The sequence below is a fragment of the Marmota flaviventris genome, chromosome 6 (assembly GCF_047511675.1).
Source record: "Marmota flaviventris isolate mMarFla1 chromosome 6, mMarFla1.hap1, whole genome shotgun sequence".
Lineage (NCBI taxonomy): Eukaryota > Metazoa > Chordata > Mammalia > Rodentia > Sciuridae > Marmota > Marmota flaviventris.
In genome coordinates this window covers 119883060-119951682 of record NC_092503.1, presented here as the reverse complement: position 1 = coordinate 119951682, position 68623 = coordinate 119883060, and the positions used below count along the sequence as shown (strand labels likewise).

The following is a 68623-nucleotide window of genomic DNA, read 5'->3' as shown; positions in this document are numbered from 1 at the left end:
GGCATGAGACGCTGAAGGGGGTCTACAAGGCACATGGTGGGCTGAAACAGAAACGAGCTACCATATCATCACTGTAATTGCATGTTAAAAGAAGTCATTTGTCTTTTCCTGAAAGTATGGCCATAACAACATGAAGCTCTTCTGGGCACTTCCTAAAACCACTCAGTGTACATTCTCAGGTTCCTCTTCTGGACAGATGGTTTTAACTTAAGCTTCCATTTTATAAACAGAAAAAAAAAAAAATCATTCAACCAGTCAATCATTTGCAATCTAAAACCAATAGCATGAGACCACTGGGTTTTGACTGACAAAATTAGATAATTCTATTCAGGTAAAGAATTTTATGCAAAGTTAGTTGAAGAGCAGCAAACTGGAAGAAGGCATTAGAAATATCCATACCACCCAAGGTTATTACATAGAATACACATATCCCCAAATGCATGACAAAAAGACAGAAAATGTCATTTTCAAATAGACAAAAGATATCAATCAACGATTCACAGAGAAAGAACTCTATAGAAAGAAGACCAGCCTTGCTAGGAGTGAGAGAAAGGCAAATTAAAACAATGAGATACCACTCTATGACCACCATGTGGCCAACATTTGAAAGTCAAATATGTCAAGTGTTAATGAAGACAAAGGGAAATGAGAACTATCTTGCTGTGATAGTAAATCGTTTCTGAGTTTTGAATTAGAGAAACTTCAAACTGGCTGAGTAAAAAAAAAGTAACATTAGGAAACAAGACCATATATATTTGAGAGTAAAGTCTGGGTTGAGAGCTCGAAGATTGGGACGAGTTTCATAAAGATCAGTTAGGGCTGGAGGATTCAGATAAGTTCACGAAGAGGTTGAAGGTGAGCTGGGCCTCCAGTTGGTTAAGAGGGGAATGAGCTGAACAGAGTGAAGAAGGCATTGAGTGAGAGGAAAGAGCCTGGAGAAATGCTCTAAAGGAGGAACAGAGAGAAGGTTCATCCAAGAATGGGATTCCTGGGCTGGGGGTGTAGCTCAGTGGTAGAATGCTTGCCCAGCCCATGTAAAGCACCAGGATGGGATTCCTGTTGGGCATATGGGTAATATTTCTTTGATAGAAGAAGTGCACAAGATCAGAGAGGGTCTTAAATGCTTTTAGAGTATTTAAGTGACAATGTCATCAAATGTTTGATGAGAAAGCATCTAATCTAAGTCCATTATTTGACAGAGGAGGAATTTGAGACCCAGAGAGGGGCAGTGACTTGTCTAAGATCAGACAGCACGGAAAAAACAATTTTAAGCTTAGATTAGCAGGAAATTGCTGCATACATTGGAAAATAGAACAGAAATTAGGAGGAACTAGACAAGGGTCTGATTCAGAGGGATAAAATGAGAATAAAAACATATAAAGAAAGAATACAATACTGAAGATAGATTCAAAGTGTTTTTCAGAAAAGAAAAAAAAAAGTCGACGATGCTACTAAGCTTTGTGAAATTCAAGACAGTGAAAATGCTAAGTCGCTGTGCTCCTTTTCTATATGCCAAACTCTATTCTCAGCACTCTACATATATTAACTTGTTTAAGATTCATAACAACCTATAAGCTGGACACAATTTTTACGATCATCCTTTTAGAGAAAATGACACCCAGGCACAGAGAGGTTAAGTGACTTGTCCAAGGTCACACCTCTAAAAATTGAGTCTTGATTGAATTCCCGGCAGTATGGATCTGGAGTTCATACTTTTTAACCAGTTTACATGCAGCTCTTAGAAACAAAATAGTTCAGGGGACATTCTAACTCCTGGAATGAATTGGATATTTTCCCCTCGATTAGACTCTGATACAATTCAAAGAACACAGACTCCCTTACCAAGACCAAAATAATTTCACTCTTCACCTTAATGCCATCCCATCCTCCAAAGCAACTTCCAGAATGGAGTGAGAAATAAGGGAAGTAAGAGATAAAGCACAGGCAAAGCAATTTCCCACCAGTGATCACGCGCCGTCCACTCTTGCTATCTGCCCAGGACAGCACTGTCACGGTTCTCCTTGGACAGTTCACCTAGGCTAAAGAACAGATGGTTGGGAAGGACACATGAATTCTTTACCCTAGGCCACTCTAAACAGAATCAATCTGATTGAGTCAGAAGAACACTTGAGGTCTTCTCCTTCTCACTCCTGAGCTCCTATTTGTCCAATTATGGTCGGGTTAGAGGGGGTTATGTATTCCTCAAGGAAGCCTGCACTAGACAATCATTTTCACAAGTAGAGTACAAAAAAAAAAAAAAAATGCAGCTTTCTCAACCATTTTGTGAGCAGATTATCAGAAAGCAGTTCTTATCCTTCAGGTATTTTGCACAAGCTGAGAGGAGTAAAAGCTGTCGTCCCGTTGGGACCAGGGAAAAGGAGTTCTCAGCTAAGGAGCCGAGGAGGGAGGGGGTTTTTCCCTGTTTCCCTCCCTAATGAGGGCAAGCTGTGTTCAGGCCAAGGCATGCCTAATTTGAAATGACAACCCACTCAAGTTGAGGTCTCCAGGAACAAACATCATGGGTTAAGAAAGACGCTACACTAAAGGGGGGGATGGGGTGGGGGGGGCGCTCAGTGGCAGAGCAACTGCCCAGCATGCATGAGGCCAGGGTTTCATTCATCCCCAGTACTACAAAAAAAAAAAAAGAAAAGAAAAGAAAAAGAAAGACGCTACACTGATAAAAATAATCTGAGATTTATTGCCTGAAGTAAGAAGTTGTCATTGTGACAGGCCACTCTGGGCTCCTCTGGATGCAAACTCAGGAACAGCAGAAAAACCTACATGCACACTCCCCGGGGGAGTCCCAGGGACTTCTGTTCTGAGGAAAGATCTTCGGCAGGATGTGAGAAACCTGAGGATTCCCCTGCTTGAATGGCTAAAGGTGTTGGCATCAAACTCCGATCAAAAAGAATCAGTCTGAGGAGAGAGGGATGGAGGAAAGCCATTAGAAGGATCCCCCTCCTCCCCAAAGGCCTCCCTCTGCCCCCAGCACACCCTACTCAGACTGGTCTCTCCTTCCCAAATCATCTCCAAGCACCTTTCCTACAAGTCCCCATATCACTCCTCCCCCACTCAAAGCCATTCCCATGATGCATAACTGTATGACTGGGTCCCAAGCCAGGAGGATGTGCCCCTGTGGTGCTGGACACAGGCCCCCACACCCAGGGGTCTGTCAATCACTGGACACCCTCCCCCATGCCACAGGATGATCCTGACATGCCCATGCATGCACCACTCTATCTGGCTCACTCATCCCTCCAGATGACATACCACCTGAGCAAGGCTTCCGGAAATAGATGATGAGGACAGTGCCCACAATGATGCCCAGCACGCCCAGGCCAAAGGCTATGCCACACAGCACATTCTCCAGGAAATCTGAAGGCAAGGCATTCTGGGGCACTGGAAAAGGAGAGGGACAGGTCAGCCTGGACACCTGGCTAGAGAGTCCTCTCCCCAGAGGAAGGACTTAGGTGGCAGGGATGATGAAAGAGAAACTCGGGCATGGAAGATCAGGGTTGGCTAGAGCAAGAGTGTTCTAAACGAGGCCCAAGTAGAGAAAGAAGGCCCCTCCAATGGGTCTACCCCTTTTTGCCCTCCAAGGACCAGTCTTGTGGCGGAAAGGGGTCTTACCCCAATAGGCAATTGCTGTGTGGCGGTCAATTTCGTGAGTCACGATGCAGGAGAAAAGGTCATAGGGTTCCGGTGTGAAGTTTAAATAAGAAAAGGCCTGGAAGGTGAGTCCATCCATAGCTGAGACAAAAGTGGGCCCAACTCCTTCCACAGGGACGGAATTATGCTGCCAGTTCACGGTCAACGTGGGCGGGAAGAGATTACTGATAAAGCAGACCAGCGTGTTGGGTTTGCCAAACTCCAGGGGCTTCATTGTGAACACCTCAGCTACAGGGAAACCTGGTGGGAGATCGGGGTGTTAGGGGGGAAAAGGACAAGATCAGATGGTACCCCGGTGTTTAGACAAGGCGAGGCACCTGGAGGGGAGGGGCAGGAGGAGTCAGTGGGTGGGGATTTGGGGCTAGAAAAAAGGGAGGGCAGGGGCAGGGACTCTGAGGGAGACTTCCAGGCAAGAATAGCAACTGGACCTAACAGCAGAGCCAGATCCAAGCCACCCTGCAAGCCTCTGCCCTGACTGTTGATGAGTGGTTTTTTTGTTTTGTTTTGTTTTGTTTTTTTAACTTCTTTTCTAAATCTCACATTGATATCAATCAAGCACTGTCTTCTCATTAAAATACAAGCACATCATCAGATCCTTTCAATCTCTCTTCCATCTTGCTGAGCCCAGTATCACAAGTGCTAATATTCAGTAGGCATCAACTGGTCCCTGTTGAAATCATCAAGTTTAATAAATGGCTTTGAATGCCTACTACATGCCAGGTACAATCTACCCACCACAGAGGGCAGGGTGCAGACTTTAACTTGCAGAAAAAGAAAGATCCTAGGGGAGAACTAGAAAACCTAAGAGATGGGAAGGGTGGGAGGGGAATAGCTCAGTGCATAGATTAATGAGGGTAAGAGTGCAGACCTCCAACCTCTGCCCCCCAAAAACCCTGACCTCTGGATACTGGGATTTTCCCTTCAAGTGCGGGGCCTATTTGCTCAATCATCGCTTCACAGAATCCTTTGTCAAATACAATGGCAGAGGCATCTCTCTGATCCTGAGCCCAGTCAGCAAATTCAGGGAGGCGGGGCACCCGAGTATTCCGGGAAAAGTCAAAGGAGAAAAGCAGGTCTTCGTCGTAGGTCTCAGTGAGCCCTATACTGGGACTCCCATCCTGGCAGAACACAGTGTGTCGGAATGTGTGGTTTTGCAGGTCATCTCGCCACAGTGGAGCAAGAGCTGCAAAGAGAGGGACAGGGCAAGTTTCAGGGAGGTGAGAGCATCCTCCTTTACTTTTTTTGTTTGTTTGTTTTGGCGGGGTGGGGGAGCTGGTGTGGAGTACTGAGGATTGAACCCAGAGGTGCTCTTCCACTGAGCTACATCCCCAGACCTTTTTACTTTTTATTTTGAGACAGGGTCTCACTAAGTTACCCAGGATGATCTCAAACTTGCCCTTCTCCTGCCTCAACCTCCCGAGTAGCTGGAATTATAAGCGTGCACCACCACACCTGGCGTTTCCTCCCTTCTCAGGCCATGAGGCAGAGGTGTGGTGGAAGGCCTCCTGTGCCTGTCACATAGTCTCCCTCACCCAACTGGGGTAAAGAAAAAAGTTAAGGAATAGCTCCAAACCTTCCTCACCCATAAAAAGTTTAAAGTCCCATAAAGTGTTTAAAGTTGTAAAGTGCAGAAAGGTCTACCATCTTAAGCGACCAATTCGGAGTCGGCCTACTGGTTGTGTGTTTATGTCACAGAAGTACCAGCAGAGAGGACAGGTGAAAACTGAAACGCAGCCCACACAGTGCTCACCAAGCCATGCAGCTAGCACAGGGGTCATCCTCCCAAAGGGGATACCTTTGTCTAATTCACAGAAGGCCACCCTCTGGACTCTAGAAAGCCATGGATAGCTTCTCTGTCTTAGAAGAGAAGGAGAAAGAATGGTCATGGCCTCCCTAAGTCATAATGACACTGTCCTAGCCTACCCCAGACACACATGCAAACTGAAATCCCAGCCTCCAGATTCTCTTCAGTCATGTCATCAGCACCAAGTCTCTATGAAAATGTCTTTCTCACCTAAACCCTCCAGATCACACAATGACAGGATTTGGGGAAGTGACTCCCTGGCTGCAGGAAATAATCCCTTTTCTTTGAAACTCTAGGCTGAAACCCCCCAAGCCAGCAGGAAACCTTCTACCCCATGCCTAATACACAGACATTTATAGTGAGAGGGATCTTCCAGGTTACACTTCCATTCTGCCAGGTCCTTTACAGAGAAGAAACTAAGGAGCAATAAAGTTGAGAGATTTTTCCAGAATCACAAGGTGAGTTGACAAGAGTCAAGTCGTATCCTGAGTGGAGGAATGGAAATAACTTTTGCTTTGCTCAAATCTCAGTTCTGCTAACTTTCCAACTGTGTGAACTTGCACAAGTTACTTAAATTCCTCGAGTCTCATTTTCTCATCTGTAAAGTGGATAAAATCATCTCTGCTTCAAGAGAGTATCTTCAATGGAACACGTAAAACACCTGACACTGTTTACCACCCAAGTCCACAGTTGTTGCCATAAACTCATAAATCTTCCCACCACTTAAAAGCATGAGTCTCTTCTTCCCATGCTCTTGGGGATGGGATCCCCCAACTCTAACATCCTCAGGATGGAATAAAGGGGAGGCATTATCTTACCTGCAGGGGTGGCCCAGGAGTGGGGCAGCAGCCACAGAAGCCTTAGCAGCTGAAGCAGCGTAGCTCCCTGGCTCTGCTCATGATCCATATCTTCACACCACACAGTAGGTAGTGCTACCAACAGGCAGACCCAGGTCTCCAACTCCCTCCCCCAGAGAGTAGTCTTAGATTATGTTTTGCCAGTTCATCTCCAATAGTTGCCCTTGTCATTTTGGCTAAACCAATCACAGAAGTGTAGGATTCAGCGTCATGAGTCACTAGGGAGAGATCTAGGGCCAGCAACCTTCTGAAGACTTGGCTCTTTGACCAGGTCCAGTGTGGTGTGTCACTGGGCTGAGCCGCCAGCTGAGGAATGTCTGCCTCCTGGTGGAGCTCTCCTCATAGCCTCAGGCTGCTGGCTCTTCAGAGCAGTGCCATCTTGTGGCAGAATGCTGCGGTGGGTGGCGCATCTTTGTTCAGCAAATTCCTAGTGTTCTTCAGACCCCGCCTCTTCCTCCCTTCCAACCCCTCTTCTTCTCAGAAAGATTATTCTCCTGCAGGCATTAGTTCTAATTCATTCTGTAGAAATACATTGAAAAAGTAATAAGTGCTAGGGATGAGGCCCAGTACTAGAAATTCAAAGATGATTATAGTAGTCCCCCCATATCAAAGGTAGCAGCACTTCCTGAGGTTTCAGTTTCCTGCAATCAACTTGGGTCCAAAAATATTAAATAGAAAATTCCAGAAATAAACAATAAGTTGTAAATTGTGCACTGTTCTGAGTAGCATGATGAAATCTTGTGCCCTCTGGCTCAGTTCTGCCTAGGACATGAATCATCTCTTTCTCCAGTGTTTTCACACTGTATAGTCACATAGTAGCCATCTCAGTCATCAGATTGACTATCATTGCAATGGACCCAAAGCACAGAGTAGTTATGGCAGCAATTCAGATATACCAAAGGGCAAGAAGTACAAAAGACAGAAAGTGTTCCCTTTAAGTGAAAAGGTGAAAGTTCTCAGCTTTATAAGGAAAGAAAAAAAATGCTTGAGTATGGTACAGTAAGATATAAAAGAGACTACCTTGGACTGGGTTTGTGGCTCAATGGTAGAGCACTCACCTAGCATGCGTGAAGCATGGGGTTCAATCCTCAACACCACATAAACATGAAATAAAGGTACTGTGTCCAACTAAAAAAACTATTTTTTTAAAAGAGAGATTACCTTCACATAACATTTAATATAGTATTTAAAATAACTTTTAATATAATAATTTTACTATTGCCAATGTTAATCTCTTACTGTACCTAATTTATAAATAAAATTTTATCATAGGTTGGTATTATGCAAAAAACATATAGGTAAAGTAAAGGGGAGGCATTGTCTTAGAAGAGAAGGAGAAAGAATGGTCATGGCCTCTCTAAGTCATAATGACACTGTCCTAGCCTACCCCAGACACACATGCAAACTGAAATCCCAGCCTCCAGATTCTCTTCAATCATGTCATCAGCACCAGGTCTCTATGAAAATGTCTTCCCCACCTAGACCCTCCAGATCACACAATGACAGGATTTGGGGAAGTGACTCCCTGGCTGCAGGAAATAATCCCTCTTCTTTGAAACTCTAGGCTCTCCCCCCAGCCAGCAGGAATTAGAGCTAATTAGAGCTAAGTATATATACTTATGTGTATGTGTATGTAAACATATATTTAAACATATAGAATATATAACATGTAATATATAGTGTAATATATTGTATGTAGTATATATTATATGTTTTAAAATATACATTTACACATACTCTGTGGCTTCAGGCATCTACTGGGGGTCTTGGAATGTATACCCCCGTAGCATTACAGTCTAGTGGGGTTTCTATGAATAATTACATAACAATGTAATTTAGTCAAAAAAGAATGTGCTGTGTATTCAGGAAGCAGTAATTTTCTGAGAATGGGAGAAAAGGAGGGACCTAATCAGTCAAGCTTCTAAGAGTCTCTAAGGAAAAACAATTTAAACAGCAGAACATGAGGGAAGAGAAAAACATTCCAGAGCATGGGGTAGGCAGATGTGTGAAGATCAGAGGCATCAGAGCGCCTTCCTTTGGAGACCCTTGTAATAGCTGATTTGGAAGTTGTAAAGATTACCTGTTTCTGGGGAGTCATCACAATGAACTAGAAATTCAGCAAGAGCCGGATCACATAGACCTTGGCACACCACAAAGAAAGTCTGACTTACTTAACAGATGACAGAGATATTAAAACTGGGGAGTGACACAATTATTTTAGCAACTTAGAGAAACTGTTCTGATATTTCAAACAATGGACTGGAGGCTGGGAAGAAAAGAGGCAAAATTGCTAGTCAAGAGTCTAGAGTGTGCTGGGTGTGATGGCTATTCCCAGTGACTCGGGAGGCTGAGGGAGGAGGTTCGCAAGTTCAAAGCCAGCCTTAGCAACTTAGCGAGGCCCTAAGCAACTTAGCAAGATCCTGTCTCAAAATAAAATATAAGAAGGGCTAGGGTTGTGGCTCAGTGTTTAAGCACCCCTAGTCCCCCTGGATTCAATCCCTGGTACCAAAAACAAAACAAAACAAAAAAAGTCAAGATAAAAAGTTGCATGCACATATTACAAGAAGGTAGTATGGCAATAATTTAAGTGAGAGATAAAGAAGGTCGTGAATTAAGTCATAACTAGAGGAGGTGGAGGGAATGGAACACTGAGATACTTAGGAGGTAGAACCTGAAGAGTTTGGTTACTGATTACAAGTGGAAGATGAAGCAATGGAGAAGACAAGAATAATACCCAGGTTTCTCACCCGGTGACTGGGTGGGTGCTCAGTGATGGACTGAATTGAAGCAGAAGAGATGCCATGAGAGCAGGTTTAAAGACAAAGAGCTTGAACTTGATTTTGTGCATGCTGAATTTGGGATGCCACTGGAACAGCCAGCTGGGGCCCCCCCAGGAGACAGTGAGGTGTATGGAGCAGGATCCCAGGTGTGGGTGAAGAACCTGATTGTGGGAGTGGTGAGCACAAAAACTGAAGCAGAAGTCACTGATAAAATTAGCCAAGAAGAAGGAGAAAGAAAAAGAAGGATTAGTAGTCCCTCCTAATCCATAGGGGGTAACATTCCAAGACCCCCAGTGGATGCCTGAAACCACAGATAGTTCTGATCGATTTCTCTAAATAAATAAATATTTTTTTCCATACATACAAACCTATGATAAAAAGATTAACAGCTGAAGGTCAGTCTCAGCAACTTAGCAAGGCCCTAAGCAACTTGGCAAGACCCTGTCTTAAAATAAAAAAATAAAAATGGACTGGGGATGTGGCTCAGTGGTTAAACACTCTGGGGTTTAATCCCTGGTACCGAAAAAAAAAAAAAAAAAAGATTAACAGCAGGAATAATAAAATAGAACTATTGTAACAACATATTAAAAGTTATATGAATGTAGTCTCTCTCAGTATCTTACTAAAAGAGAGGAAGTAAAACAAAGATGTAAATCTGCATAGGTCAAACCCCAAATCTCATGCCATTTATTTTCCAGGATCCAGACAGGAGAACACATCCAGTCCATGTACTTCAGACAGAGAGAATTTAATATAGAGAATTGGCTTTAAAGGTACTAAAGGGGAAAGAGTTACAAAAAGGAGAAAGAGGCTTGGCTGGAAGTTCAAAAAGGAGAGATGGATACCTGGGAATCAGAAGCTGCCAAAGTCCCTGAGCTGGAATCCACACCTACACCTGCTGCTGCCCAGTGAAGACACTGTCATAGTCAGATTCAATCTATTCAAGGCTAGAATCACTGAGGAGGTATTTCTCCTCAGGAGGCTGGAGTCCAGAATCACTCATTTTTCCTGTTGCTACGTCTACCAGCAGTTGCCACAATTGACAACCCAGTTAGAGGCTGAAGCAGGAAGCTTCTGAGTTTCTCCTGTCTTTTGAATCTAACAGGAAGCCAGCTGACCAGGGAGGCTGGGAGACACACACCTGGCTGACTCCTGGTTCAGAACACAGTACAGGAGGGTGGGTGCGGCACTGAGACACTGGAGCCTAACCAGTAACCAACACTGTGAGATCCGCTAATGAGTAAGAATCTAGCAACACCAGGCGCACACAGAAAGTTAACGGAACAAGAAGGAAGCATGTCACAGAAATGAAGAGTGTTTTTCCATGAACAAGGGCAATGTCAGCAGAATGCTTCTCAGAAGTCAAGGTAGGGCTGAAAAGTGTCCTTAGATTTGGTGATTATGAGATGGTTGACATTTTTATGAGTGCAGTTTCAGTGCTGTAGTGGGAGTCAGCTCCAGATTGTGGTGGGCTGAGAAGTAAGTGGGAAGTGAGGAAGAAACTGTCAGTGTGTATGCCTCAAGTCTGATAGAGAAAGAGAGACAGAAGGGGTGGGGGAAGAGGCAATGGGAAGGATCTAATGTGGTAATTAAGTAATCTGAGAAATTAATCTATGTGACTATGGTTCATCAGTATTTCTGAAAGTTTCCAAATTCATATCCCATTTTAATGAATAAAAGTAGCGATAATAACCAAAAATACAAAGAAAAAACAATCTCATGACCCCCTAGAGAATCTGGAACAGCAATGTGTGTGTATGTATATATGTGTGTGTGTGTGTGTGTGTGTGTGTGTGTGTGTGTTATTTGTCAGGGTGGTGGGGACAGGGTGTCAGGGTTTGGAGATCATTGTAACATTCCAAAGAACAAAAGATGGTTTTTCTCAATCTCTCAGCCTTTGAAGACTAACTCACCAGTGGTTCTGGCAGTGGGGAGACTCAGGCTTCTAGGTCAGTAGAAGTTCATGACACCACCAGGACTGTAGGGGAGGAGCGTGGCACAAAGCCACCTGGTGCTAAATGAGGGTAGGCAAGCTTTACCTATAAAGGACCAGATAGTGAATATCTCAGGCTTTGTGGGTTGCCAATGTCTCTCATGAGGACTCAATTTTAGCAGGAAAACAGCCATAAGCAATGTGAAAATGAAAGGGTCTTGATTCTCTTCCAAGTCTCATCCTAGCTTCCCTTCCCACTTTGGGAGCATTTCCTGCTCCATCTCCTTTGTGGACCTCTTTCTTTCAGCTGATCTTTAAATACTGGTGTTCCCTGGGGTTTTGTCCTCAACCCTCTTTTTATTTGTGGACACTAAAATTCAAATTTCACATAATTCCCATGTGTCATCAAACATTCTTTTGCTTCCCCCTGCCCCACCCTCAATCATTTAAAAATATAAAATCTATTCTTAGCATTTGGGTCATAAGAATACAGGCAGTGGGCTGGATTTTGCTCATAGGCCCATAGTTTGGTGAATGTAATTCTGTGGGTATGGTTAGAATTAGGATGGAAACCCCAAGAAACCCACTTTGTAAGAGCTCCATTGCCCCTTTTTTTTGTGGGAATGGCAATCACTTAATAAACAGTGTGCCCAGTGACAGCAGAAAATTTGGAAGATCTGGGGAAGAACAGAAGACAGTAGGCTGGCAGGGAGGGATTAGAAATAGGTAGAGTAGACTTGCAAGTACTCTGGATAGAAGAGGAAGGCAAAGGGGTCCAAGTTCTCTGGAGAGTGCAGAATGTGAACAAGACCACAATGGGAAGAAATACAAGCACCTATCACCACGGCTATGCTGAGAAGTGATTAACTTCTTTCTCTCCCTCAGGAGGCTGGAGTCCAGAATCACTCATTTTTCCTCTTGCTACATCTACCACCAATTGCCACAATTGACAACCCTGTAAGAGGCTGAATTAGGAAGCTTCTGAGTTTTTTTCTGTCTTTTGGTCTCCCACCAGTGCCTCCCACTGGCAGAATCTATCTTCTATAACCCCAGTATAAATGGTAACAAATCACAACATTTATAACTACTCTTCCCTCTGTGTAACTCTCCTTCCTGCAGGGACCTCCCAACAATCTCCACCAAAGATATCTGGGACATAGTCTCTGCTCAACTTGGGGAAGTGGAAATCATGGGCAAGGTTTGGGGAGGCAGGAAGTTCTGCATCACAGTAACTCACCATCTACTTTGTCATTAGATATGAAGACCTCAGACAATCATGGCACAGCACCTGTAAATCTAGAAAGCCATAGCTAATGTTCAGCTCTCCCAACCTTTTCTGAAATTGCCCATCTTTCCCCACCCAGCAGAGCCAAATATCTTTAAAAAGCCACAGGTATCTGTGTCCTCACCTTCATATTTGCCATTTATTCTTAACCCTCAAAACAGAAATTGTTCACCAATATATTTGCGTTGATAAATGGATTCTTTGGAGTCTGCCACATCTGACACAGTTGGCCTTGCCCTCTCTTCTAAATCCGTCTATTTGCCTGGCATCCCTCATGGTACTCTCTCCTAGTTTTTCCTCCTACTTCTCTGGCATCCCCTTTTCAGTCTCCTTGGTGGATTCTTTTCTTTCAGCTACCTTTAAGTATTGGTGTCCCTTGGAGTTTTTTGTTGTTGTTGTTGTTTTTAGTTGTAGATGGACACAATACCTTTATTAATTTCACTGAGGATTGAACCCAGTACCTCACATATCTAGGCAAGCACTCTACCACTGAGCTACAGCCTCAGCCCTGTCCTTAACCTTTACCCTTCTCAAACTACATACTTGCCCTGGATGGTCTCAGCTATTCCCACATGCCTTCAGTTACCACCCATTTGCTGGTGGCTTTTCAATTCACCTCTTCAGCTCAAGTCTTGCTCTTGAGATCCACACTGCCTATATACCCAACTGTCTCACCCCACTTGGATGTTGTATAACAGCAATTCTCAAACCGTATTATCTGAAATAGTGTTCCTTAAGAAATAGAAATATGTAAGTTTGACGGTAGCAATTTTATTTTAAAGTTTATTTCAACATAGATATCACAAAACACCAAAACATATTCATATAATATTTTTATTATGTAATAATTTATTACATTTAATAAATCTTTTTATTTGCAAACAACAGAAACCAGTTCTGACTGACCTACTTTTTTTAATGGAGAATTACTGGAATGATACTGATCTGGCTCATGGAATCAGAAGAATTGAATAAGCTAGCCTCAGAAAGGGTGGTCACAGGACCTTTACAGTGTGGACATTAGCAGTGGGGGTTGAGTTGACATTAATATACTCACTTGCAAAGACCTCCAGCTTATCTTTTAAGTTTCACATTGTTTGTAGAGACAATTTGATGGGCTCAGCTTATATTAGGTGTGTACCACTGGACTTATTAGCTGTGGCCAAGCACAATGTCACCTTTATGTATTACAGCTGTTTTTGGAGAAGGGAGAATCATAATGAACCGAGCAACCACCTTAGTACAACTATCTTCAACAGATGGCATCTTAGACAACTGTATGAGATCATTTGAGATATACAGGTGAGATTAAATCTGTGTATTAATGCTCTGCATTTCCCAACTAATTGCTCAGGTGATGTGTGTCATCTACTTGGCGATCTCTGCTCTGCCACACTTCTCACCACATAGTTAAATTATATTTGAATCCAAATTGTATTTGAGTTACAAATTTGGATTGATGACTAAAGCATAGATATAATAGTTAACTTTCTTTAGTATAACACCATCACCCCAACCAACAAAATCAAAAGCAATTGCTTAACTTCATTTAACACAGTCTGATCATCTTCCCAATTATCTTGAAAATGTCTTGAGAAAGAAGTTTCAAATGAAAAGCAGTGTCTTATGGTTTTCAAGCTGTGCCTTTGGTTTTAACACAAGTGGGTTTTCTGTTTTATATTATATCTCATAAATCCCTGTTGATAGTTCAACAACAAATTCTAATTCAGTTTAGGAATAATTACCCTGAATGTATCTCCAGTTCAAGATTTACAAAGATTCAAGATTTACCCTCAAGTTCAAGATTTACTTTCCATTCCCAACATTTTCCAAATCCTGTGGTTAAGACTTCAGCAAATAACATGATTGTCTATTCAATCCCCCAAGCTACAAATGTGGGAAGCATCCTCAACAGGTCCATCTTCTTCAAACCTTCTCATCCAATCGGTCACCAAGTCCTATCAACTCTACCTTTTTTATGTCTTTTGAATTAGTCCCTCTTCTTTCCATTCCCACCAGCTCAGTCTTTCATTGGTATGTTTGTTTTCCTGGATTATTGCAACTTTCTTATAATTGGTCTGTCTCCAATTTTTCACAGTGCTGCAAAGAGCAATTTTTGAGACAGGATCTCACTATTTTGCCCAGGCTGACTTTGAAACTAAAGATTTTCCCTGTCTCAGCCACTTAAGTAGCTGATAGTACAGGCATGTACCACTATACCCAGTCAAAGGGATCTATTTATAATGCATATTTTATCTCGCTATAGTTAATAAGCATGAAAACTTTTAATGATTTTCCATAATATGCTTTCCTTAGCATGACCTAATAATCAGGACACTATATGTCCTTTGAGATGAAATCTCACCTTCCTCAGGCAGCCTTCTTGAAATCCAGAGTTGAGATAATTATGTTTCCATTCTTCAGTATGTTTCCACAACACCCTATGGTTAGTATTATCATTTATATTGTATTATTCTCTTCTATTTTTACATCTGCTTTATGGTCATCTCACCTCCACTGCAAGATCATTAAAAGTTGGTGTCCTATTCTTTCTTTATATTGCTAGTTGACCAAATAGGTCCACTGTTAGTCAATTTTTTACTAATATAGCAAACAAACAAAAAACAGAAGTAGGCTAGCTTTATTTTGGGAGGCTGAAAGTCTAAACAGTTTGATGTAGGCTCTGGTGAAGATCTACATTGGTTGCATCACTTTGTGGCAGATACCTTCTCACAAGCAGAGTCCTAAGGTGGCACGTGGCATTACATGGCAAGAGAGAGGGAGCACATGTGTCTGTCTGTACCTCTTTTGGTTCTCTCTCCCTCTTCTTATAAAGCCACCAAGGTTTAATTGTGGGGGCTCCATCTTAATGAACTCATTCAATCACAATCACTTCCCAAAGACTGTACTTCTAAACAACATAATTAGATTGTTTTCATCCTCTTAATACCATTACCATATGATTTGGGGGGTTAAGCTCCCACATGAGTTCAAGGAAACAAAACACATTCAAACCACAGCATCCACCAACAAGTGACTCCTCATTTGATGAATAGACTACCAATCACTGGAGATGTTGAAACTGAGACTAGAAAAATCTTCAACTATTAGATAGCAATAGATCATCCCTTCTAACACAGGTGTTTCAATTGTCAATCTTCTCAGGCATGTCTACTGGCCACTCTACAAACACCTTCACTTGCATTGCATTTGCTATGCACCCACCTCCCTTTCTATTTCACTCCAGGGCCTTCCCAAACTCCTTATCAAATACTATATTCTTCCCACCTCTGGCACCTCCTACTTCAGAGGACAAACCTAACGGCCCAGCTCCCACATTTACTCTTATTCCAAATTCAGTGTTATCTCTCCATATTCCATATTCATTCATTATTTTTAGCTACATCATTTTTTTAAAGAGAGAGAGAGAGAGAGAATTTTTAATATTTATTTTTTTAGTTTTCGGCGGACACAACATCTTTGTATGTGGTGCTGAGGATCGAACCCAGGCTGCACGGATGCCAGCGGAGTGTGCTACCACTTGAGCCACATTCCCAGCCCTTTAGCTACATTATTATGATGTAGCAACCCTCACCACCACTCTGGAATTTATTGTCCTCAATATATAAACAAGAAAACTGTGACTCCAAAAGTTTAATTTATTTATTTAGCAAGCATTTATTATTGGCCCAGATAGTAAACAAGTAAACGTACACATTTGCAAAAGTAAATTGTGAAAGGTGTAAAGAAAGAGAACTGAGATCTATAAGAGCAAATAAGTGGAATGAGGAAACCACTGATATTGAAATGAGATCTGAAGGGTAAGTAGGCATTAGCCAGGTAAAGAATGGAAAGCAGAATCTTCAGCAGAGGGAGCAGCATGTGTGTGGTCCTGAAGCAGGAAATGGACCAATTCCTTCAAGAAAATGAGGGAAGATCAATGTGGCTGCAACACAATTGCAGTAAGAAGAGATAGCAGACAAAGCCAAAAGTTGTCAGAAACAAGAGCACATTGAGATCTTGGGCACCACAGTGAGAAATGTGGGTTCTCTTCTAAATGCAATTAGTTTTTTTTTTTTAAATATTTATCTTTTTTTAGTAATCGGCGGACACAACATCTTTGTTGGTATGTGGTGCTGAGGATCGAACCCGGGCCGCACGCATGCCAGGCGAGCGTGCTACCGCTTGAGCCACATCCCCAGCCCTGCAATTAGTTTTGATTCTGTGCCTACTTTATTCTTTCTCATCCCATGTGTGAATTGTGCTAGGTTCCTAACTGACCCACCTCTAGTCTCTTCAAAATCATTCCATAGTTACCAAATAAATAGATAAATCCTACAAATAAATCTTCCTATAAATAAGTCTTTCTACAAAGGTAGCCCTCAGTTCCCTTCTTTAAAACCTTAATTCACTCCTTTCAGGCTAAATCACTTTTTAAAAAATTAGGTATATATGACAGCAGAATACATTTTGATTCACTGTACAAAATTGTAGCACAAATTTTTTATTTCTCTGTACACAGTGTAGCATTGCACCATACATGTACCTAGGTTAATAATGTCCATCTTATTCCACCATCTTTCCTATTCTCATACCCCTTTCCTTCCCCTCTCTCTCCTTTGCCCAAAGTTCCTCAATTTTTCCATGCCCCCCTATTATGGGTCAGCATCCACTTATCAAAGAGAACATTCGGTCTTTGGTTTTTTGGAATTGGCTTATTTCTCTTACATAATATTCTCCAACTCATCCATTTACCTGCAAATGCCATAATTTTATTCTCTTTTAATGTTGAGTGATAGTCCATTGTGTATATATACCACAGTTTCTTTATCCAATCATCTATTGATGGGCATCTAGGTTGGTTCCACAGTTTAGGTATTGTGAATGTGCTCCTATAAATATTGATGTGTCTGCATTGCTATAGTATGCTGATTTTAAGTCCTTTTGGGTACAGACCAAGGAGTGGGATAGCTGGGTCAAGTGGTGGTTCCATTCCAAATTTTCTAAGGAATCTCCATACTACTTTCCAGAGTGGTTGCACTAATTTGTAGTCCCACCAGTAATGTTTACTCATTGTTGTTTGTAAACAGAACACTAAAGAAAGAAATTAAAGAAGACCTTAGAAGATGGAAAGATATCCCGTGCTCTTGGATAGGCAAATTAATACTGTCAAAATGACCATACTACCCAAAGCACTATACAGATTCAATGTGATTCCAATTAAAATCCCAAAGTAGTTCCTTATAGAAATAGAAAAAGCAATCATGAAATTCATTTGGAAAAATAAGAGACCCAGAATTGCCAAAGTAATCTTTAGCAAGAAGAGTGAGGAAAGAGGCATCATAATATCAGAACTTAAACTATACTACAAAGCTATAGTAACAAATGGCATGGTATTGGCACCAAAATAGACATGTTGACTAATGGTACAGAATAGAAGACACAGAGACAAACCACATACAGTTATCTCATACTAGACAAAGAAGCCAAAAAAATACATTGGAGAAAAGACAGTGTCTTTAATAAAAGGCTGGGAGAACTAGAAATCCATACGCAGCAAAATGAAGTTAAACCCCTATCTCTCACCATGCACAAAACTTAACTCAAAGTGGATGAAGGACCTAGGAATTCAACCAGAGACCCTGCATCTAATAGAGGAAAAATTAGACCCAAATCTTCATCATGTTGAATTAGGCCCTGACTTCCTTAACATGACTCCTAAAGCGCAAGAAATAAAATCAAGAATTAACAAATGTGATGGATTCAAACAAGAAAGCTTCTTCTCAGTAAAAAAAAAAAATATAATAATAATCAATAAGGTGAAGAGAGAGCCTTTACATTTTGGGAGCAATTTTTGCACATGCATGTCAGACAGAGCACTAATCTCCAGGATACCTAAAAAACTCAAAAAAACTTAACACCAATAAAACAAACAACCCAATCAATAAATGGGTTAAGGAGAACAGACACTTCTCAGAAGATATACGATTTATCAATCATACTGTCTTAATATGCTTTCTGTTGCTATAATGGAACACCCAAACTGATTAATTTGTGGAGATTTACTTAGCTCAGAGTTTCAGAGATTGGGAAGTCCAAGAACATGATACCAGCATCTGGCAAGGCCTTCCTGCTGGGTTGTGACCCAGTGGTGGGTACCACATAATGAGACATAGCAAGGTAGCCAGAAAATGATTTCTTCTATAACAATGCTCCCATGATTATTTATTAATCCATGAATCAATCCATTCTTGAGAATATCCAGAGTGGTTGCAGAGCCTTCACAACCCACCTCTGATACCTCACAGTGGGGATTAAACTTCAACAGCAATTTTGGGGACCTTCAAACCATAGCACCAACCCAGTGAGTTTTTCCTTCTTCTTCACTCCCTTATACCTAGTGAGGAAGGGTCTCACTTCCTCAATCAGAACAGGGTCTTTTAACTTGTAGTCTACTGCCACAGAATTTAGAGGTCTATATATTGGAAGGAACTTTTAAAAGTCATCTTTATTTTCAATAAAATCTAATTGAAATTTTATTTTATGAATGTATATACAAAATAAAACTTTTTAATACAAATAGTATCTGTAACACTGTCATCAGTAGAAATCAACATCAAATAACATTTTCATATTACATTACAGTGATTATAAACCTCTCAAAATATCTCCACTTCATGATCTTGGGAGTTACTTCTTACACCTGCCAATAAATCATATTATTAAAGGAACACTATATTGTATCAGTGCAGAAACACACTACTAGATTATCACGTTTATCTAAATAATTTGGTAATTGTATTTTATACACTTACAAATATTGCCAGATAAGGCCCAAAGTCTTCCCCAAAATGCCAAAAACAAGTACATGGCACAGAAAAGTCAAAGAACTTTGGATTTAATCATTCATTCAATAAATAACTGAACTTCACTGGAACTCTCTCTTGTTCTGGTTTCCTTATGCTATGTTGATGTTTTTCCTCCTGGTTGGATGATGTTATGGTTTAGAAACGATGGTCCCCAAAAGCTCATGTATGAGACAATGCAAGAAAGTTTAGAGGTGAAATAATTGAGTTGTGAGAGCCTTAACCTAATCAGTGCATTAATCCACTTCAGTGGATTAATGGGGTGGTAACTATAGGCAAGTAGTGTGTGGCTGGAGGACCCCGGCAGTCTGCCTCTGAATAGTGTGTTATTCAAATTACAAGGAACAGCAGGGAGATTCAGAGCCAGGATTGAAGTTGGAGGAAAAAAAGATTGGAGAGATATTTGAAAGTCATCTTTGAGGTGGTGTTTGAACCAGCTATAAAGGTTGGTAAGATTTATAAGGAAGGAAGTATAAAACAATTTAGGTTAGAGGCAAGGATTAGCACTGTGTTAGATCCTTATATAGGGAACAAGAACAAGAGTAGAACCAACTAACAGGAGTATGTTAGTGAGCTTTTTTACCTCTGTGAGTAAAAGACCTGACAACAATTTTAGAGGAGGAAAAGTTTATTTGGCAATCACAAATTGTGAAAAGCTGGAGGACATGAAAAAGTTCACTGCCTGGGTTCAAATCCCAGCTTTGCTAGTTACCAGAAGTGTGACCTTGGGTAAATGATTTAAAATTTCTTGCCTTAATTGCTTCATTTGAAAAATGGGGGTGATAATAATAGTATCTACTTTATAGGATAATAAGGATTTAAAAAGATGTATGTGAAAAGCAATTATAACACTGCCTGAAATATTTTAAGTAGTCAACAAATATTAGCTATCACCAAATGCATCTCCTTCCAATTCCTGACAGTTTTATTTAATGTTTATTAACATGTATAATGCTAGCCATTGGAAGACAATGTCCCTATTTAATGACATAATTCTGATGAAGTTATTGCTCAAAGACTTTCATGGCTCCCTAGCAGGTCCATACTTAACAGCATTGGAAACTCTGGATAATATGGACTCTATAAACAAATTTAACTTCTAGTTTTCTTCTACTCTACTTCTTGTAGTTTATATTATGGCCATATTGGACTGCATTGCTCTCTGTGAAAATAAATTGTGCTGTTCTGCTTCTCTTCCCTCACACCATTCCAATGTTGCAAATGTATACCTGAAAGCAATATTGTCTGATTATTCCCCATTATTATACAGGGTGCCACAAGTACATATGCATTGTAATTTTACCTAAGTCACACACTCACTTAAGCAATTCCCTTCAACATTTGCTCAATTTGTGAGCACTTTATTGTTGGTCAGGTACTGTGGATATAAGAAAGAAAGAAAGAGAGAGAGAGGGAGGGAGGGAGGGAGGAAGAGAGGGAAGGAAGGAAGGAAGGAAGGAAGGAAGGAAGGAAGGAAGGAAGGAAGGAAAGAAGGAAGGAAGGAAGGAAAGAAGAAAGAAAGACAACATAGCCTTGCTCTCCAGATCAAAGTCTAGTAGTGAAGAAAAACATGTAATCACATAAGTGTCATTCACTGTAAAAGGTACTACCATAAAAGAAAAGGACACTAAGGAATGAGCAATTGGGCAAGCATTGACTTTGTGTGTGTGTGTGGGGGGGGGGAGGGTGCTGGAGATTGACTCCAGGGCCTTATGTGGCCAAGTGCTCTACCACTGGGCCACGCCTCCAGCCCAAATTTGGGTTTAGACTGACAAGGGAAACACCTATCCATGCAGAGTGGGCTGAAGCAAAAAACACGGAGGCATGAAATAAAATAGTGTGTTTGGGAAACAGTTCAATGTGGCTAGAGCATAGGGCCCAAGAGGAAGTGGCTAGATATGAGGGTGGAGAGGTAGGCAGACCTTTCTGCCAAGCACAAGAATTTGGACTTTATCTTGCAGGCAACAAGAAATAGTGTTTAAAAAATAATATATGGTCAGAACTGTATTGTGGAAAGCTCACTCCTGGCAGTATGGTGGTCAGAGGCCAAGAACAAAACCTAGAGTAGCACTGTCCAAAAGACCTTTCTTCAATGACAGAAATGTTGTATTCTGTGCTATCCTATATGGAATGGAGAAACCACTGATATTGAAATAAAATCTGAAGAGTAAGTAGGCATTAGCCAGGTTGAGTGGGAAGCAGAATCTTCACCAGAGGGAACAGCATGGGTGAAGTCCTGAAGCAGGAAATGGACCAATTCCTTCAAGAAAATGAGGGAAGATCAATATGGCTGCAACATAATTAGTAAGAAGAGATAGCAGATAAGGCCGAAAGCTGTCCGAAACAAAAACATATTGAGACCTTGTGCGTGTGTGTTCTCAATAGGTACCTCTGAGAAACTGAAATGTGGCCAGGGCACTGAGGAACTAAATTCAACACTATAATTAATATTAAGTTCAAATAGCCACATGTGGCTTGTGACTACTGTATTAGTGCAACTCTGAAGATAAGGACCTCAGTCAGGAAACTGTGGACCTAGCCGAGGTGATAAAATTGAGGCAGAAGTTTGACTCAATGGATATTTAAGAGGCAAAATTATAAGAGTCTAATGGATATAAATTTGTGAGAAAAGAAACAAGGAGCGACTGTCAGATTCTAAGCTTTGTAACTGAATACCTACCATCACTCAGGGTTACGCAGGAAGAGCGGATCCAGAGAACAGACAGATTGAACCAATTTTGAACATGCTTAAGTGTCTAAGAGCAATCCAAGTAGGAATATTTGGTGGAAGTTTAGCTCAGAAGAGCTGTCTGAATTGAAGATACAGATTTGAAAGGCTTTGAACCCTTGAGCAATACAACCTAGATAATATGAACAAAAGTAGAAGCAACAAGTATAATCCTGGAAAACATCAACACATAGGATGGGGCTAAGTTAGTCCAGAAAGGAGAGCAGGGAGACAGGTAGGAAAAGAAACTGGTGAGACTGGTCACAGAAATCAATAGTATAGAGAATGTCAGGAAGGAAGCATGATCAAATAATTGCCAAATGCTCTAGAGAGGTCAAATAAGGTGAAAACTGAAAAGTGCTTTCTGACTTTGCCAATTAGGAGATCCTTGGTGACATTTGCCAGACTTTCTGGTGGAAGTCTGACAAATATGATTTGAAGGGCAGAGATGAGAAGTAGGAAGGGAGGGAGGAAAAGGAGGAGATAGAAAATTCAGACAGTAAGTATGATTTTAATTTCAGGTTCTGGTTGCTCAAAGGAGCTGAGATAAAAATGAGTCTACTGAGGAGGTACAATACTGAGAGAGTTGTTTCCTTTTTTTTTTTTTTTAATAGGAACCCAAGAAAGATAAATTAAAAATTACAAAGGGTGGAGAATGGAGGATGGCCTCAGGGTAACATAAAGTTGACCAGGTCAAATATAAAGCACTTCCTCAAACAGGGAAGACCTTCTAAAGAAATGGGAAAGCAATACACACTGGCAGTCTACTGGGGACGGTAGTTGGTCTTTCTGTTATTAAAGGGGCTATCTGTCTGCGGGGACAGGAGATTAAGAGTTTGTAGAGTGAACACCTAGACTTCACTCTGAGGGATGAAGAGTCATAATAGGCTACAAACAAATTAAAACATTGCCTTGGTAGCAATGTAATCATTTTGTTACTAATCCCTAAAATTTTATGGGATTGATCCAAGATTAAGAGAAAGCAAGGACTCAGGAATTCCTGAGTTGTACTGTTTGTACCAGGGATTGAACCAGGGGTGCTTAACCACTGAGCCACATCGCGGCCCTTTTTCTATTTTTTGTTTTTTTCTTCTTTTTCCTATTTTGAGACAGGGTCTTGCTAAGTTGTGTAGGACCTAAGTTGTTTAGCCCAGGCTGGCTTTGAACTTGTGATCCTCCTGCCTCAGGCTCCCAAGCCGCTGGGATTACAGGAGTGCGGCATCGCGCCAGGCTCTTGAATAGGGAATTTTAACTTAAATGGTCGATCACAGGATCTGTATATAAGGAAGAGTGATCGGTTGGCAAACTGTAGAAGGCAGGGGAGTCCACGAACTTGCACGTCTCATCATCGAAGCAAAGTAGTCTAGGATATGTTCTGGGAACAGCAGAAGTTGTAAAACGGTCTAAACACACTTAGAGGGCACACCTTATCCCCGTTGCTGGCACCACCCGGGTGATCAGCTTCCTCTCCATTCCGCAACTACACTACACCAAGGGAGGGGCCCCACCCTGCAAACCCTCACTTCTCCAGCCAGTCTCTATTCTACTTCACGGACAACAACTAGGCGCCGTGTGCTTTCCGTGAACTCTGGCCAGGTCGAACCAAGCCGCACCTTACACTAGGCCAGAAGGAACTGACTCGCGCCGTCCCTAGCTGTCCCGCAAAGCCTCCGTAGTGGGGGAAGGGTGGCCCAGGCTGGCGGTCCGCGCGCACCGACTTCCGCCCCCACACACCGCGCGCTCCGTGGCCCGCGGCGGGAGCTGCGGTTGGGCTGAGACGCCTGCGCACTGCGGCCCTCCTCGCGGCCCCGGGCACCCCACCCCCCGGTCTGGTCGCGCCCATGCGCCTGCGCTGTGCACGTTTCGGGGCTGCGGCAGCCATGCTGAACCCGTACAGAGAGGCGAGTGGGGGGGACAAGGTCGACGACAGCGGGATAGGACGCGGGAGATATGAAGAGGCAGCAGCATTAGCGCGCTCTGGGTGTCGGGGGACAGGCCTAGGCCTTGCGGCCCCGAGGCCCCCTCCAAACGACCCCCAGGAACGTTCGGAAAACTGGCCCTCGTGGCGGTGTGGGGGGGAGCAGCGGGCACGTGACTCCGATCAGCCAATCCGAGTGCTGCTGACGTGGCCGCGCGGCCCGGATGCTCTCCCCACCCCCCAACCCGCTCGGGAAGGGAGGGGCTGGGGGCTACGCCCCCTCCCCCAACACTGCTTCGGTTTCCGGGGGGGTTGACACCCCGGATTACATCCTCCCCCCGCACCAAGCCGAGGGCAACATTGGAGCCCCCCCGGAAGGCTCCACCATCCAGGTGAGAAGGGGCACTTGGGGCGGGGATGATGTTAGTCATTTAGATGCCAGTGACTTAAACCTATACGGTGAAGAAGCCAGGGTGTGTATGGAATTCTTGGGGTTCAAAAAGAACCTGAGTGGGATTTGTCCTTCAAATACTTCACAGCCAATGGGAGTGTGGAGGGGGACCAGCAGGAGAGGGCCACTGTGATGGGGGAGGGAATGGCCAACCTCCTGCCTCCATACCAATTGGAGGGCAAAGGGGAAGAGGGGGCGGCGTGCCCCCCCCCCATTCGTCCCCTGGGGGTACAGGAGCCTGCAGCCAGGTGAGAGGGATCCTTCTTGGCGGCTGAGGGGGTGATCTGGTAGGCTGAAGAGTGAGAATGATGGCTGTAATTCCTAATCATGGATGTAAATGCTTTAGTGTTGTCAATTCAGTCTGTGAAATGAGGTTTTTCTTAGGCGCCAACTCACTTTTCCCTGGAGGCTCTGCTCGGAGCATTTCTGTGCTCCCTTTGTGTCAAGGGTAGGAAGCTCGCAGTCACCACATGGCATGCTGGAGCTTAGACTTGTCTGTTATCGAATTTGTGTGCATTCGCATGGACACGGCCTGTGGGGGCCCTGTGCCCAAACCTTCGTTGCCCCTCTAAGAGCTACTTGAGCACTTGTCTACTAGGGCTCGGAGGAAGGTTACAAACCGAAAGCTTGGGGTCTACTTGGGGAACAACCCAGGCCCAAAGTGGGTCCTAGTAAAAAGTGTGGCCTGAGACAGCAGGAAAGCTCAGAGCCTGGAATGAGTTCCTAGGTCTCGGGTTTCTCCGGGGTGGCCTCGTCTATTGCGTCTTTCATCCCCTCCCCCAGTCCTGAACAGCTCTCTCCTTGTGTACTGCGGGGGAGGGAACGGAAAGGAGGGGAAGAGTTACTTTTCCAAATTACTGAGTAGCAGTAGCCTCCCCTGTGACTCATGTGGGGGAAGGGAGGATTAGGAGAGATTGGGGAGCAGTGATTTCCCGGAATGCTGGGAAATGAGAGTTAAAATTCTGGCCACCCTTTCCCTTTCTAAAGCCCAGTATCTCTCTGCCGCCCCAATTTTTTCTGCCCTGGCCGGCCCCCTGATGGGCCTGTGTCCTGACCTGCAAAGCCCCGGGCGGAGAAAAGCAGATTTGGGAGGCTGGGCCACTAGGGGGAGGGGAGAAGGCCTTTGCAAAGTTGCTGTGTCATTGCCCTCCCTGCTGCAGCCACCCGGGCGGGGCTGCATGTACTTTGGGGGGCCAGGACCGGATCCCAGGTGGGCTGGGGGTGGGGCGCCGGGGGACTCTGCTTTCCCTACGCGCACTTCCCTCCGGGGGGGTCTGTCCTCCTCGGGTGGTCCTGAAGACCGGAGGCTGGCGGCCATGTTAGGTGCAGTATGCGAGGTTGGAGCACAAGGGTTACTGCAGATGGAGGGTGGCATGATTGCAGCTCAAGGACCTAGGAGGCCCTGACTAGCCCTTCCAGGGGTAGAGGGAGCTTTCCTTATATTCGTTGCCCTACATTAATTTCCTTGCCTGGACGTGCACACAAACCTATTTTCCTCGGGGGTGTCAAAGCGCAGCTATTCTGTGGTGGGGGAAATCCTTTTATTCTACGGTAGGGGTACCTCCTCTAGAGGTGCTTCAGAGATCCTGGCCTTGGGCTCCGGTTCTTTATTCATACGTAGTCTGTAAGCCTATTCAGATAATCAAATTGTGAGGAAGACTTAAGAGGGAGTTAGGGGGAGGGGGCGAAACTGAGCTCCCAAAATGGCTCCTGCCCCTCCTCGGAGGCGGACGGCCCGGGGGGAGGGGAGGAGGGGAGAGAAGGAGGGGGAGGGCTAGTCTGAGCTACAGCCGCCGCCTCCTCTGCTCGCCCTCCTCCCTGGCGCTGACCGATGGACGAGCAGCTCCGTGGGGAGGACTCCGGACCCTGGTGGGGGGATGGGGGCGTTCTTTGGCCCCCGCGTGCGAAGGGACCCCAGGAGGGCGGTGCGGGTCTGCCCGGGCGAGGGGCGGGAAGCACGGAGAAAGGTCTGAGCTCGCCTGGAGAGGGGAGGGTCCCTCCCCCATTTCGCCCCTTGTAGGACTTGTTTTTTTCTGTTCTGAGCCAGACGCCGGAATGAGTTCGGGTAGAAGGGTATTATAGGATGGATGGGTTTGGAGATTTTGTTCCCTCTTTAGGGCTGTGGGGTTTTGTAGGCAGGTGTTTGTATTGCTAATGAAGGGACGAGTGGGCTGGGATTGGAGAAGTGCTTGGGCGTGAAAGTTTTGGGTTTGGTGGCCTTGTTCATAGTATTTGGGTGTTTGCAGAGAGGAGAAGTATTTTGCCTTTGCTTTCGATTATTTGGTCTGGGGGAGGGAAGGGAGGATTGTAAGACTTTCAGCAAGCCGTATTTTAGGTCGTAGAAAAGAGGAACGTTAGGCCCCTTCGCTGTTAACGTTCAGGCGCCTTTAGTTGTTCGCCACAGGAGAATAGGCCGCGGCTTCTAAGATGGCGTCTTTCTTCCTCATTTCAGATTCTTCACTGCAGCGGCCTCCCTGCCAAGAACAGCATTCCGCCCTGCGTCCTGCAGCCACACCCCTGGCGAGCCGCGCCTGGCTACGCCCACGCGACCCCTCCCGTTCGGCCAATGGAGAACTACGAATGGCACTACCAGCCCAAGCTTGGCAGTCGGGAGTTACTTCGTGCTTGGGAGAACTTAGTTGGAAGAGGAGGCGGGGAGAAGGTGCTGGAGGCCGTGGGGAGATGGCCCTTGCACCTATTCCAACTTCCCTGTTTCCCTGGAGTCGCCGAACCACAGCGCAACCAAGCGGCTCAGATATGGCGGGTTGCCTATTCCCTGTGAGTCTATGCGGCACTCTTCTGCCTGGTGACTGACGACTTGGAAATGAAGTTTGTGACGTCATCGCTTCGACAGACCAATAGAAGAAGCTCCCGCGGAGATGGGATCCACCTCCTTCGACTTTGCTACTTCACGCGCGTGAGCGAGCGAGCGCGCGCGGAGGGGGTGGGGAAATTCTGGAGCAGGGTGGCGCGCATGAGCAACGAAGCTCCTCCTCCCCGCCTATATATAAAGGGCTGGCGCGGGGCTCGGCGGCGCCATTTCGCGCTGGAGTGGAGCAGCCTCTAGAACGACCTGGAGGATTCTGCTTACCGATACAGAGCCTTTGACTCGTCGGGGGCCGCCATTACAATCCACGTCCATCCGTTTGGAAATGGCCTTCGTCTCGGCCTATGACCGGTCCCGGCGGACAGTACAGACCCCATAGAAGCCCCTGAAGCTCCCCTTTTTCGGGCCCCGCCCAATTGTCGGAGTCTGTCCACCCCCTCTACTCCGCCCTCAAGAGGATTTCAAAGATGGAGGCGGCGGCTTCCTAAACCACTTTTCGTGTTCATCCGCCTCCATCCGAGGTCGAAACGGGATCTTGTCCAACCCGTACGGTCCCGACAGGAAGAGGGGACCCCTGCAAACCAACAGCGGGCTGTATTGACGACGGTGTCTAGGATCGGGGACTGTCTTTGGTTTTGGGGAGTCTATCCCCCTTGTCGTACGCCGGTCTCTGCTGAGGCCGCCGCCATTTTCTTGCTGTCCGCTGCCTGCGGAGCGCGCCAAGCTGCCGGGAGTCCTGCGAGAGGCCGCGCGGAGGAGACTGCTCGTGCCGGCCCAGCGGGGAGATTGTCGCCTGGAGGGCCAAGGGCAACGGCCTCCCCCCCACTTCCCGGGTTATGCTGGACCGGGCGGTGAGGGGATCCGAGGCCACCCGGACTTTACGCGGCTGAAGGCAGCGCTGGTTCCCCGCGGTCAAGATGCTGCAAAACGTGACTCCCCACAAGTACGTCTCCCGAGAGCGCGCGTGGGAAGGGGTCGTTGTGGGGCGGCGGCACGGGTGGAGGGCGCCGTGTTCGGGGGGCAGTACCGAACCACCCGGCGCCGGTTGCTATGCGTTGCCACTTCTTGGCGCAGCTGTTGGCTCGGGCTCGCGGAGGGGGTTGGACGACGGTTTTGGAACGGTGGCGGCGACCCAGTTGCTGCGTGTGGGGGGAGCGCAGGTTGTCAATTTATAAGCTACAGCCATGGCCCGGTCTTAACCAAGTTAGAGATAGTTCGGTGGCTGAAAGGGTAGGAATGGGTATTTTTAAGTAGACGAGCAGGTCCTGCGGGTATTGGGCCTGGTGCCTAGTTTTGGTTTGTCATGGTGTTTGGGGGGTTCGTGGTCAACCTCTGCCAGTAGTTGCCATGGTGACCGAGCTTCAGGACTTGGCAGCGGGGATTCCCAACTTTAGGATAGAGAGGATCCTACTGTCTAGGGTGTCATAAAATTCCTGCTCGTCTTTCAGTGAGTGGAAGGAGGGGGCTGGTTTTTGATGGTGTCGAGTGTTTGATTTAGGGCAGGAGGGTGGAGCTAAGACTTTTGCAGTGCTGCGGATGTAAACAATGAGGTCTCTAAGTAGTGTCTTAAATCTTAGGTGGTGGGAAACACCTGGCCTGGAGGAGTAACAGGACCACTGTTGGTCTTTAATGTGCAGTAGATGGTACATTGGGAACTGTTAGACCGTGTTTTTCTAGCAGGGTGTTGGGAGGTGTGCTGTCACAATCAGGTTGTGACCTTGGCTGTTGGGTGGCTGTTTTTTGAATTCTTGGAGGAGGTAGTTTGCAAATCTGGAGGGCAGTTAACTCCAATTGTGAGGTCTCACAAGATGTTCCCTTGTCTGAATTTATAAGTTAGACATTTAGTGCATTTTTCTTTTATTAAATACTCAGCTTAATGAAAATAACATTTCTTCTACCCAGGTGGATTGATTCTTGGGTGCCTCAGCATTTTATGAAGTTTTTCTTCCTAGTTTATTTCCTCTCTTTTTTTCACTGTCTTCCCTCAGGCTCAACCACCATGGCAACCACCAAACCCCTAGTGAGGAGGAATCTTGGTCTTCAACTCCACCCATTTTTGCTTAAGAGCCATCCCCATAGGGCTTTCTTATTTTTAATTGAGCATGGGTTGCCAGACTCCAGAAGGTGGGATCTAGATTAGCTATACTAAAAATAAAAGGAGGGGGGAGGTGGGCATCAACAGAATCTCTACAGATGATTTTGATATTGGTTCTTATTTGGAGCCACTTGCAAGCTTAGTTGTCTCACTAGGTCCAGAGCTTGGATTTATTGGTGACATAGTGCAAATTGCACTTTGAATTCCATGAGATCTCCACATCTAATGTTATTTACCATTTTTGCAGGCTCCCTGGGGACGGGAATGCAGGGTTACTGGGGTTGGGCCCAGAGGCAGCAGCTCCAGGAAAAAGGATTCGAAAGCCTTCTCTGTTGTATGAGGGATTTGAGAGTCCTACTATGGCGTCAGTGCCAGCTTTGCAACTAACCCCTGCCAACCCACCACCCCCTGAAGTATCCAATCCCAAAAAACCAGGACGGGTAACCAACCAGCTGCAATACCTGCACAAGGTGGTGATGAAAGCTCTGTGGAAACATCAGTTTGCGTGGCCATTTCGGCAGCCTGTAGATGCTGTCAAACTGGGTCTGCCGGTGAGTAGGAACATAGAATTGGGGGAGGTATGGGAATGAGCAAGAATGTGTGTGAGTGGGGGTGGGTTGCCTAGTGTAGGTGCTGCGGCCCCTAGGGAGTTCCCAATTCTTTTCTGTAGGGCAGATAGCCACCATAGTTCTGAATTCTTGGTCCTTTGTGATTGTTCCAACCGCTTGCTATCTCTATCTTGGCATCTCTTATTGTGCCCTCTGTGTCCTTCCTTAACTTTTTGTGCCCTGGCTCCATTTTACAGATTCCCACCCCGGGTTGGGAGAGGACCACGGTGGCCAAAATTCTTAGCTTCTTCCTTTCCCTCATGCAGCCCATGGATAGCCAACCCCAGAGGTAATGTCACAGGATGGGAAGTTTCTAGAATGGGTGGGAGGTGGGTGGTTAGGGAAAGGCAGTAGGGGCCCCCAAAGTGGGTTAAGGATCCTATTCCCCACCCTATCCTCCCCCCCTTTTTTTTTGGTCCTGTAGTTTAATTGGGGCCGCAGTTTAGGGAACTGTATTCCTTTGATACATAGGGGGTGTGTGTGTGTGTGTGGGTCGGTCAGTGATTTCCCTGGGAGAATGGGTATTTTAATTTTCAGTGGCTCTGACGTACCATTTCTTTTTTTAGGATTATCACAAAATTATAAAACAGCCTATGGACATGGGTACTATTAAGAGGAGACTTGAAAACAATTATTATTGGGCTGCTTCTGAATGTATGCAGGATTTCAATACCATGTTCACCAACTGTTACATTTACAACAAGGTAAGTTTTTCTGTGTGCATTTAGCAGGTGATAAGAGGACATTTATTATAGCCAAATGGAAACGTTTTGTCTTCTATTGAAGCTGTATCCAGTTAGTAATGGTCCAAAGAAAACTGAGTCCAAATAGTGTTATCAGTAATGTGGCTTCAGAGCTCTATAGTTTAAGGTTATTTAAGTAGAACACCTTCATACTTGGGGATGGTGGCCCTGTTTCTCAGAAAGCTCCAGAGACCTGAGTAGAGCAGGATCTATTTTACTCATCAGTTCTCATTCTCTTAAGCTTGTGAACATTAAGGGACCATGTATTTTCATTAGTTTGTATTTTGAGAGACAGGAAAGAAGGGGACATTATTGGCCTAATGTGGTAATTTGCAGCATTTGATGACAGGTGCCTAAGGGAGAGTGGTCATGCCCTAGGGCCTGGAATTTGACAGAAATGGTCTTTTTTTTGCTATCATTTGGACCTTTCTAAATTTGTTTTTTGTTTCACTAGCCCACTGATGATATAGTCCTGATGGCACAGACACTGGAAAAGATCTTCCTACAGAAGGTGGCATCAATGCCTCAAGACGAACAAGAGCTTGTGGTGACCATCCCTAAGAACAGCCATAAGAAGGGGGCCAAGTTGGCAGGTGGGAAGAGTGAGAGTTTTGCGAATGGAGACCTGAAGAGACAGGAAAGAGAAACAAACTAAACGGTTTTTGCTTTGTTTTCCTTTATTAAGCACTCCAGGGCAGTATTACCAGTGCCCATCAGGTGCCTGCTGTCTCTTCTGTGTCACACACAGCCCTATATACTCCACCACCTGAGATACCTACCACTGTCCTCAACATTCCCCATCCATCGGTCATTTCTTCTCCCCTTCTCAAGTCTCTGCATTCTGCTGGACCCCCGCTCCTTGCTGTATCTGCAGCTCCCCCAGCTCAGCCCCTTGCCAAGGTATAGATAAATGTATCTGTTTTGGACAGTGGGAAGGGAAAGGTTTTGAATGAAGTGGACCTGGAGTAATAGTCTGTTGGTTTTTTATTTTTTTTTTTTTCTGCAGAAAAAAGGGGTTAAACGAAAAGCAGATACTACCACCCCTACACCTACAGCCATCCTGGCTCCTGGTTCCCCAGCCAGCCCTCCTGGGAGTCTTGAGCCTAAAGCAGCACGGCTTCCCCCTATGCGTAGAGAGAGTGGTCGCCCCATCAAGCCCCCACGCAAAGACTTGCCTGACTCTCAGCAACAACACCAGAGCTCTAAAAAAGGAAAATTGTCAGAACAGTTAAAACATTGCAATGGCATTTTGAAGGAGTTGCTCTCTAAGAAGCATGCAGCCTATGCCTGGCCTTTCTATAAACCAGTGGACGCTTCTGCTCTTGGCCTGCATGACTACCATGACATCATTAAGCACCCCATGGACCTCAGCACTGTCAAGGTACCCACTGCATGGGGCAGATGGGATGCTAAGGCAGTGATTGGCATCTAGGGATCAATAAAATAATGTTCATGTCTCCTTATGGGTACACAGCAGTCTTTGATTTTTGGTTTTACAAAATTGTAAAGGGGCAGGTCAAGCAGTTTGAAATTGCATTTCCTACAGTAAGGATGAGTATTCTGTTTAAAGAGTAACCCTAATACACAGTTCTACTATTTAATGGGAGGGTTGGGTCAGAGAAGTTAAGGGGTGGAAGAACAGTTGGGTTACCTCCTGTATCACTTAGAAATGATTTCTTTTTCTAGACTTAAGATAATTTCTTCAACCTACCCAAATTCCTTTGACTTCTAACTTTAACCTCAGGGCACAGATCCATGTGCACATCCCCACTGTGCTCTCAAGAGAGGGCCTCTTGTGTTGTCTGGGGTTGGCAGGGAAAGGTGAGTCTCTCTGCCTGTGCAGCTTCTGATGCTGCCTCCTTCTGCAGCGGAAGATGGAGAACCGTGATTATCGGGACGCACAGGAGTTTGCTGCTGACGTGCGGCTTATGTTCTCCAACTGCTATAAGTACAACCCCCCAGACCACGATGTTGTGGCCATGGCACGAAAGCTGCAGGTGAGTGTAGAAGTTGAAGCTTAAAGGATAAATGGGTATGGGAGGGAGATTGCATCAATTTGTGCAGTATGTCCTCGACATGAGAGGACGTACAGCCACAAATTGAAATTATATGACGATGACTGGGTATAGCCCAGAACATTGTACCAGCATAATTTGGAGTCTGTTTTTTTCCTAGGACGTATTCGAGTTTCGTTATGCAAAGATGCCAGATGAACCACTGGAACCAGGGCCTTTACCAGTCTCCACTGCTTTGCCCCCTGGGCTGACCAAATCCTCTTCAGAGTCCTCCAGTGAGGAAAGTAGCAGTGAGAGCTCCTCTGAGGAAGAGGAGGAAGAAGATGAGGAAGATGAGGAGGAAGAGGAAGAAAGTGAAAGCTCAGACTCAGAGGAAGAAAGGGCTCATCGCTTGGCAGAACTACAAGAACAGGTATATTGTCACTCTTCAGTCTTTTAACTGGGTAAAAGTTTGGTTCATGCTCTGTCTTGGTCCTATTTTTTTCTCTCAATTTTACTTTCCCACTTCATGTCTTGACTTTTCTCTAGCTTCGGGCAGTACACGAACAACTTGCTGCCCTGTCCCAGGGCCCGATATCTAAGCCTAAGCGAAAGAGAGAGAAAAAGGAGAAAAAGAAGAAACGGAAGGCAGAGAAGCATCGCGGCCGAGCTGGTGTTGATGAAGATGACAAGGGGCCTCGGGCACCCCGCCCTCCTCAGCCCAAGAAGTCTAAGAAAGCTAGTGGCAGTGGGAGTGGCAATGCTGCCACGCTAGGCCCTCCTGGCTTTGGATCTTCTGGAGGAAGTGGCAACAAGTGAGTTCTAATAAGGTCAAAGCAGACTAGTTTGATTTCTATGCTATCTTCCACTCGTAATTTTTTTTTTCTAAATGTGAGGGTGGTCAGCAAATTTTGTGATAACTGATCAGGGTAATATCCTTCAAGAACCATGGGGTCTCTCAGGGTAACTGACTCAGATGTGTAGTGCATAAAAAGCTGTAGGCAATATGAAAACAATTATGACGCATGATTTACAAAAATCACGTTAGCTAGATTTGTTCCTCTTTGCCAGTTTGCTTACTCTTGTAAATAAATGATTCTAGACTTGTGTGTTTTTTCACGATGGCTTTAGTTGTGCTTTTAAAGGAGCAAAAAGATGGACTTGTACCAGTATACTTTAAAGCCCCAATAAATACTTACATTGATATAAGAAGTCAATAAAATGCTCAGTTTTCTTAACTCAGTGTCCTAGTAAACCTACCTCTAACTTGGCTTTTTTGCCTTATGGCAAAAATATAGGCAGGAAATAAATTTCTGGGTTGAACAGTGGGACTATGTTTGGAGAGGTAGTTTTTGTAGTTGACAGGGTTTTTTGTTTTGCTTTGTTTGCCTATAGGCTACCCAAAAAGGCCACAAAGACAGCTCCACCTGCCCTGCCTACTGGATACGATTCAGAGGAAGAAGAAGAAAGTAGGCCCATGAGTTATGATGAGAAACGACAGTTAAGCCTGGATATCAACAAATTACCTGGAGAGAAATTGGGTCGAGTTGTACATATAATCCAAGCCCGAGAGCCTTCTTTACGGGACTCAAACCCAGAAGAGATTGAAATTGATTTTGAAACACTCAAACCATCCACACTTAGAGAACTTGAGCGTTATGTCCTCTCCTGCCTACGAAAGAAACCGCGGAAGCCCTATAGTGAGTATCACCTGAAGTCCATCGTGGTTCTGACAGCTTAGAAAGAGGTAGTGGTACACAATATAATGCATTTGAAATAATTTGTTTTGAAGATGATGTGATGCATGTGCGGTGCTGCTTCCTTGATGTTCAAGAATGGAACTTGGAGGGCTGGGGTTATATTATAGTTCAATTGGTAGAGCATTTGCCTAGCATGTGTAGAGGCACTGGTTCAATTCTCAGCACCACATAAAAATAATACGTGTTTTATGTCTGTCTACATTTTTTTAAAAAATGGAACTCTGAAATCTATGTGGCCAGTAACTCTAGGCAATCTTAGTGAATTCTGTTATCCATCCTCCCGCCCCCAGCCATTAAGAAACCTGTAGGAAAGACAAAGGAGGAACTAGCTTTGGAGAAAAAGCGGGAACTGGAAAAGAGGTTACAAGATGTCAGCGGGCAGCTCAATTCCACCAAGAAGCCCCCCAAGAAAGGTGAGAATACTTGGAGACTGCTGCAAATGTGTTATACTTGTTTTCATGTTTTCAGAAAAAAATTTTATCTTTTAACTCTCAACTTTTTTGTTCAGCGAGTGAGAAAACTGAGTCAACCTCTGCACAGCAAGTAGCAGTGTCTCGTCTCAGTGCTTCCAGCTCCAGCTCAGATTCCAGCTCCTCCTCTTCATCTTCCTCTTCTTCAGACACCAGTGACTCGGACTCAGGCTAAGGGGCCAGGCCAGATGGGGCAGGAAGGCTCCGCAGGACCGGACCCCTGAACTACCCTGCCCCAACCCATTCCCCCTTGCTGTGACACTTCTTCATCTCACCTCCCCTCCCCCCTCTGTAGGAGAGCTGGCTCTGCAGGGGGGAGGAATGCAGGAACATTCACTGAAGGAGGGACATGGACAAAAAATAAGATTGAATTCCCAGCCCCTTTGGGAGTAACCTCTTGGGCATAGAGCCCCCTGTTCAGAATGATGGGGATGGGGCAAGGGTACAGGGTGAGAGTGGGCAAAAGCCCCTGGACACAATGTTACCTGAGGCCATAGCTGCCCTGTTCACTTCTAAGGGCCCTGTTTTGAGGTTGTTTGTTCTAATTTATTTTAAGCTAGGTGAGGCTGTGGGGGATATGGCCATGGTCCCCTTGGCCTCCATGGGGAGGGAAGAAGGGGGAGCTCTTTTTTTACGTTGACTTTTTTTTTTCTACTCTGTTTTCCCTTTTTCCTTCCGCTCCATTTGGGGCTCTGGGGGTTTCAGTCATCTCCCCATTTGGTCCCCTGGACTGTCTTTGTCTCTTGATTCTAACTTGTAAATAAAGAAAATATTATTCAAGTTTTGAGTGAGTCATCTTTGTGTAATATTTTTTTTTTTTTGTAGGTTTGAAAAGAACTGATTGGTTTCAATTTTTTTTTTACAGTGCCAGGCACTAAACCCAGGGCCTTTGAAGTGCTAGGCAAGTACTCTACTATTGAGTTACACTTAGCCTGCTGCCTGGTTTTTTTTTTTTTTTTTTTTTTTTTTTTTTGTCCCTTAAAATTTTCAGGAAAGTGATTTTTGAGAGGAATGGCCATACTGCAGTTGGGTTACTTTAGTGTTGGCTATGTTGTTAATAGTACTATCAGCCCTTTATAAATGAGTCTAATCTGGCTCATTTGTGTCTGTATCAAGTTTGGCCTGGATATGGGGCACACATGTTTTGTAATCCCAGCTGTTGGAGGAGGTTCTACAGCAGCAGAATCACAAGGTCAAGACCAGACTGGGAAATAGCCTTTTTTGAGACGGTTAAGTGTAGTTCAGTGGCAGATAGCACTTGCCTAGCATGTATGAGCTCCTGGATTCAAACCCTAGTGCTGGGGCTTGAGGATTTTCTCTTGATATTGGTATGAATTGTCTCCTGAACACACTTAACTAAAATGTGAAAGGGATTTAGGAGTTAACCAACATCTGTTTTGCTTTCTTCTTTCTGTCTTGAAAGACTACCATGAGCCTGTCTTCCCTTGCTAAGGGTAAGAGGGGGAAAGGCAGTTAAGGAGCTGGGATGTACAGTTTTCACAGTGTGGGTTTATATTGTATGTGGGAGACAGTTTTGGTTTAGTATAATGGATTGTAGTTGGAAACCTGAAGCTTGAATTAGGATTTAAAAGTGGGAATCTGATATGAAGAAAATGGCTTATTGTGCCATACATGATGCCATCAGAAGCAAGGTATAGGATGGACACCAGAAAGATGAAGATTTTGGAAGTAGCAATTATTCTCATCTCCTATCTTTGGGAATTCTGGTTAAATTGAATCCTGGCCAACAGCTCAAGCTCAGGAGATGATAAATCATAATGGGGTGATTTAGTAACAGGAGAAAACCTTTGCACTATGGAGTTCGCCCCTTAATGAGCACCTTTTTGAAAAGGTGCAGTGGATGGTAGGAATTTTACTACAAAAAAAAAAAAAATGGTCATTGAGGTTGATTTTTAAATATGTATGGAGTTGTATTTCATTTTCGGGAGAGTAAGGTTTGAATTGAATAAAGTTTGCAGAAAGTCATTGCTGTTGTGTGCACACCCTTTATTTGTGCCTGGTTTTGAACCCAGGGGCATTTTACTTCTGAACCACATCCCAGTCCTTTTTTAAAGCTGCTTAGGGCTTTAAAAAGATTTTTTTTTTTAATGTAGTTTGAAAGAATAATTCTATCCATCAAAAGATTTATGGAGTGCCTTTGGAATTGCTTTGGTTCTTCAGAAACTGAATCCAGGGAACTTCAAATGATTTAAGAAGAGGAAGAGAACTAGGCCAGAAAAAGTGGAAAAGACCTCATACTTGTTAGATCCATCTGGGAGTGAATATTGGGATTTGACTTTTCCTTAGCTGAATTAACTGGTCAACACCTCATCTGTACTTCATGCTGACCCCCTTAGGCATTTTAAGTTTCAGGAGTTGGGTTGAGTTCCATCTGGATTGTCAAAAAGTATTTCCTAAGTGGCAAGTACAGGCTTCACAACTGGTGAAGTCCTTTGGACTATTATTTCCTCTTGTGCTCTTCCCTGCTGTTGGTATCTTGTGCTCTCTTGCTGTTTCTCTCCCCTGGCCTTCCATGCCATTTGAACTTTTTTCCATGGGAATCCTTTTTTTGTGGGGAAGGAGGTATGGTTGAGATCAACAGATTATTCAGTCAACATATTGAGTTCCCTTGATTTCCTCTAATTTTTCAATAGACAAGGGGTATAGGGTGAAGATATGAAGACAGCCTTATCTTCATGGAATTTGGTTGGTATCAATAGGATGCAATTAATCACCACCAGATCAATGATTATACAGATTACTCCAAGATAAAGGTGTGACTCAGTCTTAATGCACTATCCATTTTTACTGCACCACACTTTATGAACCTAGTCCCTTTATTAGGTTTTGCTTCCATGAGTGACCAGCATGAAGAACTCCCAGGACAAGGACCACTAGTTGGAGTTATCCTGTGGGCCTTGTGCAAAGTAATCAAAGGGAGGTCTGTCTGAGCAATGAGCACCTGTGACAAGCTGTGGAAATGTTAGAACCAATGTGATAGCTCCCAATGATAAACTAATTTCCTTTTTTTTTTTTTTTTTCTGGATCATCCCTAGTTCAAATTCTACAAGATCCCACTTACTGAATAAGTCAGCTCCTCAGTTTCTATGTGGGGAGAATGGAAAATGGCAACATTAGACAGTTTTGAATAAAAATTACTAGTACTTCTATAGTGTGCCAAGAATTGAGAAGTTTTTGTAATCGGAGGAAGGAGTATACATTGCCTTCAGAGTTTGGCCAGGAGAAGCCCAAGGAGGGCATTTAAGTCAAGTTCAATGCATAACGAATTTATCAAAAATTCACATTGACTACTTTTGTGCCAACTACCATGTCAAATCCAACTTCTATTCGGTCTTCACTGTAACTCTTTACGACTTAACCCCTCTTAATAAGTGAAGAAATAAAACAAATGAAGCAACTTACCCAAATCACAACACAGCCATTGAGTGGCGGAGGTGGGAAGTGAACCCGGACAGCCAAGCTTTTTTTTTTTTAAAGAATTTTTAAAATACTTTTTTAGTTCTTGGCAGACACAACATCTTTATTTGTTCGAACCCGGGCCGCACGCATGCCAGGCGAGCGCGCTACCACGTGAGCCACATCCCCAGCCCGGACAGCCAAGCTTAAAGATGCATGTTGATGGGTACACTGAACTAAAAGTGAGCCAGGAGACAGATTTTAAAGAAATTGACTAGAGTTGGTGCCTATAGTCCCAGCTTGAGATGGGAAGATTACTTGGGCCCCCAGGAGTTTGAGAACAACTTGGACAGACAGCAAGAATTCATCTTAAAAAAAAAGTGCTAGCATATCATTATGAAGTAACATTAACAGAGTGGATAATTTAGGAAAGAATTGCAGCAATTAGTCCCAGCAAACAAGGATAGTGTTTTGAAAATGGAGAGGCAATCATGTAGATGAAGGGCCATTGATAGGTTTGAAAATTATGTAGGAGATAAATGGGAATTTTCTTTTTTTTTTTTTTTTGTATCAGGGATTGAACTCGGGCACTCAACCAGTGATCCACATCCCCAGGTGAGTTACTTAGCACCTCACTGTTGCTGAGGCTGGCTTTGAACTTGTGATCCTCCTGTCTAAGCCTCTAGAGCCGCTGGGATTACAGGCATGTGCCACCATGCCCGGCAGTGGACTGTTAAATCACAACACTAAAGCAGTTTGTGTATGTCTCTACATACATACATACATAGAATATGTGAGATACACACACACACACACACACACACACACACACATATATACACACGCGCACACACACACACACACACACACACACACACACACGTATAGATATCAATGCCCCTTAGTCCCTAGTACAGCTATCGAGTAATGGAAGCAGGATAGTTGGATCAAGGATTGCCTCCTGTCTGGCTAACAGATGAGAATGAAATCCAGCAAGGTTTGCAGAAGGCAATTCTAAGGTACTTGAACACTGCCACGGAGGGTCTTTGGTGCCATCTGTTGGCTGAGTAGCTTATTGACTTCTGAATCTTGTCATTTTTGTCCATCTTTAGGTTTCCTCATTTTCATTCCTTTAACTTGAAATCTGAGCCTTCACTTTTTTGATGGAAAAGGCCCTTGAGGGAAGCGCAGGCCCTCAGAACTTGTCTTCCTTTACCTCCGAGGCATCTCACATTCTTCCCCTGGATTCGTTGACACCACTTGCTCCCAATGCACATGATTTTCAGACAGCCCCTCTTGCTTTGTTCTAAAGCCTCTGCCTCAGCCTTCCATCAGATGTTGTCCCTTGTGGTATCTTTCTTTGTCCTCTTCTTATTTAAATACTAAGCAATTTGACCTATTCCTCTGGAAACAACTCCAACCCATAAAATCCATGTCTCTACATCTGGCATCCCACTTCCAAGAAGTTTTCACTGAGGTCTGTTGAGGCTTCCATCACTTCTCTCTCTCTGCCCCCTGTCAGGCTGGGCTCAGCTCTTCTTACCAGTCCATGTCTTCCAGCTCTACCACATCTCGGGAGCTCATCACCCACACATGCCCTCATGCCCTGTCCCCTTCCCACCCTGCTAGTAAAGATCTCCTTTCCTGAGGTACCAGGCCTGTCTCTTCCAGGCAGACCTCACCTCACCTCCTCTCATCATCCTTGCCAAACTTTCAACAAACCCCAAACTTCAAATATATCTTTGTAGAGCAAGTAAATGTATATCATGAAGTATTTCTCATATCTGTTTGCCAGATAAGGACATTGCTAATATCAGATAAGCTAATATTTGATTTGCATTTGGAGGAGAAAAGTGGTTTGTTCTCCAGCAATAAGCATTTTTTGTCAGATATTTCGGTGGAAAAAAAATGTTCCTAAAACTCTCTTTTTCCAGACCTCAGTCAGAGTCAATTGCTGGAATTGCTGAGACTATAAGTAACACTGGTTAATGGATATTTCCTTTTCTTCTAACCCTGAAATACATGTGACCCTGGTTTCCCTGTGAAGGCAGGTTGTAGAAACACAGAGATCCTCCAAACATGATTATTACCTTGTATTCTGCCTAGTTTTTTTTCTTCTTATCCAGAGTCACTGCAAAAAAGTTTACAGTTTCATCTACCCCTTCTTTCTCAAAAAAAAAAATTTAAAAAATTTTAAAAGATCTACTTCTTTGTGTTTTCTAAGTTTGATTATATGAACTCCAGGAAAGTGAAAACTGAAAATTTACTAACCAATCAGGAGCCAGGAAGTCCTCCTTCTCTGTCTGAGTGATGGGAAGTTGAATGATGGTTGCTCCAGATCCATGGTTACCACCATATATTGCTCTACATTCTTGAACTTGAGAAAGCACAGCATGTCCAGTCCTCCTGCACCCACTGGTTCCTATGTCAATTAGTTGTATCTTCCATAAGGAACTCTTTACTTGGCCTCCAAGTCCCTGATGTCTGGTCAGTGACTTGGTGCTGAGACTTTCCGTAACTCTTTCTTACACTTCCCCTTAAAATCCTGCATCTGTTTCCAACCACATTAACCCCACCCACTAATTTGGTGTTGTTGAATCCATCACCTGCCCTTCAGGCTGACCCCCAGTGTTGTCCTACTCGTATCACTTGCCTTGCAAATAGACCCTGCAAAGCCTTACCTACCATGATTTGCTCAGGGAGTGTCCAAGAGAAAAATTAAAGGCAGGAGGTCGGGGTTGAGCTGCTGATGCACAGAGTAGTTATCTGGGGGTGGAGGGGAGGGTAGCTGATTTTGCTGCAGAGAATATCAAAGGCATCTGCCCTGAACTTCAGAGTCAGGGAGAAAACTAAACAGAGAGGGCCTTGTTTCCTCACCCTGGGAAACGGAGAATGCTGGGGAAAGGAAACTGACAATGAATCCTTGTTATCTGACAGGTATTTTGATGGGCATTTTTCATAGTTATCTCTTAATCCACACAATCCCTATCACGTATTTATTATAACTCCTTTTTTAGTGATGAGGAAACTAATTTACTGTGCATAGATCAAGGTCATAGAACAAGTGAGAACAGGATAAAACTGATTTCAAATTTTCTATTCTATACCCAAAATTTCTGGTTGTATCTTGGATATAAGTATAAAAGAAATTCAGAAGTAAAACATAGAAGAAAATCTGGATATTGTTAACTCCACTAATGTGAACTGAAGAATAAGGCTAGACAGACAGACAGACAGGCACACACACACACACACACACACATCCATTCATCTATCTTTTTAATATAGTTTCTGCACAAGATAGTTCCATGCTGTGAAAAAAATTTTTTTCAAGTCCAGTTAATTGAACTTAGCTAAAGAATCATTAGAAACTGTGAAGACATGAAGAAGAAATTGAATGACCTCATTCCACAATCCAGATGAGGGAAACTTCAATAATGGCTTTGGCTGTATGAAGAGGAACTGGGATAAGTGAAGATTATTCACTTTGGGCTAAATAATAACTGTATGGCAGCTACTCCTACCTACCATATTTCCTAAACATACCTCCTGCTTGGCTTGGAAACCAGGACCATGGGGACCAGACTGTAGGAGGAGGATGGTGGAGGAATCCTGGGGATGGGGGAGATGAGCATCTGGACTTGTATTGACAATATAAGAAGGAGAGTCACAAATTACACGCCAGGCACTAAAATTATAAAGATTTTGTAATATTTCATAAACTTTGTGCCTTCTCTGTTTTTTTTTTTACTAATTTTTAAAATTAATCTTTGTTTTCTGATTGGGATTGGCAATAAAAATCAAACACAGCAAAGAAAAACTTATAAAACATCTTAACATTTTTACAATAAGTTTACAATTACAACTTATTCTTGGTGTTTCTGGAATGCTTGTAGGCAGTATCACAGTAATTTAAAACTGTCGAACATTATTTCTCAAATGATGATTTTATTTTATTTTATTTATTTTTTTGCACGGTGCTGAGGATTGAACGCTGGGCCTTATACCTGCTAGGCAAGTCCTCTACTGCTGAGCTACATCCTTAACCCAAAGGATAAGATATGAATGAAGCAATTGTAGAATCTCAAGATAGAATGAGTCTATACTTTGGCCTCACATTTGAAAAAGTTGCTAGAAAAAAAATGGTCAAATTTTATGTGTATTTTTAATAACCTGGTAACGGAGCAAAATAATTGAAGTCATTACATCATGTTTATTTTATTTTAATTAGAACAATGGAACAAAATCATTGTTCAAATTATAAAATATCTCTTGCAGAGCAGTAATTATTTACTAGGTAACACACATCAACTTATGGATTCAAGAATCCAGTGATCTCATGTAATTTCCAAGTATGAGGTGGCACTGTAAACATATACAGACATCTTTTTTACTTACAAGTTGTCAAACATTTAGAAAACCTGGGAAAATACACAGAATATGTGAATACCCATCACCTAGATTCAACAGTTCAAGAAATCTTGCTGCATAACATTGTACCATAATCGTATTGGCCAAAACTTGAAACAACTCCCTAGTATCACCGATTACCCAGTTTATGTTCAAATTCCCCCATTTGTCTTGGAAATGTTTTTATAACTGCCTTCTCTCAGATATTGCCAACAATCATTCATTAAATTTGATTATATTGTCTCTTATAATCAATCCCAACCTTAGCTCTGCCCAACCATTTTTTTACATTGTCTTTTTAAAAAACCAGGCCACTGGTCACTCCTGTAATCCCAGCAGCTCTGGAGGCTGAGCAGGAAGATCAAAGTTTTCAAAGTCAGCCTCAGCAACTTAGTGAGGCCATAAAAAGTCTGGGGATGTGGCTCAGTGGCTCAGCACCCCTGGGTTCAATCCCTGGTACCTAAGTAAATAAACAAACAAACCAGACCAGTTATCTTGTAGAATATCTCACATTTTGAATTTGTGTAATTGTTACTTTATGGCTTCATGTGACTTATTCCTCTATCCAGTGAGTTCTCTGTAGACTAGAACTTTGGACTAAAGACTTGATTATATTCAGATTAAAGGTTTGGGTAGTAATTTTTTTTTTCTTTTTTTTTTTTTTTTTTGTGGTGGTGCTGAGGATTGAACCCAGGGCCTTTCGCATGTGAGGCAAGCACTCTATCAACTGAGCTATATCCCCACCCTCGGTAATAATTCTTCATAGGTGATGTGGTATACCTCACATTTCATCAGGAAACATTTTATTGTCCCATAATTGGTGAGGCTGTTTGATTGCTGAGTTGAGGGGGTGACAGGCAGATCTCTCCTCTGTACAGTAATCTCTCCTTTTTGTCAACAGCAATCTATGGGTGTGATAATTGGCATGATGTGACTCTCCAGTTCCCCATCCTCTCTTCTCATAATGGTTTTATCACCTATGATAACTTCCCTGAATCAACAATCAGATTAGGCTTTCAAAGTGCTGGTTTTGTAATTCTATTGCTTCTTCTACATTTATTAGCTGGCACTCATCTGAAAAGAAAGAGTTTCTTTTTTCAATCAATGGAACTATAGTTCTTTCTGAAATGACAGGATAGATGCTTGTTTCCCTTATGTACCAATTTTCTGTGTTAGGAATTAGAATACCATATCTAGTGATGACAGAAAAGGGTTATTATTATCTGTTTGTTTTATTCTCATTCAGTTATTAGTAGGGACTCATGAATTTTTAAATAAGCAATGTATTTACATCTATTCTAGTAATCCCCCCCCCCCCAGGATTCTACTAGTATTTGAACACAGCTTTATTTCCTGAACCTGCTTTATATTTTCCTTGTTGCAGACCTAGAGTCTCCAAGAAACTGTATTTCTAGTCAGTGAGAAATGGTATTTAGAAACCACAATCTGTGCATGAAGACGTTCATTGGTACTGAGGTGAGGTATCATTAGGTTCTTTTGTTTTCTAGAACTAGGAGACATGTATTTAGAAATAATTAGTTAAAATGGACATTTCTGATTCAAATTTAATATTAGTGTTTTCATTCAGCTGCTTTAAATTCCTTTTTACACACTTGGGGCTGGGATTGTGGCTCAGTGGTAGAGCACATGTGTGAGGCACTGTATTTAATTCTTAGCACCGCATGTAACTGAATGAATAAAATAAAGGTCCATTAATGTTAAAAAATAAATATATATATATATTTTAAAAAAATTTTAAATTCCTTTTTACACTAAAAGTCTTAGTTCCCAGTCAGAATAATGTAATTACTGACTTGCTTTATCCTATAATATATACAATATGGTTTCAAATAATCATACAATATAACTTAACAATAAAACTACTAAATGAGGTTCAGGGTTTTGGTAGTTCTTTTTGTCCTTAAGATATTTTCCACTAAGAACACACAGTATTGTCTTCTAATTAGTTGAAATAATTCTTTTTTTCAGTAGTTTCCATTTGTTTCAAATTTTAGGGATTTTAGCTTAATTTGTATAAAATTCACAAAACATTTATGTCTCAAAAGTAAAATATTCACTTTTATCCCTGTTAAATCAAACCCATTCTCCCACCTCTATTCTCTCTTCCCCCATTTTTATGAATTTTTGATTTATTTTTCTAGTGTAGCTTTGTGTAAATATATATTCTCTGTCTTACCCCAAAGTAGCACATAGTAGTCTTTTTTTTTTTTTTTGCATTGTGTATTTTCCATTATATCCTAGAGACTTCTCCAAATCAGTTTGAAGAGATCCTCCTCATTCTTTTTTAACAACTTTGCCTCACTCCATTGTGTGGACATATTTCCATTCTTTTGCTACTATAAATAATGGTGTACCATTTTCAGAAAGCAGATTACAGTATAATAAAGATACATACGTTTAGCATGTCCTTACACATATTAAAGCACATTTTAAAAGGAAAATGTTACTTGTATTGATTTGTTTTTAATTAAATGCTAACACTCTTCTGAACACTTGGTTTCCATGGAACAATCTAGGAAACAACAGGTGTGCTCCCCTCTTCTCCTTGTACTGGGGATTGAACCCAAGGGTGCTTTACCACTGAGCTACGTCCCTAGCTCTTTCTCATTTTATTTTGATACTGAGTCTTTCTAAATTGCCCAGGCTGGCCTTGAACTTGCAAACCTCTTGCCTCAACCTCCCGAGTAGCTGTAGTTACAGGTGTGCTCCACCACACTTGGTCAGGTGTGGTTCTTAGCGAGTGTGCCAACTGCTTGATTTGAGAAATGTAAGGTTGTTGCATGACTGCTTGGTGCAGTAGATATGCTCAATAAATGAAAGATAATAGGAATAATAAAAGCAATATGTTAATGATAGCAGAATTGTTTTCAATTTATTTTTCTTTATTTGGACATGTCATCAAAGCATTTAAGATTAGAGTGACTGAGTTATTCTTTAGTCAGTCAGTTCCTTAAACACTGCAGAACTTCCCTGTTCCAGGCGTGAACTTGTACCTGGAGCAGATACATATGCTGAAGGTCAGAGATAAGGAATAAAGGCATTCGGGAGACCAATCAGGTACCAGGAGTGGTGGAGAAAGACTAGGGAAGAGGCAGCAGGAAGTTTTGGTTCAGGGACACAAAAAAACGTCAAGGAGCCCTCTCCTTGAGAGGCTAGGCTTACTCCAATCGGAGCCTCCACGTGCAATAGACTCAAACCACAAGATGGAGCCAAATCACAAACCTTTGGTAGCAATTTTCTAAACCATGATGAGAAGAGAGGAAGGGAATCTGTTCCTCTCTATATATGTATGATCACTTCCACAGAAGGCTTTCCAGGAGGTTAAAGAGAGAGGGAAGCCTGAGAAGAGGGACCCTATGCAAGAAAAAGTATCTGTCTACAAGGAGACAGTAACATAAGAGATAGGAACCAGAAGCCGGTGGTTTATTTAGCAAAATTGGTCAGGGAAGCCTCTTGGAGTTGGTGCCCTAGGAGTGTGAATGGAAGACCAATTGGAGGCATTCATGTTAAGGCCTTGGGCAGGAGGAATTCAGGGGGAAAATAATGCACATAAAGCTCAAGAAGAAGAGTGCAGAGCCAGCTCATATAGAGTCTTGCTAGTATGGGAGTTATTTTTTATTTTTGGTACTAGGGATTGAACCCAGGTGCATTTTACCACTAAGTTACATCCTGGTTCATTTTATTTATTTATTTTTCATTTTGAGATAGAGTCTTCCTAAATTGCTGAAGCTGGCCTTGAACTTGTGATCCTCCTGCCTCAGTCTCTCAAATTGCTGGGATTACAGGCGTGCTCCACTGTGCTTGGCAGTATGGGATTTAGATTTTATTCTGAACAAGGGAAATGACACAAATGATACAGGTGAGGGAAGTGAAATTTTATTCAGTGATATCAGAACCTTTTCATTTTTCAAACTTGCCCCATTCCCGTTTGTCTATTCCTGCAGAAGCTTCAAAAGAAGTTAGTTTCTGAAAGAGAACAAAATCTCATATACATTTCCTAGCAATGCTAATGTCTGCCCCATGTTCACAAGCTAGTATCCATTTGCTTCTGAGCAGTGATGGTGCAAGGGAAAGAATATGGGCTCAGACAGACCTTCCCAGCCATGCTCCAGCTGTCGGACCTTGGGCAAGTTAAGTCATTTGAATCCCAGTTTCCTCCTCCATAAAGTGGGGATAACTGTACTTAACTTGCAAATTAATTATAAGGAAGAAAAGAAATAATGCACGTGTCAGAACAATGCTTTTCTTTTATCTTGTATTTAGGTTTGGGATACAAGATAATAGCAGATGTCACCTCTAAGATGCTCACTCTTCTGGCTTTGAATTTCCCAAAACTTGACACATGCTTGATATCTGTCAGGTGTCCCAGACATTATATCAGAAGACAGGGGATGAATAGCTTGGAAGACAGTAAGGCTAGAAAGAGAGAGGAGGTCCCTCTAAACTGAGGGACCTAAAAGTCCTAAAGAGCCCTGGGTCCTAAAAGAGCCCTGCTCCCTTGCAGCCACCAAGGCAGATAGGGAAACCTCTGAGGGAGAAGGAAAGAATCTGTGTGATACATCTTTTCAGGCACTGGGAATCACCCCTCACCAAAGATTCCCCTGGTACAGAAGCAGCTACACTGCAACTCAGAAAGAACCATGCATATTAAGGTCAAAGCACAAGTGTGGTCCTCTCTCTGCCTGGAGGAACCAGTCTAGACAGAGGCAGGAAGACAGGGAGTTCCTCTAAGGCCTCAGCAATGTGTCAGGACACAGACCCTTTGATGAACCATGAGAAAGAGAAGCCCCCCAAATAACTGAGGTCAAATTTAAAACTAGACTTATGGCAGAAGTGGGGAGCAGGTTTTGAGCCAGATTTAAAATTATGTAAAAGAAATTTACTTCAAACCCACTACACATGAAAATCATTTACCGCAAGACCTGGCACATTGTATGCGTGCAGTAAGTGGTAGCCAATGTTATTAAAACCAGCTGCAAGGCAGTGGGAGCAGGCTGGACTGGATGCAAATAAAACTGAATTAAATAGACTATGTCAGGTGTTGGAAATATAAGACACAGACCTCCCATGTCCTTGAGGAGCAGTTAGTGTTAAAGGCAGACACACACAAATTAGTTGTGACACATAGCAGAATGTGCCAAATACCACAGTAAGAAAATGGGCCAAATATTGGGGTTGGGATTGGGAAAGCTTCACAAACAGTGATGTTTAATTGGGTCTGGGGAAGGATAGGTACAATCTTGATTGGTTAGTAAGGCAGGTCTGGCACAGAAAATAGTCTGTGCAAAGGCAGGAAGGAACCGATATCAATGGAAAGTGTTGTGTGACTTAATCATTGACTGTTTTCAGGGGAGCTATTAGAAATCAGATTAAAATGGCACACTGAGAACAGTTTCAGGAAGATCTTCACACTATAGGTAATGGGGCACCTGTAGGAATTTAAAACAGGAGGGCTCTCTGCTTCCTGGCTGTCATGAATCAATCATCTTTTCTCCACCACACCTTCCACCATGATGGTCTGCCTCATCTTAGGCCCAGAACCATGGAGTTGGCTGACCATGGACCGAACCTCTAAAACCAGATTCTCAATGCAGAAAGAAGAAAACAGGGGCTGGGATTGTGGCTCAGCGGTAGAGCGCTCGCCTCGCACGGGCGGGACCCGGGTTCGATTCTCAGCACCACATAAAAATAAAAGCATTGTGTCATGTCCATCCACACCTAAAAAATAAAGAAATATTAAAAAAAAAAGAAAAACACCTTCAGCTTAGGTGCCCTGGTGCTTAAGACATTTCCAGACCCAAAGGGCTTCCCAGCCTGAATACTGTTAATATTTGGGACCAGAAGAGGGGAAGATACAGAGATAGAGAAGAAGCCCATGGAATGAGGGAGGCAGAGACTGGAGTGATACAGTGACATGACAAGGAGCACCAAGGACAGCCGTAGTACCAGAAGCTAGGAAGGGGCAAGGAAGGACCCTCCCCTAGAGCCTGCAGAGGCCCTGCCCGCACCTTGGTTTTGGACTTCCAGCCTCTGGAACTGTGAGAGAATAAATTTCTGGAGTCTTCAGCTTTAAAAATAATTAACTGATTAAAAAACAGGAAGAAGAAGAAGAAGAAGAAGAAAATAAAATAAAATATCCTGGGAGCTTTCAGAGAGGCAAGCAAAACAACAGATACATAAAGAGTTTCAGGACTCTGAATATCCTTTGGCTTGTCAACACCAACGCTGGAAACTAAGACACCGTGCAGGAATGCCTTGGAAGTTCTGATGGAAATAGTTCCAACCTTGAATTTTATACATATGAGCTATTGGTTCAAGTGTGAAAGTAAAATAAATACAATTTCTGACATGCAAAGCATGAAGCTTGCCTCATGTACACTTTTTCTCAGGAAGCTAAAAAAGGATGTGTCACACTAAAATAAAAACCACCAAAAAGCAATCACTAAGTACAAGAAACAGAAAAGCCAGCACAGAGGGTAGGTAGACACTGTCAAGAATGGTGAAGGACAAACCAGGCCAATGGCAACTAATGACCACTAGTTGAGGTTGTTGTTCTCTTTTGGGGCAGGGTGAGGGGGTGTTGGATACTGAGGATTGAACCACTGAGCCACATCCCCAGCCATCGTTTGTTTGTTTGTTTGTTCTTTAGACATGATTTAATTAAGTTGCTTGAGGCCTTGCTGAGTTTCTGAAGCTGGCCTCAAACTTGCCATCCTCCTGCCTTAACCTCCAGAGTGAGTGGGATTACGGGCATGTGCCACTCTGCCTGGCAATTGTCGAGTTCTTGGAGATAAAAACACTCAGGGTCACTCCAGGGGAACTAGGCTACAAGAAATAACCACACAAGAGACAGAGATACTTTTTTCTTTGGGGGTCCTATGATGGCTCCTCTGACCTTAAGGGTCCGCAGAAAGAGATCGAACGAGCATGTGCTGAACCCTTTTATTGAAGAGAAGCCATTCACATGAGGCTGAGTCTAGCTTCTGATGTCTGCTGTCAGCAGGTTGACTGACATCTAGGAAGCCCACACCCAAAGGCAGAGCAAGAGAAGGGGACACACCAAGGGCATTTCCATGGAACATTCTATCCCAAACAGGGCAAAGGGGTAATATCACAAAGGAACAGGTGAGCGCACTCAACCCATGGGGCTGCAGGAAGGCACGCCTGTGCATGAAGACACATTCTGCTACTTCGTGGATCGGGCAATCAATGTCCAGGTCACTACGAAAGTGACCGACAGAGCCTCTTCCGATCAAGGGAAGGAGAATGCCAGTCATTCAGTGAGACCGCCTCCCACAGGTAATTAGTTGAGACTGGATCAGAAAGAAGGTTCTGAACATTGTATCTGATCATAAAATTGACAGGATGCCTAATGTGTCTGTGTTGTGAGGAAATTTGTCATTCATTAATGATAGGTACAGCTAGCACTAAGCAAAGAGAAAATCGGACAAGTATGAGCTCCAGGGAAAACAAAAAGCCACCTAGAGAAAGAAGAGCTGGCATAGTTTACCCTGCAATTTGCCTTACATGGTCATAGTAATATAAATAATGAACACTGACCTAGCCAAAATTACAATATAACTCTATTAAAGGGAGGGGATATGAGAAGGGGGCATGGGTGGTCTTTGAAGATTAAAAAAAAAGTCGGGCTGGGGTTGTGGCCTCGCATGCGTGGGGCACTGGGTTCAAGCCTCAGCACCACATAAATAAATAAAATAAAGGTATTGTGTTCATCTACAACTAAAGTAATTATATTAAAAAACCCATATGTTCCCCTTCCATAGTGAAAAGAAATAAAACCTAATGCTGAAAAATCAAGATTTAGCAACTAAACATTTTATTTAGCGATAGGACTCAATACCAACTGCATCAATCCATTTCTCATTACTATAATGAAATGCCTGAGGCTAGCTACTTTAAAGGTTTTTTTAGCTTGTAGTTCTGGAGGTTCTAGGGCATGGCACTAGCACCAACGGGGCACTTGATGAAGGCCTGAAGGCTACCACAATGGCAGGGGTGCCTGGGAGCAGGAGAGGTCACATGGCCAGACAGGAAGCCAGAGAGCTGTTTGGGAGTCAGGCTCCCTCTTTAGTAACAACTCCTTCTCACAGAACTAACTAGGGGTCCCAGGAGGACTGCTTTAATCCTTCTGAGGAGAGTCCCCAGTGGCCTAAGGACCTCCCACTAGGCCCCACCTCTTAAAGGTCCCCCTGCCTCAACATCACCACACTCAAGACTGAAATCCCAACAACATGAACCTCGGCTGAAAAACCACCCTCAGCCACAGCGCCAACAGAATCTGTTCAAACAGTGGAAAGCTGTTGCCTTTGAGGATGAGGAGGGAGGAGAGGGGACTGAAGGCTGATTTTTGTAGCAAGTCTGTAGAACTCCTTGACTCTTAAACTATGCACAGAATATAACTGTTAAAAATTAAAATTGAAGACGTTTGGAAGAGGAATCTGGGGGCAGCCCAGGCAGAACACTCAGAGGACCCTGGGTGGAGCTGGGTTATGGAACAGAGAGGAGAGTCAACTTCTCATTAGATGGGACAGATGACATATTTAATATCTGTAGGAGGGAACCCCTGTGAAGAGGGGGAGATTGACTATATGGAAGAGAAGGTAAGTGTTAAACATCTATTCTCAGAGACTGAAGAGAGTCAACTCATGAACGAGAACATTTTTTTTTAAATAAAGGACTATTTACCTTGAAACTAGAAGGGGAAAAATGTGACCATAAGACACTTAATTTAAAAAAAAAAATATATGGTGCTGGGGATTGAACCCAGGAGAGAGTTCTACCACTGAGCTACATATCCCACCCCACCCTTTATTTATTTAGAGATGGAGTCTCATTAAATTGCTATTCTTGAATTTGTAATCCTCCTGCCTCAGATTCCCAAATAGCTGTAATTATAGGTGTGGGCCACTACACCCCAATAAATAACATACAACCCTTTTTTTGATACTGGGGATTGAACCCGGGGGCACTTTACCACTGAGCTATATCTCCAGCCCTTTTAATTTTCTATTTTGAGACAGGGTCTTGCTAAGTAACTGAGGGTCTTGCTAAATTGCCAAGGCAGGCCTTGAACTTGCAATCCTCTTGCCTCAGCCTCCCAAGTCACTAGGATTACAGGTGTGCACCACTGTATCCTCAAAAACTTTGAACTGTTTCTAGAAATTTTGAATGGTTCAAAGTGTTCTGGGTAATATGTGCATAGTGAAAAAAAAATCATACACCTTTGATCAAAAGACATTTTAATGACTTTATTAAGCCTTAGGATAGTCGAGAGAACAACTCTCCAAAGATGCATGAACTTCCCAAGCAAAAGACCAGCAGAGATCGGGAAATGCTGGGAGAGACGTCTGGTGTCTCTGACAACCAGCCAGTTCTTTCTCTGAGGACGACCTGTTATCTCTGAGGTGGGGGCTCAGCAGGCACATTTGTACTGTGGGATCTTGTCCCCTGCTCTAAATCCACTGGACTGGGTGTACATCTACCCCAAGTTTGGCCGGTCATTTACTTTTCTAAGAATTTGCAATTGTGACTGGGAGACACAGTCTGTGTGGGTGGTGACAGCTGAGGTGACAAACCCAAGTGTGAAAGTGTGAATGTGTCAGCTGAAGGGACAGTCAGTCCACACAGAGAGAGAGAGGAATGTGACTTAAGTGCAGACCATGTGGCTCAGTGAGAGTGTAAGATGGGCTGCTCCAGGTTCTGCTGGCTTTTCGGTTCTGAGTTCTGTTCCCATGAGTCCTGGTAAACCCACCCTTGGGTTCTGTGCACCACCCCTGTGTCTCTAATTGCATGTGATCATTTTAAGAGGGCTTTTGTTACTGGCAAACAAAATCCTTGACTAAGACAATCTTTGCCCACCAGGGTCTTCTGGTTCATGATTTCTCCCAAAATTATTCTCTTTTAAGAAGCCCATCATATCCTCATCAGCGCTTGGTTTCTTTGTTTTCTAGGACCAAATACTCATAGTTCAAACCCCCATCTTGCCTCTTGGACTTGTATCTTGATCAAATATGGTACCCCAACAGACCTAGGTTCTCCAGATAGCTTTCCTGGCCCAACTCAGACCTCAGGATCCCCCTCCAGTGACTCCTAGTAACACCAGACTGTCAGGGTGTCCCATGTACCGCCTACAGCCTAGGTCCAGGAAGGCTGCATGAGAATCATCTGTAGAATGTTAAATTAGAGTCCCTGTCACTGCTCCTCCATCCCTGAGACGCTAATCCAGTAGGTCTGGGTGACACCTGTACTTTTTAAAGATTCTTAAGTGCATTCTAGTTTGAAAACCACTAATCGTGACACTTAATTGGTACTGGACACAAACTACCTTGTAGGGTTATTTATCTCTTTGTTTTTCTAATTTTGTGCACTGTTAAATGAAATCTCCTGGGCACATGTTTAGGAAGCGCTCAGATGGATCTCTTCCCCTCTTACTAAATAAGTTCTGTCCCCTGCCAAATATGACTGACTCCACTGAGAAAAGTGGCCATCGAATCTTTTTCTTTTTAGTTGTAGATGGGCACAATACCTGTATTTCATTTATTTTCATGTGGTGCTGAGGATTGAACCCAGTGCCTCACCTGTGCTAGGCAAGCGCTCTGCCACTGAGCCACAACCCCGACTCTCTAAGTTTTGCATGCTTCTTTGTCATGCCTGAGGCTATAGGGAATGTAGAAAAAGGACATGACGTCGTAGACCATAGTTGCACACCATGGTCTCTTCACACAGAGGACGGCCAGACAGGTAGAAGCCCCAGGAACCTTTCCTCTCCCAGTGCCCTTCAGGACTGACGTTTTTGAGGGCCTTGCAATGCACAGGATACTCTGTATCCCTCTCAGGGAAATCTGAATTCAGGAGGCGAATTTCATGAAGTCCTTGTGGAATGCCCCAAGGGAGCAAGACACAGCTGGACCAGACAGAATGACTATCCCCAATATGTCCTCACTCAGACTCACTCTTCAGGTCCCAGTGTCCCTCAAACCCTGGGAGTACTGGCCAAGATCTGGTAAAAAGAATAAGGGCAAACACCACTGAAGAATTTGGTGCTGCTAGTCAGAGCTTTGGGCAGAGCAAGGTATGTGTTTGTGTTGGAGTAGGAAGGGGAGCTGGCTGTGCCCCACAGGTGTAAGTGCTGAGGTCAGAAAGGAGGGGACCTCAGGGACAGAGGTTGATGCCATTTAGGGGACATGCTTCGTAGGCTGTGGCGCTAAGGATACAAAAGCTGTCAGAAATCTGCAAGGAATCCATACGTTGTCTCCCACAGTCTGTCTCAGAAGGGTTGTTACCTAAAGTAGCAAACACCACGTGACCAAGGCTGTTCAAGCTCACCATTCTAGGATCCTCTATTTGGGTGCCCACCTCCCCCAAACTCCACTCCCTCACTGCCCTTCTGCTATTCTTGTCCACTCTTGTCTCTAACACCCTTTCCTCCCAACAGAGACCTCACTCTCCACCTCTATCCCATAACTGCCCTGCCCCCACCCCCAGACTTCAGACGTTTCTGCACCTGGGGGCACTGGACATGCATGTCCCTGTGATGATGAGGATGGTGCCCATGAGGAAGCCCATCAGGCCAATGGCCAGGCCCATGGCACAAATCAGGGTCTCTGTGGTGTCTGGTGGTGGGACAGGCACCTGGGGCTCTGGGAGAGAAAGGAAGGGTCAGGGGGCACAGCAGGGGGATTCTGTCATGAAGGAAACACAGGCCTGAGCAGGGGGCTGGAGGGGAGCTCCGTACCCCAGTGCGTGAGGAGCGGCTCCTGCAGGCCCCAGTGCTCCACCTTGCAGTCGTAGAAGTCATCTGCTGAGGGCACAAAGGTCAGGTAAGAGAACTTGCGGAACAAGTGGTCGGGCTGGGCATAGAAGCTGGTCTGGGCCGCTCCCTCGGTGATGGTCTGACCGTTGCGCAGCCAGGTGACGTTGATCACAGGAGGGAAGATGTTGTCCACGATGCAGATGAGGATGTTGGGCTCACCCAGCTCCACTCGAGACTTGGGGAGGACAGTCACCCTTGGAGGCACTAGGAGGAACGAATCCCTGAATCTCAGAGGTTCATCCCTTACAATGGGGCCTTGTTAGGACTAGGATAAGGGACACTTCATCCTACTTAGACACCTGCAGGCAGGGGGCGCTCGGGGATGGTAACCAGTGGAGCAGAGGGGAGAAGAACAGGGGGAGAGGAGGCTGGGGACGGGGAGGAGGCTGGGGACAGGGAGGGGGCTGACTGAGAGGTCTGAGAAGACCTAGAGCTTCTAGGGAAAGAAGGGGACTGACTGGTTGAGAGAACTTGTGCCAGAGGGAGGGAGGCCAGGGAATGGGAAAAAGCTTCTCTGGGCCCCTCCTGCTTGGCTGGATTGGGGGAGGGGGGCAGGTACCGCTGGTGGCTCTGGTGCGGTTGGAGCGTTCCACCAGGATATCCAGATGGGCTCTGATTATGGCGATGCTGGCCAGTCCGTTCTGTGGGTCAAAGTGCGTGAAATCGCCAAACTCAGGCAGTCGCCATGCAACCTCCCCATTCTTCAGGTCCACAGAGAACAGTTGGTCTCCATCAAATTCATGGGTAAACTGGCCCGAGGCACCATAAGACTGGAAGAAGGCTGGTCCATAGGAGCCCATGTGGTCAGCTGTATTGGGTAAGGGCAGGGCCAGGAGAAAGGAGAAAAGGTGTCAGCCTCATCCATGATATGTAATGTGTGGAGTCTCAGCCTGAGCCCCATCCTGGGTCAAGTGTGGGGACAGAGTTCTGTTCTGACAGTGAGCTGGCCCTGGGGGAGTGGAAGGGCTGCAGAAGGACAGAAGAAAGAGAGGATGCTCATGCCCTGCACACCACGGGTACATTCTGGCAGAGCAGCCTAGGAAGAGGTGAAGCTGCCTAAGATGGTGCTTAGATTTTCTCAAGTTAAAAGTCTCAGCCATAGTCATTTGCTCTGGTTATGCCGTCAGGTCCTGTGTGTGAGTGTGTGAGACGGTGAGTTGGGGTGGAAATGATTAAGGACAGGAGCATAAATGGGGCTCTCACTACAGAGGTGTAGTGTAGATGGGGTTGGGGGGAAATGGGCACTGACTGGCAGGAGCAAGAATTACACAGAGACCAGGGGGATCCATAAAGGCAGCCCCAGACATTGCAAAGAGCACTGGACAGGAGCTCAAGGTTCATGTCCCAACTCTGCCATCTCAGAGAAGAAAGGCTGAACACATCTTGTCCTATAACTAAGTGCATAGTTTCCTGGAAATTAGGGGACGGGTCTTAATTGGTAAGGTTCCTTTAGAACTCTGCAGTTATTTGTTGAGCACTGAAGGAACACTGTGTGCCCAGCACAAAGCCAGGCCAAGGAAATAAAAAAGACAAGCCAGCTGTGGACGTGCACACCGAGAGCGCACGTCTAGACACTGTGAGTGTTAAATGCTGCAATGCAGCTGGACTGGAGTGGACACACTCCAAGTCAGGAAGTGGTAGAGAAGCCAGGGTGCTGGACAGCAGGGGGGTGGAGCTTAGGGTCTCAGAAAGGAGGAAGGAATGGGGAGGAATCTGAATGAGAGAAAAGCCATAGAGGTAGGAGGAACTTGGGGTGGAGGATCGGGGATTTCTAAGTGGAAGAAGTGGCCCACAAACCAGAGAGTGACAGGAACATGCATCCTCTATGCTGTATCCCTAAATCTCTTCTGTTCCCCTGGGGCCCTCAGCACTCACCCTTGATGGCCCCTGATTTATGGGGACAGAGGAGGGTCATCAGGGTGTGCAGTCCCAGGACCAGCCCAGCACGGAGGGCCATTGCCCTCTGGGGTTTTGACCAAGTAAGCCGAGGTCTGTGGGAAATACAGGAATGAGATGGAGGCGAAGAAGAAGAGGAGTCTTAGTTAGCGGGAGACCCTTGCTATCTGCAGCCAATCAGAGCTGTTACCTGAGGTAATGTAGCTGTTGCTGGGTAAAGAAGTGAAAAGCCGGGGAGAGAAGGTAGAGGAAGTCACTGGGCCCCTGGGCCCGAGGCTGGTCCACAGGGGAGTTGAGAGGAAGTTGTTGCTTTGGAGGACGAAAGGCCTTGATCCACTACCTCCCCCAAGGAAGAATGTGTAATGGCTTCATCTGAAGCAGAGCTGCCAGAAACTTCCACAGATTGTTGTGAGGAGGGTGGAGGGTGCTGGTGATCTCCATTTGCCCCTCCTGGTCCCCCAGCACTCTCCATACTGCTAACATGCTGAGCCATGTGGGCTGCATCCACCTGGCCTTTGCCTTCTAGCTGGGCTCTGCCAGTGGGAGGCATTTGAAGGACTTAGTGTGATAATAAAAATATAGAACTAACTGTTATCCAGGTAAAGAGAAATCTAACCAAATCTCCAAAGGCCATTTGTCAAAGATCCTGCTTTAAATGATTTTCAACCCAGAAGGGATCTGAGAAATCATCTGGGTCTGTAGTTCCAAACATGGCAACACATGACAGTCACCTGTTTAAAAATACAGACCCCTGATCAACTTAAGTATCCATCAACAGATTAAGGGATAAAAAAATGTGGTATATAAACAATGGTCATTTTAAAAAATGAAATCCTGTCACTTGAGGCAACATGGATGAGCCTGGAGGACATTCTGTTAAGTGAAATAAGTCAGGCACAGAAAGACAAACGTCACATGTGTCGCTCATATGTGGAAGCTAAAAGGACTAATTTCCTAAAGTAGAGAGTAAAATGGATGTTTCTAGAGGCTGAGAAGGGTGGGGAGAGGATGAGAGAGATAGTTATGTTAACCATTCAGGGCTACAGTTGAATAACAGAAATAACTTTTAATGTTCTATAACACAGTTGTATAACTATGGTTGACAATGATTAATTACCTATTTCAAAATAGCTAGTACTGAGGATTTTTTTTAAGAGAGAGAGAGAGAGAGAGAGAGAGAGAATTTTTTTAATATTTATTTTTTAGTATTCGGCAGACACAACATCTTTGTTTGTATGTGGTCCTGAGGATCAAACCCAGGCCGCGCGCATGCCAGGCGAGCGTGCTACCGCTTGAGCCACATCTCCAGCCCAAGTACTGAGGATTTTGAATATTTTCAACACAAATAAATGATGAATGTTTGAAGGAATGGATATGTTAATCATCCTGATTTGATCATTATTAAATTAATATGTATTAAGTGCATGTATCAAACTACCATACTATGCCTTATAAATATATATAATTATTAAATGTTAATTAAAAGAATTAAAATCCACACCTTACTTCAATTTATCTGCTATTCAAAAAAGAACAGTTTCCTGGGTTCCATCTTGAATAAGATTAGCCTCTGCAAGAGTGCGGCCAGCGGCCTGGGTTCTCAGCGTGCTCCCTGGGTGATTCCCAGGCAGCCTGTGGCCCATCATCTGATTCAAACTGCCCAATGCCCTTTCCTCTAGGTATAAGGGATTCCTCACTGAGGGGAGCAGACCACTGACTCTAACTCCAAATTAACCAAATTACGGCTAGTAATGGACTTGGGGGGGTGTAGTTTATGGGGAGCCTAATCCAGTTCTTCTTTATTCCATTCCTGAATGTCTAGAATAATACCTGGCACAGAGTGGGCACTCAGTGGGTATTTGTGTGGATGGATGAATGAATCTCCTCACTGCTTTGGTCCTGTCCTGGTTAGATCCCTGCCTCCTTTGTCTCCTCTCAAGTGGGGCAGGAGCTGGAGACCTGGGACAAAGGGACAATAGATGGGTAAGTCATGGAAAACTCATGACTGTGGCTTCCTTTTTTTGTGTGTGTGTGCCTGTCTTTTTAAAATTTGATCTTTTTATTTTTTTATTTATATATAACAGCAGAATGCATTACAATTCTTATTACATATATAGAGCTCAATTTTTCCTATCTCTGGTTGTATACATAATATACTCACAACAATTCGTGTCTTCATACGTGTACTTTGGATAATAATAATCATCACATTCAACCATCATTAATTACCCCATGCCCCCTCCCTTCCCCTCCCGTCCCTCTGCCCTATCTAGAGTTCGTCTATTTCTCCCATGGTCCTGCTCCCTATCCCACTATGAATCAGCTTCCTTATATCAAAGAAAATATTCGGCATTTTGTTTTTTGGGATTGACTAACTTCACTTAGCATTATCTTCTCTAACTCCATCCATTTATCTGCAGATGCCATGATTTTATTCTCTTTTATTGCTGACTAATATTCCATTGTGTATGTATGCCACATTTTTAAAATTCATTCATTTATTGAAGGGCATCTAGGTTGGCTCCACAATTTAGCTATCGTGAGTTATACTGCTATAAACATTGATGTGGCTGTGTCCCTGTCGTATGCTGTTTTTAAGTCCTTTGGGTATAGACTGAGGAGAGGGATTGCTGGGTCAAATGATGGCTCCATTCCCAATTTTCTAAGAAATCTCCATCCTGCTTTCCATATTGGCTGCACCAATTTGCAGTCCCACCAGCAGTGTATGAGTGTACCTTTTCCCCCACATCCTCGCCAGCACTTATTGTTGTTTGTGTGCATAATAGCTGCCATTCTGACTGGAGTGAGATGAACTCTTAGAGTGGTTTTGATTTGCATTTCCCTAATTGCTAGTGATGATGAACATTTTTTCATATGTTTATTGATTGATTGTACATCATCTTCTGAGAAGTGTTTCTTCAGGTCCTTGGCCCATTTATTGATTGGGTTATTTAGTTTTTTTCTTCTTTTTTTGGTATGTAGTTTTTTGAGTTCTTTATATACCCTAGTGATTAGTGCTCTATCTGATGTGTGAGGGGGAAAGATTTGCTCCCAAGATGTAGGCTATCTATTCACCTCATAGATTGTTTCTTTTGCTGAAAAGAAACTTTTTAGTTTGAGTCCATCCCATTTATTGATTCTTGATTTTAATTCTTGTGCCATAGGAGTCTTATTAAGGAAGTGACTGTGGTTTCTTTGTTTAGTAACTATTGGATGTTGGACATTTTTATTTAAAAATATATGGAGATTTCTTAAATGTATTTTTTTGTTATTAACTTAAACTTAACCACAGGATAATGCAAGAACCTTGTCCTTATGATGCATCTTCTCTGATGTTTGTTTGTTTATACTTTTTTGGGGGGGGGGTGAAGGGATTGAAGGGGCACTCAACCACTGAGCCACATCCCCAGCCCTATTTTGTATTTTATTTAGAGACAGGGTCTCAATGAGTTGCTTAGCACCTCGCTGTTGCTGAGGCTGGCTTTGAACTTGCGATCTTTCTGCCTCAGCCTCCTGAGCTGCTGGGACTACAGGCATGTACCACCGTTTCCATCTTCTTTGATGCTTACTGATGCTTGCTTTACTGCTGGCCATATGATCAACTTTTGTAAAGGTTTCACATCTGCTTTGATTAGATGCAGAATTTTATACAGCGCATGTTTGTTGCACATGTAGATTTTGCCATTCAAATCTATCATCTTTCCTTCTTTTGGGACTGGCTTAAAAATAACAAAGAGTGCTGTAGTTAAATTTGTAACTTTTCAATTTGTTTCTATTTTTTTAAATCTAATTTTCCCTCTAGGAAAATGAGGTTATGAGGTTAGGTGACGAGGTGCTTCCTTTGGGGAATTATTATCGTCTTGGTGAACTGAGTGAGTCTTTTCCTAATTTGTCCTGACAGTCTTTCCACCTTAAAGTCTGTCTTTAAGCTACATAGCTTTCTTGAGTTAGTATTTGTTTGCTTTGCATTTTTCTATCCTTTTGTTTTTATTCTTCCTGCACACTTATGCTTTAGAGGTAGCCCTTGTAATTATTATAAAGGCAGATTTTGTTTTTATTTAGTTACTTTTGTTTGGTACTGGGGATTGAACCCAGGGGTGCTTAACCACTGAGCCACATCCCCAGCCCTTTTTATTTTTTATTTTAGGACAGGGTCTTGATAAATTAGCTAGGTCCTTGCTAAGTTTTGGGAGGTTGCCTCTGAACTCATCATCCTCCTGCCTCAGCCTCTGGAGCTGCTGGGATTAGAGGCATGCACCCACCGTGCCCAGCCAGATTTTGTTTTTAATTCAAACTGATCATCTCTGACTTGTGCTTGGGGATTTAATCAATCCATATATTAGTCAAAGTGAGCAAACTTGCTTCTTCAACAACCCTGGAGTTTCAGTGGTTTAACAAAACTCAGATTTATATATATATATATATTTTTAAAATATTTATTGTTTAGTTTTCGGCAGACACAACATCTTTGTTTGTATGTGGTGCTGAGGATCGAACCCGGGCCGCACGCATGCTAGGCGAGCGCGCTACCGCTTGAGCCACATCCCCAGCCCCAGATTTATATTTTTAACCTATGTGCAGTTCAGTGGAGCTGTAGCTCTGTGTCTCCCCTCCACAAAGTGCCTCATGCACCTAGGTTAGCTCCAGCTTGCACCTTCAGGATTTTCAAGAACTTTGCTTCTAGCCTTGCAGGTAGGAGAGAGGGACTGGCAAAGGCAAATCTATTCCTAAGGCTTTGGACCAAAAGTCATGTGCCTTCTCTGCTCCAATTCTGTTATATCCTGGCAAGAAATAAACGATGACCCCACCACGGGGCACAGGTGCTGCTGGAAGCATGCATATCAGCTGTGTGATGGCTTGGTGAGCTCACAGCACTGTCTTTGCCCACTCCCATTACACTTATTGTGATTACTGACATATTTGGAGTTCTAATACTTTTTTTATTTTGATATTTCTGTTTTCTAAATTTCCTTTTTAGTTTGTAGTTTTATTAACTGTATCTTCCCAATCTTCTGTATAAGCAGATAAGAAATTTAGCATGCTCTCAAATCCATTTACGTACTTTCTTTCTCCTTCAACAAAGTATTTGGTCTACTTTACTCCCGAAATTTTTTGTCTGATTGTAATATTGCCTCCAAAAGTGTTTTAAATACGGGTATTTATTGAGCAAACTTCTGAAACCCTGTGTGCTTGAGAACAGTTTTACCATACTATCATTTTAAAAAATTTTTAATTGACACAAGAGTTGTTCATATTTATGGGGTGCAGTGTGTGATGACTCAAGGTGTGTATACAGAGCATAATGATCAAGTTAGGTTAAAAGTTTAGTTGAATATTAAATTCTAAGTTTGAGGTTTTTCCCCTTTAATTTTTCCCCTGGGGATTGAACCCAGGGATGCTTTACCAATAAGCTACAAATCCAGCCCTTTTGAAATATTTTAAAATTTAAGTTTAAATTTAAATTTATTTTTTTTCATTTGTGGCACTAAGGATTTAATCCAGGGGTGCTCTATCACTGAATCATACCCCAACCCCCTTTTTATTTTTTAATTATAGATGGACACAATATTTTATTTTATGTGGTGCTGAGGATCGAACCCAGTGCCTCATGCATGCTAGGTGAGCACTCTACCTCTGAGCCACAACCCCAGCCCACCCCCAGCCCTTTTAATTTTTTTTTTTTTTAGACAAGGTCTCATTAAATTGCCCAGGCTGGACTCAAATTTTCAATCCTCCTGCTTCAGCCTCCAGAATAGCTGGGGTACATGTTTGCATCTGGCTCTCTTGACTATTATAGTAATATCAGCCTAGTGTGTTTTTTTTTTTTTTCACATCCAGTGTTGCAGTTAGGAAATCTATATTTCATGATGGAATCTGTTAGAATATTCTTGTTGTCTTTTACTATTCAAAGTTTTGCTACAGTGTATATAAAGTGGGATTTTCCTTTTCTCTCTGCAGGGTAAGTCCTCCCTATCTTTTAACACAATAAATTGATCTCTTATTTCTCTATTTTCTTCTTTTTGTTTTTTTATTTACTTTTCTTTGTTTTTGGAACTCACATTTGTATATGTCTCAAGTCATCTCTTTTGATATATCTTTATTTTCAATGTCTTTTTTCTCCCATCTTCGATTCTGGGACAATTCTTCAGTGTAGTTCTCCAATTTTCTCAGTTTCTCTCTTCCACTTCTTATCCCATTGATGTGGTTTTTATTTTGAGTATTATATTTTTCACACCTAGAACTCCTATGTAGTTCTCTCTATATGTCCTAAATTTTTTTATTTGTTTTATAATAGCTTCTTATTTTTTATGCTCATTTTCCATGGCTGGTCTATATTTTCTAATCCTTCTTTTGAGGATACATGGTCCTGTTTGATGGTTTTCTTTTGAGGTGGTGGTATTCCCCAAAGATCTTGTGATTTTGACCCCTGAGGGCCCATCTGTGTCACTATCATGTGTTTAAAGAACAGGAAGGCCTGGCTGGAGTCCTAGGCCAGCACAAAACCAAGATTACTACCCTTTTGGTGACACTGCACCATGTGACACTCCAGGTACTACTTCAGAATAAGAAGCATTGGGAGGGGCCACCATTGTTGATCTTAGCCTCCCAGGCCCAGGGCTGGCAGCTGGGACAGGGCAAAAGGGAATGACTACAGCAGTCAGTTGTGACTGGCTGTCCCCATCTCCTCCCTCCTCCAGCAAAGATTTCAGCCTTGATTTTCTCCCCAACCCTCCAAGCTATACACAAACATCCAGGATCTTGCCATTGCTTTTGCAGCATGAAACAAGCAATGCTTGTCAAGGCCAGTACTGGGACAGGCAAGAGCAGACAGATGGCTGCTAGTGAATCTTTACACACCCACAGCCGCCCACCTGTCCATCAGTGCCAAACACCTCTCAGTCTCACTAGGGGTCCTACTGTTTTTTTCTCTAGGGTTAAGATTGCTTTTTAGAACTAGGAATCAAAAATATATGCTGGCTTATCCTGACAGAAAGCAGGTTTCTCCAGTATTTTCTTGGCGTATTAGTGCATGACTTGTGTTCCCTTCTAGAGAGAGAGAGGTCTTATGAGAGGTCTTATGAGGGCCCATGGTTTCTTACATTTTTATTACACATTTCCCCCTTACATGCTAACAAGGTATTGAATAAATGTTTATCAAATAAACAAAATAGATTTGAAATAAATAAAGTGAACACTTATGAGCCTGTGGAGAAACTTTCCAATAATGGAGCAAACAGACTCACAGATGGCCAACTAATGTGTCTACTTTCTAAAAATACACTTGGTTTCTCTAACTGGTCTCAAATGTTGATTTCGAGGTAAAGTGGGATCTATCATGTTCTCTGGAGCTGACAAGTTGAGCTAATGTTAGGAGGTTTTATTCATTAAATAAATATTTCTTGAACACCTACCATGTCCCGGTCACTGTGTCTTGCAGTGGGGATCCAGAAAGGAGCAGAAGAGCCCTTCCTTCCCTGTAGGGCTGCACTGTCCAATACAGTAGCCACCAGCCACGTGTGACTCTTGAGCACTCTAAATCAAGATGTTCTATAAGCATAACACACTGGAATTTGAAGGTGTATGTAGGGGTGTGTGTGTGTGTGTGTGTGTGCGCGCGTGCGCGTGTGTGTGTGTGTGTAAAATCTCATTAGTAATCTGTACACAGATTAATGTTTGACAATATTTTGGATCTATGGGGTTGAAAATAAATTAATTTTATCTGTTTCTTATTACTTTTTAATGGGGGCTACTAGAAATTTTGAAATGGGTTATGTGTGGCTACCATTTTATTTCTGTTGGACAGTGTTGCTCTTGGTTGGCTACCAGCTGATCACTCCTGTTTTTTCTTCTTCAAGTCTTGCCTGCTTGCCCGGTTTGGGGGTCCTTTCCTGTTGCTACCTAAAAACCCCACTAGAGGGCGATCTTACCACTCAGTTTCAATTCTCTAGCTTAAATCCAACTATTTGGTATGTGCATATATGTATCTATTTTGATTTATTTTGCTTATCGACTTTGCTAGTCTCTGGAACAACCATTATGGTTCTTGGCATCATGGATACCTCAACCTATCATGGAACTCTATACACAGAACTAAATATGATGTGAAAAGAACAAAGCCTGTTATATATATGTAAAATATAAATGTTCTCATGTCTTCAATTTCCTAGGGTCATCCTTTCCTAGTAATTAATTAATGCCCAACCCACAGAACTGCAGGAAGTCAAGTGGTCCAGTGCTTTTCCCAAAATTTCTTAGGACTCCTGGATAGAGAAGTGTGTGCCTGCTGACCTGTGCCAGGTGGTTGACGTCATCACCTGCTCCAGCCTCCTACGCAGCGTCCACTGTTGCGGTCGTTTTGAGGAAGCTGTTAACGACAGTAGTTTTCTTTTTGGTCATCATCACTTTTCAGGCTCCGGTCTTCTGCCGTGTTGCTGGGAGAAGCTCACTTCCCCTAGAACTTTCCCTTCCCATCTTCTCACTTCTCTAAATTCCAGACCCCCAGGCTCTCCTTCTCAGGAAGTGACTGAAAATTCTAAGCTAAAAAGACTATTTCTTTTTATTTGTAAATAGTCTTAAATCTGCACATTAAAACTCATCTGTGAACAGCCAGGTGAGGTGGCACAACTGTAATCACAGCCACTCAGGGAGCTGAGGCAGGGGGACTTCAAGTTCAAAGCCAGTTTAAGCAACTTAGCAAGACCCTGTCTCAAAGTAAAAAACAAAAAGGGTTGGGGATGTGGCTCAGTGGTAAAGTGCCCTTGGTGGTTAAATCTCCAGTACCAAAAAATAAAAAGTAATATATATATATATATATATATATATATATATATATATATATATATATATATATATCTCACATACATAGGAAAAAATATATATATATATAGTTTCATTAAGCCATACAGAGCAACAATGATAATAAGAAAATCCCTTCACTTGTCATTTGGCCATTTTTTAAAATATTAAATTATACATTTAGGTTTAGATGCAGCTCTTCCCATATAAAAGAGGTTTGTTTTGTTTTTTTGTGGTGTTGGGGATCAAACCCAGGGTCTCGTGCATGCAAGGCAAGCACTCTACCAACTGAGCTATATCCCCAGCCCTATTTCTGAAAACTTTTCTCTCTTTCTTAGGAAAGGCAGAGTCTTTCAGGTTTCTTCTTCCCTTTCTCCCTTTCTCCTTTTGGAAGTCACGCCTGGGGCAGAGGGTAAACTTAGAGAATGTGATGGTGCAAGACACTGTCTCTGGCTGGCATTTTTTCCTCTCTTCTGATGGTTCTCTCCTTCCAGTTCCACTGTGGACATTGGCTTCAGCCCCTCTTATTCAATCATTAGAGCTTCTGTGGCTGGTCCAATTTGTGATCAATACTCCCTGGTAGGGGCGGGGAGCTCAGCCACTCACCCTGCCTATCAACCCTGCCTGGCTGGCTTCTTGCTGTATTGCCCTTAGGTCTTGCTGGGGCTGTGGCCTGATCCCCACCCAGACAGTGGCCCTTCTGCCCCTCTCCATGGCCACTCTAGAAGTTAATTTACTATTTATATACAGAGTTACAAAAAATTGTGCTGTGGATGGATAATTATGAATGTACTGTACTCCACTATTGTCATCTATGTGAGAAATAAATAAAAAAAAGAAAGAAAAAAATAAGTTAATTTACTAAATATAAACTCACTAAAATCATCCCATGAAAGCACCAACTAATCAGAATTAATTCACCAGGTCATCAGTTTTCCAATTTTATCAATTTATCAGAAACCCAACACTTTAAAGTTTCTGCCATTTTATATTTATATTAGTTTTACAGTTTTTGAAGATTTGTGGCAATTTTTAATTAACTTGGTTTTCCTTTTGTCTTCATGGTAGCTTTTAAAGGAAGTGTCCGTTTGTCAGATTTTTGGAATGCAAGGAGAAGATGGTAGCAGTGGTGGAGTTTTTAATCTCCCCAAGTGTCTTAAAAAAACAGAGTGCAATTGGAATAGCAAAGGATAATGCCCATAGACGGCATCTTTGCCAAACTAGATTTAAGGCATCCCCTGAAACTCCAGGAGAGGGGTGCATTGGCCCCACCAGCCACACAGGAGCCTGTGTGTTCCAGCGCTACGTGGAGGTATGGAGGGGTGAAAGGGAGAGCTGTGGGGTTTTTGAGATCTCAGGACACAGATGGCCAACGAATGGCCACCCACTAAAGGAGCTGGCCTCAGTCTCGAATGACTCCTCACCAAGGAGCTGTAGGAAGCGAGCCTTCTAGAATTTCAGAAACCCCCTCTTCTCTTGCCAATGTCTGACTTCCAGGACTAGGACTTTGCCACAGCTGTCAGTATTCTATTTGGGAATACGGTTTCTCCTTGCGATTCTGTGACAAAAAGATCCTAATTTCCCTCAAAACAGTGACTATTTCTGGGTGAACAGGTATAAGGCAATAGACAAAGAAGAGTGGAAAGGAAAATTAAGAGCCTTAGCCAATTAATATTTTTACAAGTTACATCTCCCTACACTTCACAGAGACACGTCAGCTTCTACCTTCCTCTACTGGCTTTGAGTATTTCAGTCATTATGAAGAAGCCATCCAGGTGTGGTGGTGCCCACCTGTAGTCCCAGCTACTTGGGAGTTGAGGCAGGAGGGTCCCAAGTTCAAAGCCAGCCTCAGCAACTTAGCAAGACCCTGCCTCAAAATAAAATTTAAAAGGGCTGGGAATGTAGCAAGCATGAGGGCCTGGGTTCAATCCCAGTACTAGAAAAAAGGAAAAATAAAAATAAAGACAGGTGATTATATTATTAAGAGAGATTAGTGACACTGTTGTAGGAGTGAGTTCTCTCACAGGGTGGATTAGTTACCACTAACTAGAGTAGATTATTACCAAGCAGGGCCACCCCTCTGCTTGCTTCTTCTTCATATACACACTTGCCCTTCCATTTTCTGTCATGAATTGAAGTAGCACAAAGCCCTTCCCAACACTGTATCCTTGAACTTTCCAGCCTCCAGAACCATGAGCCAAATAAACCTTTTCCTTTATAAATTACCAAGTCTCAGGTATTCTGTTATAGCAACAGAAAATGGACTAAGACACAGATACAGGCCCTGTTAATAAAATGACCTGGTCTTCTGACCTTTAATAGGGAGTAAAAATCAAACTCCCTCCCCTCTTCAGGGCCATAATTTTATTTTGCCAGGGATCTCTTCTTTCTCTAATATTAATCTTGGCTATTCTTTTCATCTCCAAAGAATCGCTTTTCTGCTTTGGCTCTCCTCACCTGATCACAATTAATTAAAAATTAAAAGATATTTCAATGTCTTTGTGGGATAGCTCACCTATTACAAAATATTTCTATTCTTAGCCGTGCAGATTTATCATGGAATCACAAATGTTTTACATGTTTGATCTCTCCCATAAGCAAAATATCTGTTCATTTAAAATTAGCTTTTACCTCTATGTGGTGCTGGCTTGATGAAAATAAGCAGTTTATAAAAATAAAACCAGTCTCCTTCCACCCAAGCCATTTCCCCAGTCTGTCTGCAGCAGATCCTTCCTGGGAACTCAGTCTGCCGGACACAAATGACACTTCCAGACCCACGCTGCCCATTGGTTCGCTAGGGAATAGAATGGAGAAGTGAGTGTTTCCCCTAGAAACCTCCTTCCATGAAGTGGCCCAGGTTCTGCTTTCAATTTCCTGTTGCATGCAAACTAGCCCAGAAAGCAGCAGCCCCTCCCGAAAACCACCTGCCCTCTTTCTCAGCAGCCTGAGGGTCTTGTTCTCTGGAAAGTTTTATGGGCAAATAGTTCTCCTTCTTTCTTGGTGGAAATTATCTCTGTTGTTGTTCCTGAGTGTTTTAAACTTCTTTCATTTATGTAGCTTTTATTCTAAAACACAGTCTCCCTGTGTGAGGGGTTGAGAAGCTAGCAAGTTAAAAGCTCGTGAAAAATCAAAGGCCACAGAAAAGGATAGAGTTGCCCAAGAGGGTTTGATTGCTGATTAAATTCCACGGCAATCCATTGCTAGTCCTCTGCAAAAGACATGTGACCCAGAGCTGACCCTCAGAATCTAAGGAGAGTCCTAATAAGCAAAGCAGTTTCTTTCATCACATTGAGCTTCGTATCTTTCCTTTCATAGTTTGCACCACAGTGTGGGCTGGGCAGCCTCCCAGGAGGCCATCTGGGCTGAGAGGTCCCCAGAGAATCTCAAACTCTTCCCCTAAGGGTCAGGCCAGTCTTGGCCACTGAGAAGAAAATATTGCTACCAACAACATGAAGGGGTCCC

The 68623-nt window shown here is 43.4% G+C and overlaps 3 protein-coding genes across 6 annotated transcripts; 1 reads left to right on the top strand and 2 right to left on the bottom strand.

Annotated features, from left to right (window-relative positions):
• Positions 1–2678: 2678 nt before the first annotated feature.
• LOC114099402 (HLA class II histocompatibility antigen, DM alpha chain) lies at positions 2679–6455 on the bottom strand. Its single transcript, XM_027943721.3, has 5 exons — positions 6292–6455; positions 4568–4852; positions 3631–3909; positions 3271–3399; positions 2679–2916 (listed from the first exon to the last, which is right to left on the bottom strand). The coding sequence occupies exons 1-5, from the start codon at positions 6377–6379 to the stop codon at positions 2912–2914; spliced, it is 786 nt and encodes a 261-aa protein (XP_027799522.1). The 5' UTR covers positions 6380–6455; the 3' UTR covers positions 2679–2911.
• Positions 6456–24135: 17680 nt separating this feature from the next.
• Brd2 (bromodomain containing 2) lies at positions 24136–35568 on the top strand. 3 transcript variants are annotated; one of them, XM_071613502.1, is made up of 13 exons: positions 24136–24232; positions 26744–28061; positions 29461–29764; positions 30388–30525; positions 31019–31157; positions 31250–31464; positions 31571–31945; positions 32433–32561; positions 32740–32991; positions 33108–33373; positions 33954–34258; positions 34609–34731; positions 34827–35568. In XM_071613502.1, exons 2-13 carry the CDS (start codon positions 28036–28038, stop codon positions 34961–34963), a joined length of 2409 nt encoding a protein of 802 aa, XP_071469603.1. In that variant the 5' UTR covers positions 24136–24232; positions 26744–28035; the 3' UTR covers positions 34964–35568. The 3 variants fall into 3 exon arrangements, with proteins under 3 accessions (XP_071469603.1, XP_027799555.1, XP_027799556.1); XM_027943754.2 differs by lacking the exon at positions 24136–24232 and adding an exon at positions 26081–26160; XM_027943755.2 differs by lacking the exons at positions 24136–24232; positions 26744–28061 and adding an exon at positions 30019–30110 and having other exon boundaries at positions 29674–29764.
• A 16322-nt stretch (positions 35569–51890) lies between these two features.
• Positions 51891–56505, bottom strand: LOC114099359 (HLA class II histocompatibility antigen, DO alpha chain). Of its 2 annotated transcripts, XM_027943661.2 has the most exons (6): positions 56345–56505; positions 55029–55277; positions 54554–54673; positions 54392–54454; positions 54161–54296; positions 51891–53939 (listed from the first exon to the last, which is right to left on the bottom strand). In XM_027943661.2, exons 1-6 carry the CDS (start codon positions 56424–56426, stop codon positions 53936–53938), a joined length of 654 nt encoding a protein of 217 aa, XP_027799462.1. In that variant the 5' UTR covers positions 56427–56505; the 3' UTR covers positions 51891–53935. The 2 variants fall into 2 exon arrangements, with proteins under 2 accessions (XP_027799462.1, XP_027799461.1); XM_027943660.2 differs by having other exon boundaries at positions 54392–54673.
• Positions 56506–68623: the final 12118 nt, after the last annotated feature.

Coding starts and splice junctions, on each gene's coding strand:
- LOC114099402 (XM_027943721.3), bottom strand. CDS start 6,379: ATGGATCATGAGCAGAGCCAGGGAGCTACGCTGCTTCAGCTGCTAAGG. Junction 4,853..6,291: donor CTCCTGGGCCACCCCTGCAG/GTAAGATAATGC, acceptor CTCTCTTTGCAG/CTCTTGCTCCACTGTGGCGA. Junction 3,910..4,567: donor GAAAATCCCAGTATCCAGAG/GTCAGGGTTTTT, acceptor ATCTCCCACCAG/GTTTCCCTGTAGCTGAGGTG.
- Brd2 (XM_071613502.1), top strand. CDS start 28,036: ATGCTGCAAAACGTGACTCCCCACAA. Junction 31,158..31,249: donor GAAGGGGGCCAAGTTGGCAG/GTGGGAAGAGTG, acceptor TCCTTTATTAAG/CACTCCAGGGCAGTATTACC. Junction 34,732..34,826: donor CAAGAAGCCCCCCAAGAAAG/GTGAGAATACTT, acceptor TTTTTTGTTCAG/CGAGTGAGAAAACTGAGTCA.
- LOC114099359 (XM_027943660.2), bottom strand. CDS start 56,426: ATGGCCCTCCGTGCTGGGCTGGTCCTGGGACTGCACACCCTGATGACC. Junction 54,674..55,028: donor CCGCACCAGAGCCACCAGCG/GTACCTGCCCCC, acceptor CGTTCCTCCTAG/TGCCTCCAAGGGTGACTGTC. Junction 54,297..54,391: donor GCCGCTCCTCACGCACTGGG/GTACGGAGCTCC, acceptor TTTCTCTCCCAG/AGCCCCAGGTGCCTGTCCCA.